The following is a 71,889-nucleotide window of genomic DNA, read 5'->3' as shown; positions in this document are numbered from 1 at the left end:
ACTCATTTTTGTACACAGAACAGTTTGAACCACTGGTGGGGTTTCCTGCATGACTTTTTTTTTGCTTTTCATCAGATATCCACTGCAAAGCATGACTGTGTGTAATTCACTTCCCTATGGTGCATAATTTTCAACTTGGATATTAAATAAAGACCTTGTTTTAATTTATTTAGATCTAATCAATCCTTAGAAATACAAGCAGAAAAATAGCTTAGCAAACTCTTTTTCCCTTCCCCATCCTTCTCCTCCTTTTGGGACTATTCAACAACAACAAAAAAATCCCTTCATCTCTCTTCCTAACCTCTTCTGCAGGCCATGTAATGCCTGCAGATCCCACAGGATCTGAGTTTTCCCTATCCTAGCAAAATTGCACATCTCTCAGACATTCATCTGAGCCTAATTGCTCAGAGATCATTTGACAAAATCATGCACCACCTGGACTAGCCTAAGAGAAATTTCAAAACACTTTTTGCAAGCAGTGTCCCTGGGGAAAGGTTATTATCAGTCTGGGATCTGTTGCTTAGTTTGCCTAGATCAGGATTTATTTTTTCCCAGTAAGCCTAAATGGACAAAAAAGATAACAAAATCTTTTACATTGTGTCAGATTTGGAAAAAAGCAAAGCAAAACAAAACAAAAAAAAAAACCAGCAAGCAAACTACAAAGTACTCACAGAAAACAAATATAACTTTTCTACTTCAGGTCTATTGGGATGCCTTGAGCACTTTCCCTGTAATTTTCACAGGCCACGGGAAAATGCTTAAATGTGCTGCAAAATGCCCCAGATTGCTGACTCCTGTGTGCAGTTACCTGCATCAGGAGCTGCCAGCAGCCAGGGTTGGGAAGGCACTGGTCAGCATGCCAGAGTCCCACCATCACCCAGACAGACCTGTGTACTGAAACAAGACATGATCTAGAAGCATCACAAGCAATTGTCCTGTGAGAAATCCAACAGCAAATCTGGGCTGGGCAAAGCACTGTCCAGACAGCACAGAAGAAACAGAGCTTTAACCTGGTCCAGGTCCAGAAACTGTTCTACAATTCCCATGAGAACTGTAGAGCAATTCCCATGAATGGAGCCACACTGCCTAGGATACAGGGATCTACTATGCAAGGGCTGGCTGGCATCCTTGGGAACTGAAGGCATAAAACCAAGAAGACCATTTGATTTTTGAGATCTGTATGTCCCCAGCTATGGATGAGCTATGGAGCTATGAGCTATGAGCTATGGAGCTGATGTTTGTTAGGATTTTGTTTCAGTGGAGATTTTTATTTAACAGCCGTTCCTTTACTGAATTCTTAATTAAATGAAAGGCTTGCAACTTCAGGGATTAAAGGTACTTTGGAGTTAAGTGTATATTCCAAGACTGTTCTAATGGTATTCATATTAAAGCTGATCTTATTTGAGCGGCCATATTTTATTTTTCTCTTGTTATATGCCAGCTTCTCTTTAAGTCCCAGGGTCTACATGAAATGCTGGGCAGACAATATGAAGATAGAAAGGACTAGGGTGCTGATTTAGGGACCTCTGAGCATTTAGAAAGATTAGATAACTTAAAGTCTGTCAAAGGACTTGAAGTGGATATGCAACCAGATATTTTTTGGGCGGGGTTGGGTTGTTTGGTTGAGGTTTTTTAACCTTTTAGTGTGTCTATCAGGAGATGTGAAATTAACATATCCACAATGTTAGAGAACTGTCAACTAAAAACCCCAAATCTTATTTGCATACAAAAGTTAATGCACAAAAACAAAAAAGAAAAAAGATAAAAAAACATATTTGTTATGAGTTACTTGCCTGGCCAGCAGCTAGTCCTTTTGCTTTATTTCTAGGGTGGGGAGATGAAATTACATGGGTACAAACTTATGAAGAAGGGCTTTATCAAGCAAAGAAAAGGTAAGAGAATAAAAAGTAGCATGAAGACAAAGTTGTTACTTGGTCTTGCCAGAATACACAATAATGAGAGGGAGCAAAGAAACACCATGAGAGCTGATCTGCAGACCACCCAGTTAAATAAAACAGATTCTGTCTATAAACAAAAGGACTTCTAGGACTCATGACTCTGAAGTAACATAATGTAATGCTGTCATTTCTTTGCCACAAAAGAGATGTTGTCATTTAAATTATCAATCATAAATAGATACCATAATTTTTTAACTACATCTATTGTGTTTTAATATCATGTATTTCTGATTACTTCCTTGAAATCTGTTACGTGTACTCTTGCATGGTGATCTACTGCCTTTGATGTTTCCCCCAACACTTTCTTAGTTGGAATATGTTCATGATATATTTTCTCACTATCTTGATAGAAATGGAAGTTCTAAGCTGTCTTCTCTGAGACTCAGCTGCAAATATATTTGAGAATTCATAACAATATTTATTTAAATATCTTTTACAGTTCATTGTAGATCACAATAGTGTAGCATGAGCTATTGCTCAATTGAAGGCAAATTATATGTAAAACAAAAGACAATTAATTTCATGTACCCTGTGTGAAAATGGTTAGAAATTGACAACTCCTGATATTGAAAGCAGACCCAGCATTAATAACCCACCTGCTGAACTGTAAATATAGTTTAAAAAATATGGGAGGAAATGCACAGAATTTGTTTATGTTTTGACATCCAAAATATAAAATTTTAACACTTTATCAAACTATTTACAGAAGATAAGTAACATCCCATATAGCTGTTCAAGAAATCTTAAAACACAATAAACTTTTCATGGAAAGTATTTGATGATAAACCCAATCTTACCAAATCTATTTTATTCTAATTCAAGTACATAATTTTTATTCTCTTAACCCTGGAGAAATTCACACCTAAGCAACATTAAATACCTATTCAACCTGATTATTTACTACCTGGGAATGAAATTATGGTGGAACTGTTGTTTCTTTCTTCCAGAATTTCTTACTATAGATAGCCTATCTAGACATGGAAACTCTGTTTCTCTATTTCTTTCTTTATGAAGTGCTTATGCTCTTTTCCCTCACTCAGAAATTTCTATAATATTTTACAGAATGTTTATATGGTTTTACTGTGGGTTAACATAAGATTAAATGCAATTTGCCTTTTTCAGTCAGCTAGTAAAATCATCCATCTGAATACATGTCAAATCATCTAACTACATCTTTTATTATTATTAATAAAGTAACAAGCCACTGATGGTAATTCATCATTTGGAAGACTGTCAATACTGCCAAGGTAATTTTGATTTTTTGTGTGTTAAAATCTTGTGAATATTTTTATAAGAAACTGAACCTATCTATATATTTACATTGCACTTACTGAAAATTATTCAGAAAAACAGGTAAATGAAAAGTGAAAAATTTATTACCATTATTTACAAAAACTCCACTATGAAACTACGCAATAATGAACATGAAAAATTCTCACTGCTGCTGTACTGCTATCCCAAATGCAGCACTCAGTTTAAATTAAGAGGCACAGATTGGCTACTGACTCATTGAACAGAATTAATATTGTTTAGCTCTCCTGAAATGGTAACTAAAGAAGGAAGCAAGGACAGGGCTGCTGAAATTGATCTAACAAGAATTTTCTGAGAATAATGCACTTTTGTCAAACCAAGACATGGTATCCATTGAGACAACAGGCTTCATAAATAACAGAAGAGAGCTTCCATTTTCATAGCCAGAGGTTGCCCTGCCACAGGCCAAAAAGCCCCCAAAAGCAGAGATAGAGGCCTGAAGTGTCTCCTCAGGAATGTGAATCAGCAGAGACAGGAACAATGTGGCCCAGTCTCTGGCCAGTGTGGTGCCCAAGCACAGATGGAAAGGCAGCGTTTGAGATGGATTTCAAAGTGATCCTGTCTTTTCTAGCACTGAAGAAAGCTTTCGCAGAAAATGAAGAAATACAGGAAATGGCCCAAAATAACTTCATTATGCTGAATCTCATGGTATGAAGGGTTTGGGGCAATTTGACTGTATCGTTTCATGGTCTGTGTTTTCTCTTTCTTTGCCTTGTGTTTTATGTCATTTTAGATAATTTATCTGACATTTTAGTTATTTAAGTAGAGGCAATTGTGCATGTGTATCCACATATGAGTAGTACCTATCTGGTTTTGTCTTCTGGTAAAAGGTAATTCACAGGTGGTACTATTTCAGCAAATTTACAGAAACATTTTAACAACTAGCCTTAATTTTTATACCAGCATGAAACCACAGATAAAAACCTGTCACCTGATGGACAATATGTGCCTCGAATCATGTTTGTAGGTATGTAAGATATTTATGTATCATTGAAGTTGTTATATCTGAATTATGCCACTGTTGACCTGTGGGGACATCAAAGTGATTCATTTTGCCAAAAGAAAATCTCTCTGCCTCTGTTGTATACTTTGACTCTTGTAAACTTCCTCAGATTACAGATATATCCTGGAGGGTACTAATTTGGGCTTGAGAGCAGGACGTTTAAAACTTTGTTATTATCTGAGTTTTTGCTCTCCATGCTTCTTTCTAGTGCTGTTACAAGACAAAGTTTAATAAAAAAGTCAAATATCTGACTGAATGTAGATGGCTATAAAGTGGACATTACCACAGAATAAATCAATAGTCAGTGGCATCTAAGGATTTATCCCATTTTAAAGCTGACTTCTGGCATGTACCAAATTAATTATGCCCCAGAGTGCCTGTTCCTCCTCACTCACTGTACAGGGAGCCTGGAGTGACTCCGTGATGGCATTCAGAGTCCAGCCCACACTCAGACAAAGAGCAGTGTAGTTTCAGCAATCGGTAAATTAATAATAAACTTGGAAGGGTAACTGAGAGAAGAGATGTTCACAACAACTTATTCCCACTCTGGGAACATTAGTAATCAGAAGATTTTCATTCTGAAGGCTCTAGGTAAGTCATGCTATCTATTGCCATAGATAGGCATGACCCCCACTATGCGTGCATCCGATCAGATTAACCTCTTCTGTTGTAAACTCAGAACCGGTAAAACAGGATATTTTTCTTTAAATATGAATGTGTAACCTAGCACTTAAAAATAACTGTGTACTATAAAAATGAGCATTAGCTTTTGTTCAGGATTTCTCCAAGTAAAGAGCAGTTGTTTGGAACAGAGTGTAACGGCCTCGTAATTGCTGCACTGATGGAATCAGAAGCAGGGCTGCCAAAGTAATGCCACACCATCACCCTCAGCTGCTGTGGGAATGGAAGGCAGTGTTTGACCCAAACCCTTTTTCAGACCCATCTCTCACAGTAAGAGCTGATATCACAGGAAGATACTCCAACCGGCTGTACACGTACGAGCCGCAGGACATGATGTTCCGTAAGTGCCCCTTTGCCCTTTGTATTTCACACTGTAGGCAGCCAGATAGCCCCATCCTGATCACTTGTGCTTGAGAATCCATTAGGATCTCAAAGTAAAGAATAAATTCCTTGTGAGAGCATTTGCAATAAATTATAATGGTCTAACCTGTTCTAGCAAACAAACATGCATTGTCCCGTTGAATTTATTGGGACTACTCAAGTAAGAAGAATTGAAAGATCAAGGGTGAGAACCTTCAGGATCAAGATCTGAGCAGTTTTATGGAGAATGGTGAAAGTCACTCAAAAGTATCTGACTGTACAATGTAAATAGCCAGTGGTGGGAGGGAATCAGTAAATGCAGGTGGTTGTGTCCATACCCCTAACAGCAATATATCAGAAAGGAATGTGATTTTTCAGGTTGAGCCAGTTCTTACTCTATGCCATCTATTTGACACCAATGCCGTATCTCACCACAAATACACACTTCACATCTGATTACCAGCTTGCTGTTGAGAAATGGGGAGTTGAAAGGATTCTTGTCAAATCCCTTAAGTTAAACATTTTGATTAATGAAATTTTTTACTTTCTGTCTTAGTATCAATCGCTAAAATAAAATGTGTGACCATAAATCAATTTCATAATGTGAATAATTTACTAAATTCAACTAGGTTTTTTTAATTGTACAAATATGCTTCTAATACATTTTCACAGTTCTTTTTTATTTTCTTTCAGTAATAGAGAACATGAAGAAAGCACTACGCCTCATTCAGACAGAACTGTAACCAGTAACAGTGAAATGACCAGAACCTCTACGAGGTGAAGCTGCACCTCTCTGTCTCTACTTGCAAGATGAACTTTTACAAAGCAGATTTGGTATATCAGATTTCATAAGAAATGTTTATGTGCAACTTGGAGAACAAAAATAAAAGACTAAAGCACCCATTTGGAAAACATGAGGAGAAATATATTAAACACTTTGCAATTAATTATCTAAATAACTGAAAATTATGTTTTTAAGTGCAGCAAATTCAAGCTGTACTTTAGCAACCAATTATGACTCACTTAGGTGAGTTATGACTTCTGAAGAGGAGTTATAAACAACCTTTTTCATGTCTATTTGCAATTTATTACATGAGTTAATATCTGCATCTTGCCTCCTCATTTTAACTTTTATTGCAAGAAGCTTATTAATTGTTAGTGTACTCCTGCTTAATACAGTCATTTTTCATTAAAGGAAAGGAAACTTTGCTGTCAAAGCAGACCAGAAAGCTCATACTATAAATTTTGGAATAAATTTTCCTAGGGGGAAAAAACACCAGAACAAACCCACAAAAACAAACAAATAAATAAACAAATAAACAAAACCACCCCACAACAACTGAGTTCTGGGTTTAGCTTTCCTTTGTATAATCCTTTAATTTTTGTTGTGGTAGCTGAAAATGGAAGAGACTGAGTATGCAGTCTCAGTGAGGTGATAATAATCAAAAGGCAGCTACATGTTTTGCTGCAATAAAGATACAATGAAGCAAGAGAGATGGAAGGAGATAGACCCAGAGCTCCAAACCTGAGGCTAAGTGATGTTTGTGAATTCTGGCATGAGAAAAATGAGGAGGTCTATCCTAGCTCTTGACATTTAAATGTCCTTTCAGTCATGGGAAGCTCATCCCAGGCCATTCCCTCTTTTTCTGCAGCATTCTGCCATAAATTTGGCAGCTTATTGAGGGAATCTGGACATACAAAATCTTGGCAAAATTTTCACAGGATTACTGTATGCAAGGGTGGACACCTGTTTTCAGTAAAAAGCTAAAGTCAGTTGAAATGGTTTACTATCCCAGCCATGTGGGTTTTTGTGAGGGAAAAATAGTCAGCAATTCAGCTGCAGCAGGAGCATGTATGTTATGTTACATGTAAGGAACTGTGTCATTTTTTTGTGCCACTTGTGTTTGCTTGATGCTGCCTCTGCACCCCAAAGATCCCTGCAGGAAATCTTTGCTAATTCACAATACCTAGTATTAATATGTCATGAGTGAGTTATATTGCATATATCCATGTGTTCATAATTATGTAAAATTTGAATATAAGCATATATTCAACAGAGTAGAGATTAATGACCTGTACACGAAGAAAAAAAAAACTTATTTCAGTAATTAGAAATGTATTGTCCTTAGAATCAGCATGATCTTTTTAACCTATGGGAAAAATGCAAGAAGTAAAATTAAACTGCAAAGCTCATTCCTTTGATTTGTGCTCACGTCTACTCATTTATATCTTTATCTGCTCCAGATTTGGCAAGATATCCCTGTGTGTGGTCATACCCTCTTTCGAGCATGCCAGAGATATTCTGGAGAAAGGAATGCAAACTAACTGCCAGAGATGACCCAGGGTAGCCACAGCAGCCATTCATCTTCCTTTTCTCCAGGCTAAACGACCCCAGTACCCTCAGCGACTCCTCATGGAGCTTTGTGCTCCAGACCCTCCACCAGCTCCATTGCCCTTCCCTGGCCACACTCCTGCCTTATTGGCCTTCCCCCAACCCTTACCCATAAACATCAACCCTGCCATCACCATCACCAAGCTCTAGGCCATCCAAACTCCCCAACATACAGAGCCACCCCTTCCTTGCCTGTCCCACTGGAAGAGTTTATAGCCATCCAGTGCAGCACTCCAGTTGTACCAGTCAGCCCACCATGTTTCCATGATGGCAACCTACACCAGTTTTCCTGACTCCCAGGGACTTCCAGTTCCTTCTGTTTGTTGCCCATGTTGTGTGCATTGTGTAGATGTGCTTCAGCTGGGCTATTGATCCTAGCACCATTTTGAGGGGAGAAGCCCTAATTCCTACATGACCATTCCCAGGTACTCTGTGGTTTCTAATATCAATAACTCTTGTGTCTCTGCTGCCACATGGCTCTATCCCCCACCTCCACTGAGAGAACAGACCAAAGGACCTCACCAGCACACTGTCCCTCAAACATTTGTGTGACACTACCAGGCTTAACTCCATGGAGCCTGCTTTTATCCCCTTCCCTCTTCAAATCCAGTTTAAAGTTCTTGATTCCTTTAGTGGATCCATTCATAAGCAAAGATGGCTGTCAAGAATGCACAAAGGTGGAATCCCAAAAGATTTGTACAGGACCACAGTCCAGATCTTGCTTGATCTCAGGAAAGCTTAACTTCATAATCTCACCTCAGTGCTGTAAAAGGAAATAAATGGTAGAATAACCAGTTATTGAAATTGTGAAAGAAACAAGTAATTCAAACCTTAGTCCTGGAAGACTACTGTTCTTCTGCTCTTTTTTGGCATTTGATATTGAGTCAGCAGACTCAAGGAAACAAACAATGTAAATTAAACAAAATAAATAACCAAATCATCAGAACAAAGCAATGATCACTGACTCAATTGTCAGACAAAAGCTAGCCTTCGATTTACAATGCAGTGAATGTTATTTTAACATTTGAAGTAAATCCAGATTCATTTCCAAAGGTATTATTGATAATGATTGCATCTGTAACCTTGAATAGTGTTTGCTGCTGTGGAACTTTGTAACAGTTTTGACAAACCACTCATTCAAGCAGAGAGTAGCCAATTTCTAGAGATGCCACAGGCACATGAATTATGCTGTGTCAGATGAAATCTCTTTGAAAAGTCAGTAAAGAGGATTTCACCCTCTTCTTTCCCTTCTCAAATCCCCATAATTACCATGCTGAAATCTCTTCCCAGCCACAGCCTTCAGAGATGGGACTAAATCTTTGGTATTCTTAAAGACTCAGATCAAGTCCTTTTGGTGGAGCTAGATATTCAGGTAAAAGACATCCTGCATGTACATATTTTTTATTCACAACTTCGTTCAACAGTTATCCCTAATTTTAGAGCTGTTACTACATTTCTGCCTTCTCTTTGAAGAATCTTTTGCCAGGTAATATTTCGGCTGATGGAACAGAAACTCAGATCTCAGATTAAAGTCTCATTGCTCTATAAGAGAGTAAGTCTGTAACCTGTTCAATAACAGACTTAACATGATTCTTTCTCCTCTTTTCCTCTGAAATGACTGGCATGATAGTCTGCCCCCTCTTTTATTCCTTGCTTTTCTGTTTGCACACCAACAAATTTATTCACAATATTAGTAGGCAGATTTTTGTTTATACTCTTTGCTTTCCACTTTCTTAAGAAAAGAGTTGAAAACTGTTCCTTTTGTTCCTTGGTTATCTGGAACTAAACCAACCAGGTTAGAGTTGAAGGAAGAGAATAAAAGGCTGAAAATGTGAACATGAGAGCAGAAGTTATTTTACACAGAATAAATTCATTCACAGAAAAAGACCAATAGATGAGAAAACCTATCTGTGTAGACTGTGTGCTTTTACAGAACTCATAACCTGTATTCTCTATGTTTAGGTGTTAACATTCACATGGGCATAATGCAGTATCACCTGTAGAAATCCATGTTTTATACAAAAAGATTTCTCTGAGTTTTGCCTTTGGTATGAACACAGAATATTCTGGGAAGAAAAAATTACTGCCACCTGCTCACATATCCGTCTCTGCTTTACTGTCTGGACTTATCTGGTGTAATCAGACCAAGAGTAGACAAACAAACGTGGACTTAACGTCAGCAAGGTGAGGCTCAGGAATCTGAGAAGTGACAGAACAGGATCCTCCCCTGTGTATCCGCCTCAGCGCAGAAAGGCGTTCCCTTTTCCAGGCAGATGGCTGATCCATTGGTCTGTGGAGCTAAAACATTTTCCCATGTGCAAATATTTGCACCTGACCAGAACAAAAGAAAAATCACCATACCTTTGTGTACTGTGGAGGTGAGAGACTGTGGGACACCTCAGCACTTAAAATGCAGAAGTAACTTGATCTTGCAGAATAAGACTGATAAAATTAGGCTTGTTTCATGTACTACTCGTGTTCTTGCCAAAGGCTGACACAGAGAAATTTCCAAATGCTGAGGTGTCCTCCACAGGATCAACCAAGTCACTGACTGCTTCCTTTTGTTTGTTCCTTTTTTCAAATGGATGTAGAGATCTACAGTGCAAGTCAAAAGGAAATGAATAGTCTCCACAGCAATTAAAAAGTCCAAAACCACTGAATATAAGGGGAAAAATATTTACTTTTTCACCAGAAAATCTACAGAATTTGCAGTCTATCTATTAATTCCTTTTCCTTTCTCCTTAAGACGTCTGTGCAATTCATCGCTTCCATCTTTGGTTGCTACCATGTATTGTAAATAACTGATCCTTTCATCACTAAAAGTGCATCTATTTCAGCAAACTGTTTTCTTTTATGAGGTATCAGATATTTGCTGATCCCTTTAGAATCAGAGAAGACACACAATAACTACTGCTTCCCCTATTTTTGTGTAATTAGACAAAAACCTAAATAAGCAGAATCATCTTTTAGTTCACACTGCCATATCAAGAACTGCATTTTGAAACTTTCCAATAATGCCAGCTCCATCAGACATTCATCAAGTCACCCTTTGTACACCTCTAAGTCTGACCTGTGAGAAAGAGAAAAGATGCTATACATTATAAGTTTTCAAGTTTATGAGACTCAAAAAACAACACTCCACATGGAGTGTGCTGGTGCTTAGACTGTGTTATTATTTTAGGAAAGAGCCTAAAACAGCTTTAAAAAGATCTGTGTCTTCTGTTACCTTTCTGAGGTATCACTCATTACTCCTTACCACACCCTGGCTACATGTCCCCAGGTGATTGTTTGTAAAGGGCTGGCACACAAGAACCCACCCTGCTATTTAGCACTCAGCCAGCTGCAGAGAGATGAGTGCACGGATGTATAAAAACCACCAGCCTCATTGCTTATGTTCACATGCAGGGAAGAGAGCAGTGACTGCCTGGAGGAGAAGCTACACCCCATGGTGAGGAATATTGCATAGGATGGAGAGAAAAGTCCAGGAGTCCCTTGCTGCGCTAAGGGATTTTTTTGCTTCAAGCCTACAAGTAGTGGGGGCTGTGATTTTACACAGCTCTTGAGCATTTTTATCAGAGCATAAGAGCAGCAGAAGGGCATGGATCTTCCAGACCTTCACTGCTTCCCTTGGAAGACAGCTCTACAACACATATATCAAATTATTATGTTATTCTCAATATTATTTGTATTCACAAACATTTTTGCATATGCATTCCTACTGAGGAGCATTCTTGCCCTAATTGAAAAAATATTCCTCCATGGCTTCAATGGCTTAGTTCTCAGTAATTCGTATACTCTTGACCTTGACAATTAAAAAAAAAAATCCTGAATTCCATAATGAATTCCCAAAAAGGAATTCAAAGATGCAGAGTAATAGTTGCCCTGGACCTGGAGATTAAAACTTTCCTTCCTTGGAAAAACACCCTTTTTTATTTACTGACCAAACAAATTAATACAGAGGACTCATAGTCCAGTAAAAATGTATTATGGGCCGTCCTGCATTCTTGGACTCAAGATATGAGATGCAGAACAACTCCATTAAAGAGAAATAAACCTTTAGCATTTGTTTAGTAGTTGTTTATAACAGCCAAGGAACAGCTCTGTGGATATCTCACAGAGAATTTTAAATGAATAAGCATTATTTCATATGCTATTTCTAGAAGGCAACAGTGGAAGTGTGAACCTATCTGAAGTGTTTATGTGGCAGCCACTTTATTCACACCATCAAGAATGACCACTGGGGATGCCTTCAGGCTGCCTTTCCTGACCAAGTGTGCTGGCTGCACAGATGGTGAGCTGGGTTGTACAGCCCTAGGTACAGCCACAGGGCATCTCTGGGGCACAAAGCACCAAACACCTTAAGCACTAGGCAAAGCTGTATCCAAGGCAGCTGTGCTGCCTGGAGGTGTCCTGCCATATGGAGGCAGCATTAAAGAGACTAACAGATCCTTTGGTTATTTACCCTGAAGTGAGTTGCAGGAGCTAAGGATGTTGAGCTTTCCATATTTTTATAGAGAAGGAACGAAAACACAAGCAGGTTAAGATCACACAAAAAGCATGTGGCAGGTCAAGGAGCTGAGGGTGCCTTTAGCTAGCTAGTATTAATGGAAAAAAGCACCAACTAATTAGCACTGCCTCTTTCTGACTGTGGAATCCGTTCTATCAGTCATTTCAATTCCTGAAATTAAGGGAGAAAAGGCATTGTGCTAAGACAAATGAAAGAGAGCATCCACAATTTTGTAACCAACACATAAACCACAAAACCTTTCCTTCCTGCACTGAAACAAATCAAAGGATACGTGTCCTTTGAGAGGATGACTCACCAAGAAAGCTAAAGAAAAGTCTTCCTGCTATATAACTTCATAACATGGTCTACTGAGCCATAAACCTAGAAGAAACAATGTATTTGAGAAAGAGTGGATTCCCAAAATACCTTTGGTAAACATAATTCCACAGTTCTATCTACAGTGCTAGAGATTTTTTTAGTAGCTACCCTGTCTCCAGGTAAAGCTGAAATTCATTTAAAGAAGAAACTGTGGTTCCAAGTCTGACAACAGCAAGATTGCCAGTGCCTGTAAATACTTTGACATTACACTAGATGTATATTTTAGTCATGTAGACTCAATATGTTTGTGGCAGTATGCTGATAAATCATGGAAATATTCAAATTACATAGGGACTATAGGGGCAAGTTACCAAAAACATGTCAGGCTCATAGCCACATTTTGAAACAGCAAAGTTGAAAAACAAGCAAAATCTCCCATAAGTATAATTATAATAATTTAAAACAGTGCAGAGAAAAATAAAAATCTTACTTATTTTATATATTATATATTTGTATACACAATTTGTGAAGGTATTGGCTATGCTTGCTAAACCAGGAATAAAAAATATACTTTTAGAAGTATTTCACTTATGAAACTGTAGATTGCTTTGCATGCTGATACAGGGGTGGTGGGGGACAGGTGGCAGGATCATTCCCATCCCCTTTATGGGTAACCAACACAACAGGGTGCCTTTCTATACTGCCTGTCCAGAGACACATATGGCAGGGGGAACAAATGGGAGGAATGAGAAATTTACATGCAGTTGGTGGGTTTACTGGGACTCTAATGGAAGTGTTCAAGGCCAGCTTGGATGGGGCCCTGGGCAACCTCGTCCAGTGGAAGGTGTCCCTGACCATGGAAGGGGGTTTGGAAATAGATGATCTTTAAGGTGCCTCCCAACCCAAACAATTCTCTGATTCCATGGAGAGAGGACAGAACTCAGTCCCAAGAGCAGCACATATTGCTGACATGAACACATTTTCCCTTTTTGGCCATTATGCTCCTCTCATGGTACTTGGGGTGAGTGATTACTGCACAAGTGAAATGCACTGCTCCTACTCAACAATAATGGCTCTGCTTGATGAAGGGAAGCAATGGCAGCTGTCATCATTGTTCTCCTTGGTTCATTCTGACACATGATTAAAGACTAATCATGATCCCTTGATTATTATTAGTTTATCTGAAGCTTAACTAGTAGGTAACTGCTAGTTAACCTTGTACAAATTAAGGGGAGAAACTTCTGTTTCAGAGGCAGAGTATCCACTACAGCCTGAGGCAGGGTGGCAGGAGAAATAAAGGCTTGGCACTGTATCTACCAAATATGAAGCTAACTTCTCTTTGGAGAACAACAATTGCCTCAGAGCAGAGCCTTGGCCTTCAGTGTGCAGCTTGTTATTGAGTCCTGAAGTTCCCTTACAGGTTATTTTCTCTTATTTTGGGAGTGTTGCTCCAAAATCAGATAAACTGTTCGCATGAAGTGCTTTGGTTTGAACAGAACCTGAACTGGATTCCCTACTGATACCTGAAGGGGAGTGTGCACAATCACTTCCTGAGATTTACCTACACATCAAGTGCTTTCATGCAATGCTAGACAACATGGAACAAGTTGTCTCTCCTGTATTAGGTAGTATTTTTAATGACTGATTTTATTACCTACAAGATGGATATAGACTTACTGTATGAAACATCAAACATATTGCCAGCGTGTTTCTACAGTTACACTGTGAGTAGTTATAATCTCTTGTTATAAAAAGCTTGATATAGAAAGGCTGCCTCCTCCTGGCATATGTTGGTTCTAATCACTTCTTCATGCACCTCTTCAGGCAACAAAAAACATCTCTAATTATCCTCAAAGTTACCAAGGCACTTACTGTGTGGTCATTACAGAAAATTTTCAAACTCATCTCCTGTATAAGTTAGACTTAGTGAAACCAGAGTATAATGGCAGATAGAAATTAACTTGTTTAACAGAGAAAGGACAGCTTTTACACAGTTGAAGCGACAGTGCTAGGCAAGAGTAGAATGAAACACAGATTTCTTTGCCAATTTTAGGTGCAAACTGATGAAGTGATAACTTATATAAGCAACTTATATAAATGTAGCCATTCTACACATTAAACTTGAAAAATGTATTTTCTTTCTCTAGCTGTGTTATTTCCTTTTCTTGTTGACAAGACCACTTATACCTTATGGACCTAAAATTCATCTTTATGCTTCAAGTAATTATTTGGACATGACAGCAAAAGGGACTATAGGTGGGAATGTAATTTAATACCCCATGCTACTAAACCATGAGTTAATTTATTGCAAAACATTGCATACTAGGGAACATAACAGTGATACACTTCTTTAATTTGGTTTTAAAATGTGTATCATGCATCATACATGCATCTCAATTCTCCTGGTCGTGTTACCTTGTCAGCACAAAATGTTTCTCCTCCTTTGATTTAAGAGGAAAAACATGAAAGAAAGCAATGTCAAAATAAAGACTGAATTTGGAAGACAGTAGAGAAACAAAGGATAAGCTATTCACTGAAAAATTCCTCTGTATATCTTAAATGATATTTTCCTGAACTTGAGCCAGAATTAAGCCAAAAACTAAAGCCTTGAGGCTGTCATTCTCTAGGGAAAAAGCATAAGTCAACTGTCAGTGGCTGCCTGGGGAAGGGAGGGTCATCCCTGACAGGTATTTAAGGCAAATATTGCTAACATACAGTCTTGTCCTACTCAACAGAAGATGGAGTGACACAGGCTGTAAAGAACAACAGTGCAAAATGTGCCTTTCTAGGCTCTTTTCTCCAGGGAAGAAAAAAAAAAATGCATCAAAGAGGAGCTGGTCTGAGCTACTTTAAACTGCCATTTCCCAGCATGGATTTCCTAGGGAAGTAGCTCTGGAATCTTGCCTCCTCATTTACAGGGATTACACATTGCCCTCTCTCTCTTTCATATCTCCAGGCCATGCAGCTTCCTTGTGTAGGCAGTTTGTGCCTATGTCCTGGTCCTTCCTGGAAGGAAGAAGGAAAGGGATTGTGGGCATGACCATATAATCTAAGTAATATTCATAAATCAAAGGAATTTTCACAATCAGAGAAAAACTGTTATAATTAAAATAATTACTTTTATAAAACTATAGGTATTATAGGGTTTTTTTTTTCACCAAAACAGCACTTTGTGCTTTTCTTAAATATAAATTCAATTGCACAATTAAAATAACCCAGAAACAGGTATGTATCCATGACAGCAAACTTCCAGCTCCTGCATGGAATTTTGATTGTTGCTCAACATTACTTTGTCATTGGTTTATTATATCACTGATTCTATTTACCTTCATTTAGAGATCCCTCTTTCTGAAACACCTGTGAGAACAGAAGTGAGCCAAGCCCTTCACAATGCAGATATTCACCATGGACTCTGCTAAGCAGTTGCTCAGGATAAGTCATGTTATGTCAGGAGTGGCTGCAACTGTTCCTACAGGGTTCGGTGGGAGGATTTGTGGGACAGCATCCCTTCCTACACTGCAGGAAGTTTCCACCATAAGCGCCTGTATCACCACCCTGACTCCTCATTTCCTCCTCCTGCACATAAGTGCATCCAGGCAGGAAGAGCTGCCAGTGACACCCTCCCAGTTTGGCACAGGAGGCACAGGGCAGCTTTCTTCCTTTTCCACCACATGATGACTCCTGTGTTTCATTGAGGACCCTGCCAGCCCCAGCTCCTATCTGCTTTCCCTTTGTCTCCAGCATCCACCCAGCTACGCAAACAGGGCAAGGCAGAGCTGTGTTCAGCTGCAGCAGCTGCCAGCCTGCACAGCAATGCCACTCCCTCTGCACAGACACAGCTTAAACTTGATTTCCAGAACACATCTATCCTCCCAGGTTGGTTTGCACAAAGCACTCTGTGTCCCTTCATTCTTTTCCACAGATACAAAACCTTCACTGAATGCACAGCAGGGCCTCAGCCTGAGCAGTGAACTTAATGTGACCAGCTCAGGGATCAAAGGTCTTACTGCACATTTACAACACAAAAAGAGTTGTCAAACAGAATGACAAGAATGATCAAGCATTCAAGAATCATTCCCTATCACTTTATTTGATAGGATAAGCTGTTTCCTATGCTCCCTCATGACCAGAATATTACAGGGGCCAAGAAGGCAGAATATTAATCCTCAATAATCAGGCAAGATGGAAACAAATAGCCTGGGTCAGAATGACAGCCATGCCCCAGCGTGGGTGTATTTAGGGGCTTTGTTGAATAGGCTACCATGTGAAAAACCTCCCAATAGTCCTCCCAGCACAGCAGCTTAGTGCAGTTGTTTAGTCTCTCATTTCTGAGCTCCTCACCACAGGACCACAATTAGAGCCAGCACGGAGGCATTCCTCAGGCTGGGCTGGAAGGGCTGACCTCCTGCCCTCCCCTTCCCCAGAGAAGCAGTGATCTCAGAGAGCACCAACCACACTGCTGACATCACGCTAGGCACTGTAATGAGACAGCCTGTCCTTTGTCAAGGGGCAGATTCATCCAGCTTGGCAGTGCCCAGTCCCAGGCATGGCTTACTGGTTCAGAATAAATTCACACAGAGAGGGGCAGGGTTGCCTGATGACCACAATGGAAAGACCCTCTGATGGACAGTCTTGATGTCATTCCTCACAAAAAAAAAAAAAAAACAGAAAAGTCCATGAGGTTTTTCAATTTTGCAACAGTGAGCGGTGGTCTTAATAGATATCAAATGTTTATAATTACCACCATGAAAGAAGCTTGTTTCCTGTTCCCAAATATTAATTGAAAAAGAGAACTTCTGCATCACTGCTCTGGCAAGATCCTTTGTGCTTTCTGGGGTCTGCATGTGTATAGAGATAGATAGAGAGATAGAGACAGACAGATAGGTAGGTAGATAGATAGATAGATAGATAGATAGATAGATAGATAGATAGATAGATAGATAGACAGATAGATAGATGTATTTAAAATACAGATTTGACAGACAGACATGGCAATTTGAAATCTATGGATCAGATTTTAATGATATATAGAGATTTGCATTTATCAAAACAGTAAACAACAGGTGTAAAAGTACACAGGATTTAGGACAGGTCTGAGATTTAGGACAAATTATTTAAGACTAATCAACCTAGAAATAATTGCTTAATACTAAAGGAAGTTCTTTGCAACTTAAATTAGCAGCGGCTTGACAAATTGAAACCATCATGGATAAATATAGCATGGGTATATTTATTCCCTGAAACTCTTCTTGAAAACATCAAGTCAGTCAGGAATAAGCAGGCAGCCACTCAGAAGCTGACACGTTTTCTCTCCATCAGTAAAAGTGATTTGAAAGGGATTTGCACTACAAGAATACTCAACAGATTTGCTATTGCTTAGCACAACATACTGCAAATAGAACATGCAGCAGACTTATTATCTGACCTAGGTCATCTCCTGATTAAACATATATAGATTGGAAGAGATTATTCATTAAACAGAGTAGAAGTACTAGCCAAGCTACTGCTTACATGAAGAAACCATATCCAATTAGCTTTGCAAGTGAGCTAAATGCAGGAATTAAGAGGAAGGTAGTTCCAGGACACTTCCGCCAGCACATCCTGTTCAGGATGCCTGAACACACACCTGCTACACCCCTGCATCATACTGACTTATATTTCCATATTCTGTGCCACAGGGACAATATTTCAAAGATTATTAAATATTGGCATCACTATAATTGGGAAAAATTAAGGATTAATTTAAAAACTTGAGTCAGTAACAAAAAGTAGTCCTGCCACATTGTTTTCAAACCAAGAGTTATAATCACAATACATACATCCTCATGCTCCCAGGTCATTCAGGGAGAGGGCTGAGATCTCACTCTAAGCTGGTGCTTCTGCTCAAAGCCAGTCCCCAGGAACTGGACAGGAACCAGGACCCGACTGAGCACTTACACATGACACACAAGCTGTACCTCAGACAGCTTAATCTTAAAACCATGTCTGGCAGAAGTGAAACTCTTCATATAGAGCTGGCAAAGGAACACCTACTCAGCACCATGGCCAAGCTCACCCAAGAATAAAGGGGAAGTTCCTCAGTGACTGAAAAGGAGTTTAGGAATGAAGGCACTCAGCTAAGCAGTCAGCTGATTACCCATAATGGTGAGCCCAGTGCACTTCATCTGTCAAAATGACAGTATGATCACTTCTCTGCCCCAAATATCCCCAGCAGAGCTTGGGCCAATTTTTGCACAATATTATATCAGATAAGCTAAGAATTACCACTCAGAAGGAAAATATTTTCCAAACATTTGTGTGACTATGTTGTGTGACCTGCCAATTCCTCCACTGCTGTGTGTACTTACAACAACACTCTGCTCCAGTAGCTCTGGCATAGGGGACTCCATCAACCTCACAAGCACCCTGTGCTCTCACCTCTCCATTTATATAATTTCCCTTTTTGTTATTATAATAGTAACAGTTTGCCAGCACAGTTTCACTGACACAGTTCCATAGCTGCCTGGATCTATGTGAACAATTTTAGGGCTTTACAGTTGGTAATTTGATTTCATCTTTGGTAGAGCCCCGATGAAAAACTGGACTCAAAGTGTAGATGCCATATTAAGATGCCCCACAAGAGCTCTGGAATGACCCAAGTTCATATCCAAAACAAACTCCTTCAGAATGGTAAAAGCTGTAGTCATTGTGCAGTGCTAAACTCCTAAACCATGTTTAACAAAGTGTTCCTAATCAAAAAGAACATCAGGGTACTTAGCAAAAAGTCACAAGTAAATTTAGTAATGGTAGGCACAAAATGCAAATCTGGGTTGTATATTCAAGTGTTGAGTCCAATATTGTTCAGATTTCAGTGGCATTTTGTCCTGAAGTTGCAGGTTGAATGAATAGCAATTTCAAAAACTTGAACCTCTTGCTCTAACAATTTCAAAATCCTCTCTCTGCTTCAAGGAGGACTTAAATTCTCCATTTTACTCTATAAGGCAAACTTCTGCTATCTGATTTTCTACCATGAGTGGGAGGTTCTATGGAAAATTACAAATTTCACGTGTTATACTACATCTTATGCCACCATCTAATTATGAGTAAAATGATTTCATCTTACCAATCTCCCACCAGACTGTTCAACTAGTTAAGTCCTTTCTAAAACATAGACATTGTAACTGACTCATGCTTTCACTTAGAGAATTATTCACACTGTGGATCTTCACAAGTAGAAACAGCACAAGCAATTCTCTGTGACAGTATCATTTTGGGAAGTGAAGCCAAAATAATTACTTTTTCTAAATAAATTTTTACTTCAATGAGAAATTTTGCAAAAAAATCTTGCTTTTCATATCCAAACATTTTTCTTTCTTTTTTTTTTTTGCAAAATGACAATTTGTTACAAAAAAATGGAAGTCCTTGATCAAACACTTTTTTTTTAAAGTTACTTTTTTTGTTTAAAATGTTTGGTTGGCAACAAATAATTCCCTGGATCCCCAAGCACCCCTTGCAAGAAGCTTGCCTAAATCATAGTTTTCATCATTCTGCAGAAGCCTGAGAAAAAAAGACTTTAAATAAATGAATGAAAAAAGGAATGGTCTGACTCTGACTCCACTGTTACTTTGAAATTGCACAGTGCAGAATCTACGAATAGGCCCAAGGGCAGGGATAGCTTCACCAAAAAAAAGAACAAGTGTTACTACTCTAGCCTCCAAATATGTGTTTATTTTCCAAAATATCAACCCTGGTAACTGTAGCAAATGGGCGAAGAGACGGTGGTGGGTCTTTCATTAATATCTTTGCTGAATTCATGACTTAGCATGAACTGGTGAATAACACAATCTTTAAAACATAGAATAATATAACAAAACCCCCAAAATTGTAGGGTGGAGCTTTTATTTGCATTTAATTTTATATCCAATTCATTTCCTGATAGAAGAATTGCAGCAATATTTTTGGTACAACTTAGCTGCAAGCTCCTGTTAAACCAGCAGAATAAACCCAGCGTTAACCTTCATCCCTCTCAGCTTTGCTGACTGAGAGCTGCATTCCTGCATTACAGTGCTGTCCCCAACACATTCAGAATGCAATACCACTTGCATAGAAAACACAAAGAGAAAGTAAAAGGGTATCATCCTTCATGGATAGAATAAACTTTGTCATTTATCTGATGTAATATTAAACCTCATTCCTGTTATGTGCCACAGGTAGGTTTGCGCGCTCTCTCTCTCTCTCTCTCCCTCTCCACTTCCCTAGTCAAACTAAAGGTAGCAAGTAGGATATTTTGATTATTAATTAAACAAAGCCACTCCCAATTGCTATGGTGCCGCAGAGCAGAGAACCAACACCCAGGGCTACAGCTATTAGAGATTCCTGCTCGCCAGCTCTGCAAGTCATCCTGGGCGAGACTCACACACAAGGCAGATTTCAGTGAAACCAAGCAAATTGGAAACCAGCCCTGTTCTGGAACTGGTTAGAAGGCTTTACAGAATTGAACTCCAACACAATGTATCTTCCACTTGAACCAAAGCATTTTATCTAGCAAGGTTTCTATATAAAGCAGTTTGCAAGGCGAGCTGAATTTATCATACCAGCTGATGGAGTCAGAAAAAGCAAAGGGTGTTCAGTTTGAGATTCACTTAAGGGCTGACTTAACATTAACATTACTGTACAAAAATTAAACAATGACCTTTTGACAAGTGGCCAAGAATAGAGCTTTACTTAAAAACTTTTAGAAATAGCAGTAAGACAGATGCACATACAATTTGGAAGCTGAAGTCTCTCTGCTGAGTGTGAACCAGACCACTGTATGAACTCACAAAAGGTTTGTTGTCTCACCAAACAGGCCACAGGAAAGAAACATGGCAACATGGTGCATTCTCATGAAGGCAAAACTCTTGAGACTTTCCTGGAGGGGTCTTTGCTAACAGATTCACCTTGCTAATAGAATCAGGTGCTGCAGAGCAAAAGGAGTAATTTTTCTTTACATGAGCAACGTTAATGACAGGAAGAAAACCTTGTGATTGTGCAGTAAGAAAAACACCCCTGGAACAATTTTGCTTTTCAATTTAAATTACCTGTAAACACAAAGCATTAGTTTCATTTTCTTCAGACCTTTGTGAATTTAACACTTCTTTTAAATTAACATCTTTATTCTTTTAATCTGACCATAGAAATATAGAATATGCTGAGTTGGAAGGGACCCACAAAGATCATCAAAGTTCAATTCCTGTCCTCGAAGAGGACCCCCCCAAAACTCACACCATGTGCCCCTTTAAGCATCTTTAGTCTTCAAGGCATGTGTCAGTTACCTGAAAAAGATTTGTTAAATTCAATTCTTTTTTCTCATTTCCCAAATCCAAAGGAACTAAAAAGCCTGTGAGTAATGTAGACCCAAGCTCTGCTAGACAAATGCACATTCAACAACAAATGGCCCTACTAACTTTGCTGGAGTGCCTCACAGTGGCATCTCCCAGAAACTCTTACAGCCTGCAACTGAAATAGTTAAAAGGTAGAGCTACTCGTATCAGGAGTTTTAAATTCCTACATTTTCTGTATTTAACAGAAGAAAATGGGGTGGTTTTAGTTGACAACCAATCTGACTGAGTCAAGGAGACAGTTGGAAAATTCCTATTATTCTGGTGCATTCATGCTTAAGTTTCATTGACATAGCAGTGTAAATCACCAAAAGGATGGTCTCAAAGTTCAAGATGCAGCTTGTTACTTCTTACAGTACTTACTAGACTTTTATGATGACTCTACTCTAATTTAACAGCTATAAGAATGTTATTTAGTTTTTGGGCTGAGCCAGGACAGTCAAGACCAAAACGCAGGACTGGTTCTGTGTAACAGCCACATGAGAAACACAGCAAGCAAGCTAGATGCTGATCTCATGCACACATCAACCAGGAAGTTGGCAAGGAAATACAGGTGTGACAATCCTACTGGTCAGTAGAAAGAAGAAACAGAAGTGTAAGGAACACCTCTCAAAACTATGAAGGCATCCTTAGCTGAACCCACCATCTGATAGATTCTTTTTCTTCTAAAAGAGGAGGAAAAAAAGAAAGATTTTGTAGGAGATCATGCCAAAGGTCTCAGCTCCTAACCATAGAGAACAGCTCTGCACACACACAATGTGACATTTGCAATATCCAAGTGTCCACATGAAGCTCATCCAAAAGTGCAAAGAATTTTTAGCTTTTTAGGATCTTTAGTTAGAAAGTACAGAGCACTAGAACAGATAACAGAGCTTATAAGCTGTCCACAGTTTATTATTCAATCCTCATATAAACCAGGTGAAAGTAGTGTCTACCATACAAACCTGTAATGAAAATAACAGCAATAATTACTGACTCCCATGCCTATGGTCTTTTGGCATGTTGCAGCCACATGAATATAGCATTGAATGATTGCTTCTCTCCAAATAACTGACATCATCTACATGACTGCTATCCACCACCTTCAGTTTGCTTTTTAACTTCTTGATATTTGACATTTAAAACTTAGGATCACTGGAGGGATCAACACTGTGTCCTGAACTAGCAACTTGGATTCAGCCCTGCTAACCAACCCACCAAAGCAGCAAAGAGCAGAGCTCCACAACAGCCAAGCAAAGACAGACATTTCCTCCATTTTTCCTGTGCTGCTGATTTATACTCCCTCCACTCATTCCAGAAAGGAGGTGGGTGCTACCAGCTGGTCTCTGGTTACTTCTGCCCAGCAACACCTGCAGAATGTGGGAGGCTGCTGGTTGCAGGCAGCTCTCCACCAGCTGCCTGTTTGCTCTGCAGCTCCAGCAGCTGCATGATACAGAATAGGAGGGCAGGAACTGAAATCCCAGCCTGCTGGTGTTTGTAGTCAGTCAATGCATCCAGCTCTGAAATCCTAGCTAGCTACAGCAGGATAGCTACAAGTCTCTCAACACAAAACTGGAAATTACACCTTACTTTTTCTTCTCATTCAGACATGTTAAAAGCAGAAATGGCTCCTAACAGATAATTGACACAGGAACTCTAGTATATGCATTTTTACTTATGTATGGCTCCTCATGTAGTGGTCTACTTTTAAGTGATCTGTTTTCAGATCACACTCACATCTCCATCTTTTTCCACACAATTTTTTTTGGCACACAGAGATTAGACTACCCTTGACTCGACTATGGGAATTCCCTGCCTCCCAGGGAATCTCCAAGTGATACAGCTAGATACAGAGAACAGCTGGATGCAAAAAGACCACACTGCTTAAGCTTGCTTCTATTTCAGTCATAGTCAGCTGCTGGAATGACCTCGTGGAGAGAGAGGGCGAATGAGAGAAGGCTGCTCTGTCCCAGCTCCTGCACCTCTGTGCCAAGCATTGCTGAAACATACATCAGCCTTTTCACCACTAAGTATTTCACAAGATTTGGGATAGGATTGCCTATGCCACCTCCAGAAAAAAAAAAAAATTAAAAAGAGCAATTTTAAATGAGCATTTTGCATTTGAATGCCAAGATAGAGCCACGTTATCATTAAGCCATCAGCTGGAGCTGTGCCAGCAGGAGATGGGAACACCCATCCTCTATCAGCTCCCTGTGACTGATACTGCTTGTTTAGTGTCACCACCTGTGGGGGTGTGCTCACCATTTCCAGGCCATGACGTTTAAACAAAAAATTTAAGTACACGTTGCCTAAAGTCACTCCAATTGGCTTGAACAGCCAGTAGCAATCCTGACAGGGATTTTACAACTGCGTTTGTACAGTGTATGACCCACACCATGGTGAAACATGAGCACCTCATGGGTAAAAGTTAATAGCCATTCATTACTGTTCCAGCAATAATATTCTAACCTGTGACCATAGTATGGCATTTTTCCATTAATTTAGCTTATACTGGGCAACAGATCTGGTGTAGCTGAGAGTAGGATATGTGTGGGTTCAGTTATAAGTTCACCTTTGTACTGTTTAACCTTTCTTTTATATATACTACATATGTAGATTCACCAAATAACAGAATTGTTGAATTTGGCAGGCACCTCTGGAGACTGTCTTGTCCAAGTCCCCTGCTCAAAGCAGGGTCACCTACAGCAGGTTGCTCAGGGCTACACCCAGGTGAGTTTTGAATATGTCCAAGGATGGGGATTCCATAACTTTTCTGGACAGCCTGTTCCAGTCTTCAATCATCCTCACATTACAAAAGGAACAAAATTCTACTTTATATTTGCATGCAATTTCCTGAATTTCAATTGACTATCATCCAGGCACTTGATGACAGATAAGAGTCTGGCTTTCCCTTCTTTACTTAGAGTCAAAGAATCATGAAATGGTTTGGGTTGGAAAGCACCTTAAAGACCTTCTAGTTCCAACCCTCCTGATATGGGCAGGGACACCTTCAACTACACTATGCTGCCAAAGTCCCATCAACCTGGCCTTGAACACTTCCAGGGATGAGGCATCTACAGCTTCTCTGGACAACATGTCCCATAGCTTTACCACCCTTTTAAAAGATTTCTTTCTAATATCTAATCTGAATCTACTCTCATTCAGTTTAAGGCCATTACCCCTTGTCCTATTCCCATATGCTCTTGAAAGAAGTCCCTCTCTAGCTTTTTTGTAGCCCCTCCTTTAGGTACTGGCAGATGCTGTAAGGTCTCCCCCAAGGTTTTTCCATGCTAAAATCCCAAATCAGTTTCTTGAATACATGGTCCAGCCTTCTGATCATCTCTGTGGCCTTCTTCTGGACAAGGAGTTTGCCACAATCAGGTACTGATACAATCAGGTATGAGATCCCCCTGAGCCATCTCTTCTGCAGCTGAACAGTCCTAGCTCTCTCACCCCTTCTCGAATAACAGACATTCCACCTTTTCACCACCTTTAAACCCTTTTGGTGCACTTGTCCCAGTATGTGCATATCTCCTTCACTGGGGAGCTCAGAACTGGACCCAGCACTGTGGATGTGCCCTCACTTTCTTTGTCCTGCTGGTAACACAGTGGTCTGCAACACGTCATTAGAATACTGTAACAAAAGGAATTAAATTATGTCAATATTTGAAGACAAGGATTGTAGTGAGAAGCTTTAAGAAGCATGTTCAACATTCTGCATTAGGAGGCACCTCACAGAATGAGAGCTGGAACTGGGAGCTATGTTATTTCAAAGTTCATCTTACAAACAGTTGAAGGTCAGGCAGGATAAAAGTATTCTTTCCAACCCCATCCCTATGCATGACCACTGAATAATGGCATTAATAATCAAACAACAAGTTTGTTGAACAACTTTCTGAAACCTGACAGAAGAGTTATCCCACCACTTCTCTGGGTAACTTGTGGTAAACTATTCTCCTCGCAAAGATGAAAAAACAATCCCCATACTCCCCCCACAAAAAAAGAAATTAAGGAGGAAAAAAAAAGCAAAATAAGAAGGTGAAACCATTGAGGATTTTATACCTGGTCTACATTTGGAGAGTTAGGTTTACAACTTTGTGGCTGAGACACAGATAAAAATATAATATTCAGGATCTGGAAAATCCAGCTCAGAAATGAGACTGCTGAATCCCAGTTTTAACCTTGACGAGACAACTAGAACTGCCCAAGCAAAGACCCCACCCAGTTCAGACTGAAGAAGAGAGAAAAATGGTGCCATGGCATGGACACAGAGAGGATGTGGTGGAACATCTGAGACATGGCAGCTGTCAGAGCTGCCACAGAAAGGACTCAGCTCTGGAGTCCACTAAAACAGCAGTCTGTGTGGCTGACTAAACCTGCACATTCTGTGACGAATACACAAGCCAAGGCAATGTCAAGAACTTGGGAGAAGATGGAGGGTTCTGTGGAGCACATCATGCAGGCTTAGAGTGTCAACACCACGAGGGTCTACACAGCTTGGAAAAAAAGACCAACACTACCAGGAAAGAGAGAAACTCAGCAGAACAAATGCATACACTTCATTGCAGAGGTCATACTGATTGGGATATTGGCCCCAAAGCAAAAGCAATGTTAAAAAAAAAGACATTAGCACACAAGCAACAGTGGGTCCAAGAAAGCAGTTGTGTCAATGGTTTTAGCTGGAATTTCACTGAGATGTGTTTACTGCTCATTAAAAAAAATAAAAAGAACAGGATGGAATCCTCCATCTTTATCATTGCAAACTTTCAGGTAAGTTAGCAAGAATAAAGAGAATAAAGAGAGTCCTATCCATTATTACTTAAAGACCATGAATTCTGGAGTCAGATCTGGGACATCACGTCACTGATACTCACTAGAAGCCAAAGGTTTCTGATCTTTGAGGCAAATCATTAGGAAAACTAAGAGGATCTGGGTTACAGATAAACAGACATAAATTTGAAATAAAAACAATGAATACAAAGGAGGCCTACAGAGAGATCACAGCAAGGGGGTAGCTCTGGGAGACTGGCTGAATTATGAATATTGTGGCTCAGCTACTTGCCTGTAATAGAGTTTAGCATCCAAGGACCAAGGCAGGCCAGAAACAGAAGGAAGCTTAATTAATAGAAAGGGGCTTGTTAAAAAATGCCCATGTGATACTAAGTACAAAAATAAGCTGTTCACATCATAAATTTTTCCCCACCTTTCTCAATTACAGAATAACAAAATAGGAAACTGCTGGCTCACAGATTTCAAGCTGTACTGAAAATTGGGTATCAGTTATTCAAGGAAGGAGTAATTTGCTTTAATTTTGCAGTACAACAAATTTTCTGGTTTTAGACAGAGTTAGTAATTTTAATTTATTAAATGCATTTACTTCAGTATAAGAATTTCAGACATGAAGTGTTGCTGATCATAACTGACTTGCCCAGTTAATATGACCAGATAAAAAGTCTTCTTCTCAGGCTGAGGTACAACCCCAGCTTTCCAATCCCCCTCATCACAGAATTCCTCTTCACTTATTCACTGCTCCCCTGTGGGATGGAAAAAAATATTTCAAAGTTAAATCTAAATCCTACCAGGATCAGGCTTTCTCTTATCAAACACAACTGAGTAATTAAGTTCCACATATGCTGAAACCCTTGAAACTCCTTGGTGTAATAGACCATGACAGTTTCCTTATTGTTGTGAAAAGGGCATTAAACAATACAAGAACAAGAACACTTAATATGGGTCTTCAAATGACTTAGCGATTTTAAAATGTGCCATTCAGCAATGCCTTCCAGACATCTCATCCCATCAAGACTCAAAACAAAGTATGGGATAAGAACTGGCTACATGACAAACCCATATCTTCATCTAAAACTATGTAAGGGATGCTCCATGCTTTTCATGACAACTTGTATCAAGTGCTGGTGATTTGTATTATAAACATCCACACGTAATTGGAAAGAAATGCCTCCAGAGATATCAAAATCCTCACGGATTGCTCTTTTGTTTTGCAAGCAGTAATTAAAGATTATCTTATTTTAAATCCTTAGCATCTGTTCTGCTAGCTAATTTGAAAAATATTACCAATAAACTGTAGATAGTGCAAATTTATTGAGTAATAAAAAGAGGAAAATGTTGGGCTGACGTATTTTGGAAAACCATCATTCTTCAGGACAAATCATCAGATCCCTAGCAAAAAATTACCTGAGCTCCAGTTACCAGCTTTAAATGTTTAGCAATAGAAATCTGCTGAACTTTTGTCTTTCCAGGCATAGATTGAAATGTGGCTTTGTAATGAAAATAAAGTAGACGGGATGGTTGAACCATGGCCTTCCAACTCTCAAGAGAATGTCTAGACCACTTCTAAGACATCAGCTTTTCCTTTAGTAATGCATTTGCAAGTGTTAGCAAATATTTCCTGAGCCAATGTGAGAAAAAACACTTTCTTACCTAACAGATCACATCTGAGCAGGCCTGGGATTCAGTGCCTGCTCCAGCATAAATGTCTATTACACAAATAAACAGTCTTGGCATGCATGACCAGGGACATTGATCATCAGGGCATATCCCAACCCAGACAGCACCTACCTATAATAGACATGAAAAGGGTTTTAACTATTTCAGGGCAGGAAGGAAACAAAATGGAACCTGCACCTGTCATAGGTGTAAGAGGGTGTCTCAGCTCCTAAATTTTGGGGTATAAGGCTTTCTTGAAAATTTTAGTCAAATTTCATCCAAAGAAATTTCAGGTAATAAAAAACCTCTATGTGGTTAAAGCACTGACAATAGAAATTTGACCAGTTCTCAAATAAATTTTGTTTGCTTTCAACTGCTGTATCTTACAATACACTTCAACTTTAAGAGCACTGGAAGACTCTGGAAAGGTGATTTCCAGATCTGTCTCTGGCTTTTTCTCAGAGCATTGCTAGACTGGGACTGAGTACACATCTCCTTCATTACTTCTCATTCTCCCATGTAAATTTCTGATATTTATTCTATTTATTGTAAGACTTGGAAACACGTTTATTAGAAATTAGGAGAAATGCCTGAATTCTAAAACTTACATATTACAAAATACAAGCGAAAACAAAGCAAAAACATCAGAGAATGTTTTCAGAACAGATGTAACATCAACCACCTGAATCTGTGCAAATTTCTGTATAACATAATGAACAAAGGCATCTCAGAACAGGGGAACCAAAAATATATTAAAAATCTGATGACTAGCTCTGTAAAGCTGTTAAATATTAACAGTAACAGGGTCGACCAGATCTTTATAGGAAAAGAGGAAAAACGTTCTGGAATAGCCCTATTTGATTTGAAGCTCTCTGGGGCAGGTCCTGCAGGATGTAGTCACTGAGGCAGAGAAAGTAGCCCATTATAAAGGGCCAGAAGAAAACTTGGCAGCTGGGTACTGCTCAGTCTCAGGGCCCAGGCAGGGAGCTGTGGGAAGGACTGAGCTCCCCCTCTCTTCAATAACAAGGCACAAAGCTGGTCTGGAGACAAGTCTAACTGTCTGCATCGAGGTCACTGGGTTTGAGGTGGCAGGGAAGCCCCTGTGAGTGGCTGTATGTGAATTACTGAGACTCTTGCAGGAAACAGTTCTGTCAGAGTAGAACAAGGCTATGTGGAAACAGGCTAAGATAAATCCATCCCCTGAAAACAAGAGAAAGCAAAGGTGCAAGTGAAATGGCGATACATCTAAGGTGCCAGGAGCAGGTAGGGGCTTAGCTTTGGGGATGCATTTTTAGACAAAATATAATTTTATTTGTAAGGTGTGTGAGTGAGAACCCACATGCTTATTATCTCTTCACAGCACCAGAGAGCAATTACATCTTCTTTTATGGGCTTTAAAACTACCAAATGCACACGTGACCTGAGAAGACAGTCAGCAAGAGTGTGTTAAATTGCAATTCTGAATTGTCTAAACTGAGACCAAAATTAGCACCAAAGGTTAACTTCTACATCTGGATTAAACTGGATTTAGAATATAATCTAAGTTGTCCAAAGTGAGTGTTCCAAATAAGGACCTTGGAGACTTCTTTTGGTGTATGTTTTGGAAAAAAGACTGAGTGGATGTAGCTTGGATAGACAATATAGGAGCAAACAAATTACATCTGTAAATCTTCAGGGTCAAATCCTGGAGGAGAAGAAGAAATTTATATGCAAATTCTCTCAGGAAAATATACTTATTTCATGAAACATAGAAAAGGGCAGTTATTTAAAATGACTGATATGCCTGGGAGCTTTGGTTTCAGCCTCCTAATACATCAAGCAGCTAAGCAAAGCATGGTAGACCTCAATAAATTGTTTTGCTTGAGTTCACCATCTTGCTTCTGCACTTTGTTTTCCTAATTACTAGTCATTAAAAAAAAAACAAAAAACAAACCAAATCCACACTAAAATCCAAAGCTCTTTGTTCTCTCAAGCATATTTGTAACAATTGGGTGCTTTTAGCAGCCATCAAGCAGCACTGTAAATTTCAAACAGGAAAATCCATATCTGATGGATTTCATCTACCCAGCTAAGAAATGTTAGGCATTCACTGCCCATGCAGACATGATTTTAATCTCACTGAAATACATGAGGCATGCAGCAAAGAGAACATACCATAGTTTCAGCATTTATTGCTGAGGACAGACTTGCACTGACCTCTGCAGAAGGACTCTGTGCAGTCAGTGCAGCAGTGGGAATGAGCATCCACATCTCATTTTCCTGAGAATTGCACTGTATTATATGTGCATCTGAAACCTAAGATGATTTGGGTTCATGTTGTAGGTAAAAAATAAATGTCTACACAACTAATTAATTGTGGAACTTAAATTAAATGTTGGCTTGGATCTCTGCTTATGAACAGTTTTTTAGTACAGCTTTCAAATACATTTTTGTGGAGACCTTTACAAACTTTTTTTTAGGTTTGATTACAATTCTATGTGCTATTACATGTGCATGTGTGCACACATATCTGTATAATGTGCACAGTTATTTATCTAATTTACATTCACAGTTCTGAGTCATCAATTTAACTTTTTCTAAGGACTAAAAGAACAGGAACCCATACCGATTTTCCAACCAATCAAAAAAAGACAAATCACTCTTCAGGCAAATCAGGAGTCTTGACTTAAGCTTACCTGTACTTGGATCTTTGCCAATTTTTTTAAATCACCTTTCAAGAAATATCCCAAAAGTCTACAGAAATGTCTCTGAGCTTTAGACACAGTATCTGACAGGAGACAGTTATGTTATTTCATTACAAAATTAACTCTGAACCTTTTGGTGAGGAAAAACTAGGAAGTTTAGCTCTTTGAAAGTAGTATTCAAATTCAAAGCTTGTGGGTGGAGTTGAGGTGTGAAGGTGCATAAATAGGCAGTAGGAACAGCAGCATTCACACTGGAACCAGGAACACCTTCACATCCTGGCAGGAGCCTGGGAGAGCAAGCAAGGTAAGGCACTGCTCAGTCCCTGCCTCAGCAGCACCCAGGGGAGCTGCGAGCCCCAGCTAGCTGGGATGGGGAACCTGATCAGCCGAAAGGAAAGACTGCAGCAAAGCAGGCACAGTCCAGCACAGCTTGTTGGGAAGGAAAATGTCTAGGGAAAGATTTGATTTGCAGGTTTAAAAAAAAAAAAAACCAAACAGGAGAAGAGGGGTTCTTTTGGAAAGCTTTTTAAAAGTGCACATAGTCTTCCAGAGGCAAGCTTTTTAAGAGACAAGTTTAATGTTCCTCTGTCTTTGCTTTCTGTGTGCTGCCTCCACAACAGCCTAGTTTGCCTGATCTTCAATTTCCAGGTTGTCCCTTATTTTTTACTTTATTATTTTTCTTTTTAAAGAAGCATTGCTTCCACCATACAGCTCTAGCCAAAACAATTCTCGAGGCAACCCTGACAATCCAGAGTTTAACTGAACTTCATGCAATTTTCCTCCTTGGCAAGGAGGCTTCTCTTGGGGCAGAAATGCAGTCTGCTGCAAAAGTTGTATTTCATACCCATGAAAAAGGGACTCTTTGGATGTTTGAGCTCTACTGGACAACCCAGTAGCAAAGAGCATTGTATCACTTGTGGAAACTCAGCTTATGTCTCCTCCTGCAGTTCCTACCTGGAAAAACACTTCTGTTCTCCTGGAGTTTAGTTTTCATTGTCTGAACTTTAAAAACAATCAGCCTGTTGGGGTGGGAGTTGTTATGTAGGCTTAGTTTTCCTTTTTTTTTTTTTTTTAATTGTTAATGAATCTTTTCAATGTGCTGTACTGCTTTTATGCTTTTAGAACATTCTTAAATTTTCTTTTTGTTCCCATTATATTGATTCTAGTTTCTAGGAGGAAATATAATGAGAAAGCATAGGGTCGTGTTGCTGAAATGATTTTCCCTTTCAGCTGAAATGCTGAGGAGCTTTCCATCAGACCTGTCTCATCTCCAAGTCTTGGCCTGGCTCAGGAAAAGCCCTCTGCTTTGTGCTGCTTCTACCCCCAAGCTCCATTTCAGTTCGCACTGGGCAGCACATCAACTCCTCCCAACTCCTTTTCTTATATGTTCTACTGGGTTTAAGGATTAAGTGATATTTTTAAGGGAAAAAACCAGGATTGGAAGCTTCCACAACACCATTAAGCTGTGTCTATGCTAATGTTCACTGTAAAGCCTAGCTTAAACATTCTGACTTCTCATTTGAGTGGCTCCCAGAGCAAAATGGGCAAGAGCTGAGACAAATTAACTTTTCAGCACCTGCAGCTGGGTTACTCTAGCACTGGGAGATCAAGGTAGAACCGTGAACTTATTAGGACTTTTGAAATTGCTGTAACTATTATTCTACTGAGCATATTCAATATGTGTAACAAGAAGAGAGAGAAATTAACAAACACAAACACGCACGTCCTTAAAGGGCCATGGCCCAACCCTTTGCTGAGCAAACCTCACCCCGTGCCCTGAGGCCCCTGCCTGGAGCTGCTCCTTCCAGCCCAGCCTCACCCCGTTCATATTTGTGACCTGAGCCTTTAGCAGCTCTAGCCCCCCTGCCTGTCCCCACCTGTGGCACCGCGGTGACCGGAGCTTCTCTCTCCTGTTCCAGGAGCAGCCATGGAGAGGAGTTACGTGTCCGTGCTCTTGCTGCTCATCGTCATCTCCTGTGCTCTGGCAAAGGATACGGGCAAGAAGGATTCAAAGGACACTACGGCTAAGCCAAAACTGCCTCAGACACTCTCCAGAGGTAAAAAACACACAACTGAACAAAAATCCCCACCAAATTTTTAAACAAGTGCAATCTTGTGAACATTTCAGCTACTATGCTGTTCTAAAAAATTAATTTTCTTGCAACTCGTTCTGCAAAACCTTTTCTAGTATTTCCTAGCACCCTCTCCTCCTTCACTCCTGATTTAAAGCCCTCTGGCAGGGGTTTGTTTCAAGCCTCCTTCACTCCTGATGTGAAGCCCTCTGGCAGGATGTTCGTTCTGAGGGCTTCACATCAGGAGGGGCAGGACCCGCACCCGGGGTCCCCAGCCCCATGTAAGGCACTGTCTGAGGGTGTGTCTGTGTGTCTGTCCCCTGTCCCTCCTGCAGGCTGGGGAGATCAGCTCATCTGGACGCAGACCTATGAGGAGGCGCTTTTCCGCTCCAAGCACAGGTACCCACCCCGCCGTGCTCACCCTGAGCCCCCCATGCCTCCCCTGCTCCTAACGAGGGCTCCTCTTTTCCAGCCAGAAACCCCTGATGATCATCCACCACTTGGAAGACTGCCCACACAGCCAAGGTAATCTTTTTCCACTCAGAAGGGGGAAAAAAAATAAAAAAGTTCTAATTTTCTGAAAAAGCTCTGCTTAAAAAAAAATCAGCCTCCATTCTGCTTAAACCTTAGTGAAGTACTAGCTTGCACAAGCATGGGGAGAGTTCTTCAAGTTGCTGTACCACGAAAGTGTTTTCCAATGTGTAGAAATAAAATAAAAATGGTAATTCAGTATTGCATGATACCAAGTGGATATGGAAATGAGTACAGGTCAGTAGGGTTTGACCCCTGACAAATCTGAATTTGGTTCACAGCACAATCAGCCAAAATCAATAGCAAGACCAGTGGCAAGAAATAACAATTTGTCAGAAAGGCCATATTCAGACCATATCATCAGCGACTGAGACTGAATCCAGCCAGGGACTAAATCAATCCAGGCTGAAACTGAGCTCTTCCAGGATTTCTGGTAACTGGGACTGCTCTTTTCCCAGTGACTTTGAATTTATCTGAGGGCCTTTCTTCCTGCAAGTCAATCCACATGGCAAGATCTTTGCTTCCATCCATAGCTCCAGTAACTGCACAAGGGTCTTTGTACAAGCATTTGCATCCTTCCAAAGATTTTAGTCTGAAGCCCTACATGCTGTATTATCAAGTACCTTAAGATCTGTAGTCAGAAATCACAATAGTAAAACAGGAGGTTTAAAGAGTCAAATGCTCAAATTCAAACTTAAGCAGAGAATTTGAGAGCCAGCTGTATTCTCCAAAGGAAGGTGGGACATTTTGCACTATTGTAATTACTCTTTAAGGCAGAATAAGAATTAATGGATCATGTTCCAATGGAATGAACTGAAAATATTTGTTTGCTGCAGTTGTAAACTGGAAATTCTCATTTTGTTTCATCAGTTTGTTTGAATTTCTTTTTGGAGGACAATATATTTCAAGGTCATCTTTTTCATTTTCTTTCCCATTTTTTTCTACTTTAGCCCTCAAGAAGGTCTTTGCTGAACACAAAGACATACAGAAACTGGCTGAAAAATTCATTCTCCTGAACCTTGTGGTAAGTTTCCCAATTACACTTAATTAAGTGAAAGCGACAAAGTTCTGCTTTTAATCATGGCTTCTCTAACTTGAGTTTAATAGCTAGGGTTGGCTAGGAAAATGGCCACTGCTGGAGCATAACAGATTTCATAAGCAAGTCTCTTTCATTTGTAGCTATCATAAACTCAGAATGTGAGGGAATGTGAAGTTCAATAACAACATGAACTCTTACAACTTTGCAATTCCAGCCGTTAAAAAACTGCCTCCCAGACAGTGGATCTATTAGACTGCAAAATGTATTATTTAGCTGTATTTCATAATACAAATTATGGTGAAGGAAAAAAAAAATTCATGCAACGAGCCCTCCTTGACTAGGAACCTTCTCTGTTTTCTTTAAGTATGAAACCACAGACAAGAACCTTGCACCTGATGGCCAGTATGTCCCTCGCGTTTTGTTCATAGGTGAGTACCTCAAGCACCAAAGCTGATCTCAGAACAGAGCCCCTGCTGCACCATGCATCTCAAATCCTCAGGCTGATTAACAGGAATGTATTTCATGACAAATACAAAGGTTCAAGTTGGTTTTGTGGATCAAATATTGACTCAATACCACCCAGCTCCACAAGTCCAGCATTCCTCCCTCAATGGCTGATGCCACAGTCACTGGAATGGGTAGCTCATCCTGTTCCTAATAAACCTGCAAACACAACACTTAAAACTGAAATGTCAGTGACCCTTTTTAGAACAATCTCTTAGTCAGCAGAAGCAGACATGTCTCACAGAAACATTTAGGAAGCAAGCAGGGGTGCAGAAAGCTTTATTTCCTTTTATTTCCTTCTGCTTGAAGGTTAACCTCTACAATATCTCTCACCCTTTTTCCCCCAGATCCTTCCCTGACTGTGAGAGCAGATATTACTGGAAGATACTCAAACCGTCTCTATGCATATGAGCCGTCTGATATTTCGCTGTGTAAGTAGAGTGTTCTGACACGTTCTGGAAATATTCTGAAAGTGGCATTTTTCATGTGACAAGGAATAGCACCAGGCATTACAGATTCTTGCAGTCAGTACTTGCTGAAAGACATTTAACCAGGATTAAAATTAAACAGGATGCTAGACTTAAACTCAGTGAGGTGAATAAAATGATGGCAGAGTCCTGGAGCTTTAAGCATCCATCTGTTTTAAAAGCAAGCATACATCAGTAGGAACTTGCATAATTCAGCAACGCTCACTGCAAGCAATGGTGAGAACCCATAGACAAGTCCCAACAGGCCAGGTCAGGAAACCTTCTGGGAGCAGGGAAGGATGTTTGCTACAGCCATCCCTCACTGCTGCACAGCTCCAGTCTCTGCCCATGTGTTGGCATTAATGAATGTTCTCACCAGTAAAAATTAAACCCATGATGTTCACAAATTGCTTGGAAGAGTTAAGTGCATCTGAATCCCTACAGCAATAGGCATGTGATTAAAAGCTTTAATAATAATGACATTTTCTCTGCAGCATTTTTGGTTGCTGGCAGAGGAAGTTGCAGCAAAAAATAACATGCATGAATATTTCATTTCTAGTGTATTCAAATATGCAGAAAGCGCTGAAGCTCCTGAAGACCGAGCTGTAAGGGGAAGAAGAAAGCCCTTAAATATTATGAAGTCTTATCTTCCATGTCTTCTCCACACCTTGATACTGGTGAAGAGACTATTTAGAGTGATATTTAGTGATGTGTAGTGATGGTTTCTATACATAAACACTACAGTTTTACATTAGCACTTTTGTACTGGGAAGCGTTTTTAAAAGCTGGAGGCTTTTATTTTAAGGCGTACAGAAGAATACTGTATGATTCAACTGTAAAAATGATTTTTTAAAAAATAAATTCATTTCAAGTGTTTACATACAAAACATTGCTGTGTTTTCATTTTTTTCCCCCTTATCTTCATCTACCATTATTAGAAATAGTAAAATCACCATTTTGCTTGAGACCACAGCTTGCATTTCACATTCAAGGAATTTGGGAAGAAAAAGGCTGCTGTGGATCATTCCCAGCCAGCAGCCCAGCCCCACACAGCCACTTGCTCTCTCACTCAACTCCAGTAAGATGGGAGAGTGAATCAGAAGATTAAAAGTGAGAAAACTCATGGATTCAGATAAAGACAGTTTAATAGGTAAAGCAAAAGCTGTGTGCACAAGCAGAGCAAAACACAGGATTAATTCACTGCTTCCCACAGGCAGGCAGGTGTTCAGCCACCTCCAGGAGAGCAGGGCCCCACCAAATGCAATGGCGACTTGGGAAGACGAACACCCTTACTCCAAATGTGCCCCCTTCCTGCTTCTTCCCCCAGTTTGTATGGTGAGCATGGTGCATCCCCTTAATCAGCTGGAATCAGCTCTGTCCCACTTCTCCTGCAGCCCAGGTCTACTTGCTTGGCAGGGCAGTGTGAGGGAGCAGCAAAGACCTCGACCCTGTGTCAGCAACCACAGAAAACAACCTTGTGTTATCAGCACTGTTGTGGCTGCAAATCCAAAGCTGCAAATCCAAATTCACCACACAAGCTGCTGTGAAGAGAATAAACTTTACTCGGCCAAACCCAGCAGAGAAAAGCAGCTTTTTATCTCCAGTTTCAGAAGCTAGCTAAGCTCTCTATTACTCAGCCCACTTTATCTCAAATTATTTTCCAGTAGCACCAGCCAATGCAGAGTTTTCATTATCAGCCCTTTCTCTACAGCTATGATAGCAAGAAATAAAAATTTTTCACAGGAAAGTACTTGAGACTAGAGAATGGGATTGTTTGCATGCAGAGCTTGTTTTTCTTTTGAACAGGCTGTATTCTGAAGTGATTTAAGATATGCCTGCTCCCCTTAAAATGTCCCTGCTTACATCAGATTTCAGTAAAGCCTTGAGATGATTAAGAAAGGGATACCCTATTGATTATTGGCTGCTTTCATGATCGTTTATTTATAAGCCCAAAAGAGACAAGAGAAGTCAGAACTAAAATAAACGCTGCAGATGAACACCATGAGAGTATACATTTCATAAAGAGTTATACAAAAAGGAGGCTTTCCAGCCCCAAATATCTGCTACCTCTGAACTCAGCAGCAGCATCAGTGAGAAACACCTTGGCCAGGACCATGCTTTCATTATTTTCTCTACTCTTTGGCAATAACAGCATTCTTACCACTTCTATTACCATTACTGCCACAACCACAAGAGGAAAACACTTGGGAGGGCAGGACAGGTGAGAGAAGCAAGGCTTTCAGTTCAAAGGAGTCTCTCAGCAAAATGAGAAGGGAGGTACTTGCTAATAGGTCTTTGGCAAGCTGTGCGAACCCTGCCTACCAGAAAACCTCAAGAGGTACCTGGAAAGGGTCCCAGACATAGAATTCAGCATTCCTTCAGCACTTCAGTAAGATGCTACTTTCTATTGCAGCATCCAGAAGACAGAGGAAAAAGAGATGCAGTGGGGGGCAGAAATAGTCTCTAGAATCACTTATCAGTCAGAAAAATGTGGTCATATCACATAGCAGAGAGACAACACCAAGGGAGGCCAGAGCAGCTGGTTATCAGAATCATCTTCACCTACTTAACCCAAAGTACTCTTGGCTAGAGCTATGTGACATAAAACAAGGGCTGCCTATGCCATCATATTTTACAAGACTGTTTTTATAACACTATGGAAGTAGCATCATTTTCTTAAGCAGAGGTGCTGATACTATGTATAACATTCAGTAAATGGATATGAGGCACATAGAGACCCTACAAGGGTCTACTAATGTACATGCCTAGATGCAAACACAAATTAGTCCAGCCTGCAAATATCAATAAATGCTTTTGAAACCGAAATTCTTTTTTGCACTCAAGGCTATGCTTTTCCCATGTACTTTTCACCGCAACCAAATCTGCAAGAATCTTAATAAATAAATAGTCAACTTAATCCTGCTCTTTTAATCCTTTCTTCTAAATACATATTTTTGGGGGGGCTTAAAGAGGCATTAAGCCAAATTGAGATAACTAAAAAAGCCTCTTTCAATTTCTTTGGAAAACCTGGGCATCATTACTAAAATACTTATGATCGTTAGATAATCCAAAGTACACAGGATGGATATGGGGGTTTTAAGAATTCTGCTAGTATTCAGACAATCTTTTAATTAATTAGGTCTAAAATAATAATCCAAGTTAAGAACACTAACTCATTCCTATTCACTTGTCAGCTATAGCTTTTAAGGAATGTTTTTACAGATGACTTCAAGTTATACAAGCCTTCCCTTTTGTAATAGTTACTTTCATGTGAAAGGTGCAGATACTGTGCAGTAGTATCAGGATGTTAGTCAATATCTGAATTCACTTTCTCACACAGATGGAGAAGAATTAGATTGCTTTATAGCCAATTGTTTTTATATTATAAAAATTCATATGCATTTTGAAAGAAGACATCTTTCTACATTTTTCCAGAATAACCAGCTTGAAGAAAGCATTTCAACAAATTAAAGCCAAAAGACATCTAATGAAAGCAGTAAGAATGCTCCAAGTTATATCACTCCATTACTTTGACACTGTGCTGCTGTAAATAGCTTCTAGAAAATCTGGTTAAAATTAAGTCCAAATCTCAAGCAGTCAGATGAAAATTAAAATGCATCTCTAGAAAACAACAAAAAATCTTTTGAGTGGTGAAAACATTTTTCAAGAAGAGAAAGCAATGAAGTTCAATGACAAAACCCACCAAGAATAGGTATAAATAACTTTTTTAAGTGCTCTAGTTTGGCGTGTCAGAATAGTATGGCATTTCTTGGATACTCAAATGAGTCAGACTTTCTCTGAGAGGCAACACTCTTCACCTTCCAAAAACAAAGTCAGACTCATTGTGTTTTACTATCCCCTTTCAGAATCAGGTTTGGAAAGCAAAATCACACCTCTGATTGGGAATTTCAAGGTTTTTGTGGCTGGATGGGTTTGTTTAACCACAATCCCAAAGAGACAATGTATTTTTAATACAATAGAAAAACTTTAATCATTCCATACAATCCACTGATCTATCTTCTGACTACTAAAACAAATTCACATTATGAGACATGAGATTTTTGGAAGTGGCAATATTTTCAGTATTTTTGCATTGGTGCACGTTTACATTCCAGTATAACCTACCATATTTCTGAAACCAGATCCACCGAAAACTAAGCACTACAAAAACAATTAGGAAAAAAGTTAAAATTGAAGCAGCAATGTGGTATTATTTTAAGCAACATTAACCCTCTCCATATGACAACTCCTTGGATTTATTACTGTAATGCACAAAACACAGAACCTGTGTAGACCAGGAAAATTAACTGCTCCAAAAGGCAGCCATGAGATCATCACTGTCCTCTTAACACATATTGGGAATGGCTGGAGAGAAACTGAGGGCAACAGAACAGCAACTGGGAGAAGAAAAGCACTGTGTAGATTTTATTAGACTTCAGCAGGCCTGAAGCTCTTAAGGTGTTTCAGCACATGAGTGGGCTCATACCCTGGATCTCCAGGTCTGTGTTTGAGCCAGACACAGCTGCTGGGTAGGCACAGCACAGCAGCAGCTCCCAGAGCAGCTCCAGGAGAAGGTGCTGACCCTGAATGCTGAAAATTCAGCTACACCTGAAGAGAAGCAGTTCTATAGCAAGTTCTTGACATCCCTCTGCTTTTAGTTTCTGCTCTTCCCCTTCAAAACCTCAAGATAATTCCTTCTTCAGAAGCACTCAGCTCATGAAAGTCTGAAAGTGCTTTGATGGGTATGTGTTTCAACTTTTTGCCTCCTCTGCAGGAATAAGGAGGGATCTCTCTAGTAATGGGTGACTGACTGTATGAGAATCTACTTCTGTCTGCCTCCAGATTTCCTTTCCACCTTGCTCAGATGCTGTATTCCTTGGCAGAGGGCCTTAATACTCTTCCCCTTTCCTTCCTGTAGTTTTGTCTTTCAGGCTACAGCAACTGCCTACCCTGACTGCAGCAGCAACTGAGTGAAGAATGAATGAAGAAAAGGTGCAGTGCAGATCTGCAATTCAGTATGGTTAGAAACAAATGGGACGCTGTGCACCTTGCGTGTTTAGATGTCTGCTGTTTCAGCTGATGAACCACTTCTTTCACAGGCAGCAAGAGGGACCATGCTCCCCTTCAGCTCAGACAACACTTTCTACATGGGTAACATACCATTCTAACTTGAATTCTTTGTTTTCAGAAAACAAACTACTGGAAAGCAATTTTTTTGTTGCTGTTTTTCTTTCTTGTTTTTTTTTTTTTACATGTCATTCAACCTCTCATGAAATCAAGACTGTTATCTGGATGACACAGAAATATACACTGCTGAGTTATTACAACAATGACTTTACACCATCTAAAAAAAAATAGCTGTACAACAACTTTCCAGACATCAAGTTTCTTATATCAGAGATGACAGACATTGATTGTGCAAATACCAAACCTCATTCATTGTCAAGGGAAAAAAGTTTCAAGTTAATCAGCTGCAGATTACATTCTCCTGGTTTTCTTCATTCATTGTTCTCATAATGACAATATTCATTAACATTGTTTTTATTCTCAACAAAATTCTAAAGCTACCAGAAAACCAAAACAATCAGGAAAGGGGAGGGGTGAAGACTACAGTAGTCATTAACATACACTTTTGTGCACTATAGAAAATAACATCTCTAGCTTCTATTTTTACCTTAACAAGAAAACGGGAGACAAAAAAGTTTACTAGAGTACATCCTAAAACCTAAGTAAATCATACTCAACCATCCACCATAAATTTTTATCATTTTAATGAGAATTCACGTGAATTTCTGTAATCAATGAATACAGCAGAAAATACCTCTAGGTTTTTTTTTTACAGCAGATAACCCAGTAGTGCTATAAAACTCATTGTACAGAGTTTACCATAACAATTAACAAAGTCTTAACCAGCAGTTCAACTCTGCCCAGCTACTGAATGCACCCATCTACTTTAAGATAGAGATTCTTAGAAGAAAAATAGTAGAAATTAAATATGAAAACTACACATTTCCTACAGGACTTGTGTTTTATTTTGAGTACATGTAGAATAACTATTATGGAGAAATACCAAACTATGGAGAATCAGTATTTTTAAGTAGATGGTGCAGAGAGAAGATTTAGTCCTTTATAAACTCATCAAATAAATGCACTAGGGTTTGCACGGGGATCCTTTTGGTTCCTGTATCTGTAGGTCAGCCAAACTCCCAGAATCTGAAAATAAAAACCAAAGTTATTATTAAGCAGAGAGTTTCCATCCCATCTTCTAGTTTTACAAAATTTGTTTTAAACACAAAATCATGACAAAGAATTTTCAGTGTAGGATACAAGTTTAGGATATTTTACTGTTGCTAAAATTGTACAACCACACTCCATCTTTCTTAATTAGAAAAAAGAATACACCCTCTCTCTAAGAAAAATCATACCCTAGCAACAGAGAGAAAAACAAAACAAAAACCACAAAACTATGAACAACAAAAGCCAAACTCATATTCACAATGCAATAAAAAATTTCCAATTGTTTTTATAACAAAAGTTAAATTATTCTTCTCCCCTTCCCAAATGAAAAATACTCATAAAGCTGCTTTTAACATAATGACAAAAAAATCCTCCGAACCGTTTCATTTTACCATTACCACTTAACTATAAAGCTATTCTTGTGCATTTTCAAATCTTTTCATTCCCCCCAGCACCTTCACATTTTTAGCTGAGATGGCTGAGATCTGTGTGATTCTGTTTAAGTTGCAGTATGTGTCCTCTTGCTGTCTTATTTACAAACCTTCTCAAAAGTGCACTAAGCAGCAGGAAGAGCATTTTCACATGCTCCTCTCTGGGATTAGGAAAGGCCTACTCTGAGGATTTTTATGCTCCAATCAATAAAGCAAGTTATGCATCATCATGGTATTAAAGCAAAGAGCCAAAGACCTTCTTAATTTTAACCTACTGTTTAAAATACAGTTCACTCTTGTGCAACTCCATCTTTGCATTACAGGTGGCACACAAAAAAAAATCCTCAAAGACCTTATGTGTGCTAGAGTGGGGAATAGGTGGGAAGAAAAGGGAACAAGGTAAAGCAACAGCTCTCTTTTAATACTGCTGGAGAATGGTAGACTTGAACAGCTAAGTTTCTGACAAGCTTAAACTTTACATCACCACATTTTAATGCTGAGGTTTGTTGTCTAAATAAAAAAGCTGCAAGAAAAGCCTTCCTTCTGACAGACACAGGTCAGTCATCAAGGTCATAGCTTTGAGAAATTGGGCCTAATTAATTATCTGATTCCTGAGACTGCAGTGAGGTTTCCTGTAATAAGCCCCCTAAAAATGTGTTTCACAAAGCAAAGCTTTAAAAGTGGGGAAAAAGCACTCAATTTTCCAACTACCCACTCACCTCTGTGAAGCTGAAGAAGAGTCCTATCCCACCAACAAATCTCAGCACCATTCCAGCATATTCTTCCATTATTGGTGCACATGGTCTACAGTGGAGATTTCTAAGACAATCCTGCAACAGATACAGAGAATTGCTTTCCATTCGCTGATAACACTTTGTTCTTTGAAAGCATCTAGTTTGCTCTAGAAGAGACTGCTACCCATGGACAAAACTACAGAAGTTTTAAAAGACTCCAAAAGCTCAAGTGTATAAATAAATGACAATGGAGTACAAACTTTGCAGGGTGCCCTGCAACTGTCTTTCCAGTAAGTTAAGAGCTTAGTGTCACGGTAACAACTACATTACACACCTGTTAAAATGCTGCTTGCTGTAACTGTGGAAACATTTTCGAACAAACCCCGTGTGAATAAGTTATGTTTTTTCCCACTTGAAAAACTTACAGCGGCGCAGGTTTCATTCGGATAAAAAACTCTGAATCCACAACAATTCAGATTTCTCTCAATATCTGTTCTTGCGCTGTTGGTGTTACTCCATCCCACCTCTAGAAGTTCACTCTAGAAGCCATAAGCAAATACATATTACATTAATTTTTAAACTGTTTTACATTGCAAGCCAAAATACAAAATCTAGTTGATAATGTTTTAACTAAAGCCTTCAGATCTTGATGCTTAAGAGGAGAATATAAATATATTAAAAACAACTGGAGTGTCCAAAGAGGCTGTGTAGTTAAAGAAAGAACAGCACCTAACAGCAGCATATTCATGGGTAATTCCTTTCCTTCCTTTGTTTTTGCTAAACCCAACAAGATCACTAGTAAAGGGAAATGCGACTAATCTAGCTGGGACTGCCCAGGCTATACACAAAAAGCACCCTCACATGCAGAAACCTGTTGTTTAGTCACTGTGCCCTTACCCACCTCTTATGCACTCAGAATTGGTCTCCATACCACATAGAAGACTCTTTTACTTTCACATGTAACTGCCTAATGTAATTATGACCTTTCCAGTTACACATGAACAATTCAACCATGATTACTGTATATTTCAGATAAGATTTCATCAGTTTATCTGAAATTGCTGAACACGAGATATAATCAAGATTTCATGCTGCTACACCTGTGACAATAAACCTAGAAAGGAAGCTTAAAAACAAATCAAATTTAAAAAAAAAAAAAGTAATTTTAGGACCCAAATGTATTCTTTTCTAGCTACCAGAGCCAAACATTGACCAGGGTTGACTCTTTAATAACTAGGACAATGCTGATTTTCTTAAAATATGCTCTCCCCATTTTATGGATGACTACATACAAATACATGTGCCTGTGTATATATATATTTATAGTGTTATGCTATAGATTAACTGAGAAGGCAGGAAACTTTTCTTACCTGCTGTTCCTCATTTAGTGCCAAACAGGCACAGGAGACAGAAAACTGGACAATAAAGACTAGCAGAAGAATAATCATGTACTGGAAACAATCAATAGTTAAGGATACACTCTCAAATTAATTTTGCTTTTACAACATATGTACCTAATGGTATTCCTTATTTCACCGGGTCACAGTTAAGTCCTCTAAAACAAAAGAACTGTGGAAGCAAATTCTGATTGGATGTGGAAAAGATGACCTAAATAATGTTCCCAAAACCCAATCATCATGTATTATCTCTTTTGGCTACTACTATACATTGGTGGTATTTCCTTATTAGGTATTTCTTGCCTAGCGAGAGAACATGAGCAGGGAGGTCAATAAAAGGAGCTTGAGAGCAAGATCTCCAGCCATGTGATCCAGCTTTAGGGACTCATGTAATTTCATTATACTTCACTTAAATAAAGTAGTAGAGAAGATATTTTTTGGGGTATTGCATATTCAGGTTGCTTTTTTTCAATGACAAAGTCCTGTAATTAATTACCAAAAAAAACCTTAGTGTAGATTAAAAATAAAAAAAGATAAGAGTTGCTCTTGGAACACAGCCTCACACACTTTTGGACTACTGCATCTGAAGATGGTATAAAACAAAAAGAATAAACTTTGATACAAAAGATCATGTTTTGAAAGTTGGGGAGTACTTTCAAAATGTGGCTGCTGTGTTCAGAGGCAGATACTTCACACAATTTAGCTGTTTGTAAAGTGGAGGTCAGTTCTTATTCACAGACCACAAAAGTTAAACATTAATAGTTCACCTACTTTAGCCCCATGTAGGGCTGAGCACACAGCAAGAGGCACCTGTGACACAGTGAGCTACCATAAAAAGCTCTCAAAGAATTAAGAGTCTTATTTATAAAAAGAGATGTGAATACTTCTATCTTCAAAGCACAGACAATGGAAAGGAAAAAAGGAAACTGAAATGAAGTTAAATGGGAAGTAAGTCTAATTTAGACTGCACTTGACCAAAGCAAGATAGTGAATTTCTGTTCTGTTTCTGAAGCCCCTCCCCCAGCAGTCTCAGCTGACACAGGAGGTTGTTTACACAGCTCGAACCACACTGCAATCGATGCAGTGCATCAGAAGGATACAAAGAAGAGCAATACTTGATGATGTTTCACTGCACCGATCAATCCAACTAAGGCAATAAAGAAGAGGAAGACTCCTACTGCGATTACCACTCCAACAACTCTGAAACTAGAGATGAGGCCAAAGCCAATTCCCCATGCTGCAATTCCAATCAGCAGCAGGCTCACCAGCTGGAGGGAAGAGAAAACACAAAGTTAGACTGCATATTAAAACAGGCTCCCACACACAGGTAATTTTTTTGCGTTTAAGTTGTTTTTAAAAAGGTACAATTTCTCTTTCTAGTGTAAAGAGAAGAAACACAACCCCAAACAAACCAATCCTCCACGTAATTGTCTAAGTAATTTCAGTTCCAGATGTTTTAAGGCATACATATTCTTCCACACTGTCAATGTGGAACTGTTACAACTCAAATCACCTCTAAGTCAAGCCATGTTGTACTATCAGTGACTGACTAGAGACACTAAACTGTAGTTCATAACATAACTGACAAATAAGCTAAAAAATCATCAGCTTTAATTCAGAGTGGAGTAAGAACCAAAATTTTGGATGTTTTGTTAAACTGTGGCAGTATATTTAAAGAAAATAGAATATACACTATACAGCTCTGAATGTGTAAAAAAGGGCACTTTGCCAAAACTTACTCTAATCAGCTGTATTAATTCACTAAAGAAGTTTCTATGTACTTGATAATATAACACAATTGTTAATATGGTCACAAAAAAGACATTTCAGATCTGAATTGCAAGGACTTGATACAGTACTAAAACAATAAAGGTATCCTGTCTCCTCGGCATATTTTTTCAAGAAAATAGCTCTACTATTAAGTGAATCCTATTTTAATACCCAAAACACTTATGCTGTTTCCTTCCTTTTAAACATGGTATTCAGGGAAGGCAGGCAGGAATCTGTCCCAGTTACTTCACAGAGATTTATTGTTTATATGGGCAGGAAGCTCCAGCCTTTCCTGTTTCCACACCAAAAAAATACAATCCCAAGAAAAAAGAAATTCCATCATGAAAAGCTGCAGAGAAATCTGTAATGAAGTCCAGCAGGAGGGAAGAAGCAGACCAAGCCAATCCAGATGTCCAAGGCACAAGATGCCCAAGACTCTCTAGTTTGAAACAGACCTAAGTGTAACATTGCTTATTACATTTTCTGTTAAATGATGCCAATGTGCAAGTTTTAACTTTCCAAAACTCTGATCTCACAAAAAAAAAAAAAAAACTCGGCTTTATAGCTGTTTTAAAATAATCCAAACCAACAATATAAAACATTAGGCACTTAGTCTAGTTCAACTACTTGGCTTTGCTCAACAACAGGTATAGAGCAAGCACTTACACTTGCTCACCATTTCCATTCAAACAAGGCACATTCTCATGAAGCACATTTTACTGCTTACCCAGAGGCAGGAAGGATTTAAAAAAAAAAAAAAGGTAACTAGTAATTTCCAACTTATCACTTTAGTATACTTACCCTACATCTGGCAATTCTTGTTAGTATTAATGCCAAATACATCTGTATATGTTTTTCCATTTAAGTACATTTTAGAGGACTACCTATGTAATGCAGCTTTTGAAACATGGAAATCTAAGATAACATCAAGAAAGCTACTAAAACAACTGGAGACGCTCATCAAGATCTAAACACAGCAGGTGGATTTTTTTTTTGTCTTCACACAGGAATACATCTCAAAAAACTTTTTACCAAAAGCCAGTAATCCACACAAGAAATTCAAGAGTTTGCAAGAACAAAAGCAGGATATTTGTTATACCTACGCTTCTCTCTTAACACATAAAGATACAAAAACCAATATAAAATTCAAAGGAATTGTCCAGTACTAGCAGAGTTTAGGATGATTTCACATTTGTCATTGTTTCTCTTAAATAAAAGGCCTAAATTACCACATTTATTTAGAACAAAAACAACAGGCCAAAGTGTCATGAATCAAAATTACAGAGAGGACTGAAGAAAAAAGTAAAATAAAACACCTTGGCTCTTACACAGACAAATTTTCTGAATCCATGCTGCACAAGGCTATAAACTTCCAATACCAGTAAAAAATTAGCTAATCAGTTTATTGCAAGCCCTACCTTTTCTGATCTATGCCCACTCATTTTATTTCACTGTCTCATCCCACTGGAAAGATTTATTTTTCCATGTAAGTACCAGAAGCAAATAACTAAAGAAACAGCCCGATTCCAATCAGAAAGTGCTTTCTGACATCCCATGCTCTGCACCAGCTTCTAAATACTGAACTCACATTTCCACTACATAGGTCTTTAAAAAAAAAATCTCACAAGCAATGACAAAGCTCAATTTATTTCACAAAGAAGAGCAGATGAAACTTTGTTCCTAATAGTTTTCACCAATACTTTTCTGTCTGAGGGCAAATCTTTCACCAATCTGCCTCCAGGATACCAAAATATGTGTTTGCTCAGCTCTTTGCTCATTTTATAAGAGGTCCAAAAGCATTAGATGAAATTAGTTTGTTCTTAAAATACTGAAATCAAAACAAGAGACAAAATCTGTGACTCTAAGACCTCCTGGATAAACACAGTCTGTGAAGTGCAGGGTACCAGTTGCTTCTTGATGCCATTACTGATCTCATCTTGCATTAATCTGATGATACATGCATAAAATTAGCTACATGACACCAGAACTGTCCTGACACCCTGGTACAAAAAGCTTTTCTGGTAGAAACAGCCACATTTTGAGTCTAGAAAAGGTCTGGTTTTCAATAAACTGGGGGCAAAAAGCCTCTCTGGATTTTAAACCCAATATTGAACAATTCAAGTTTTAGAGCTAACAATCTCGTTTTAAACTGTTACCTCCATAATACCAAGGTTCCATTTTCCTTGACAAAGTTAGGAATTGTCCAATTCCTTAAAATATCTGGAAATTCAGTGTGATCACAGATCCATGCTACTGGGCTCTGGCTGACAAACTATAGGAAAATGCTGTATCCAATCACGCAGATCCATGATGTGGATCAAAGTCATTACTGGCCACTCCTTTCTTGTCACTTGAAATTGTGGAAAATTGACTTTTTCAAAACTGAGACTACAGTTTTACTAATCACTCCAGAAACTGTTTTAGTGTTAAGTTTCTGTCTCCTCCACATGTTTACTGAAAGAGGAAATTATGGTTGTTCCTTCATATTCAGGGTGGCATAGACTATCTGAATGAGAGGAATAACTTTCTCTTATGTAGTTTATTAGTGTCATAATGCAAAAAATTGAAATAAAAGAACACTACTACAAAAAGGAAAAATAGCTGTTTTGAAAATAGTTTTAAGTCTGTAAAACAATGCAAGGTTCACAGCATTATCTACTGTTTAGCCACTAGAAATAACCACTCAATAGTGCTTATTCCAGTGTTTTGAGATGAAAGGATTTGAATGCAATATATCTAAAATTGAAGCTGCTATGGCTTTATTATTACAGTGTACTTGAAACAAAATTAGTGACCCTAACCACTTCAAATTACTAACATGTACATTCTAAACATACAAGCTTTACCTACATGCAAAAAGGCCAAGTATTTCTGTTCAATGAAGGATGAAAGACTCTCTATGGAGCTTCTGAATGTCACATTTTATTTAACTGAGACCACATTTCATGGCAGCAGAAGCCTCCCAAAGTAAACAGTGTCATCCTTGGAGGACTGAATTATCTGTGAAAGTTCATTTTACCTATATGAACTTACTTAGACAAAGCTAGCTTTGGTTAGTAACACTTAAAATATCTGCTTGATGTATTTACCAGAAATATCTGAAATCACAGACCAGTTTTTAGTGATTAGGGCTAATTCAGTTTCCCACAGGAAGGCTGGAGAAATTGGCTTGTTAAGACTGAACAGCCACAGGCCAGACTGCTGAACTTGAAGAGCAGTAATTGATGGCCTAGCATCCTGCTGGGCAGCAGGTAAGCAGCACCACAAAGGCTGGAGCCAATATCACACAGTATTTTCATCAACAACCTGAATATAACACAAAATGAATTATCCAAAAACATGTGGATGACACTAAACAAGGAGGGGTGGTTGACTCTCCAAAAAGAGATTTAGCTCAGATATACCTTGATAAACTTGAGGAATAAGCCAACCTCAGGAACCTTGCAAAGTGAAAAATTGTGCTCTGGGTGCTTCAGTGGAGCCTGGGATTGGACCAGCTGAACAACAGCCTTAATGAGACAGATCTGGAGATCAGATTGTTTGTCAGGTTGAACACAAGATGAGACAGATCTGGAGATCAGATTGTCAGGTTGAACACAAGGCAGGAGTGAGCTCTCGCTGCAAACAGGGAAACCAAGAAGAGTGCAATCCAAGGAAACATAATGCTGGAGAGACTGAAGCTCAAATACTGTGTTCTATTTCAAGTCCCCCGGGTGGAAAAGGAATTTGAGAACCTGGCAGGAGTCAGTAAAATGGCATGGAGCCTTGATAATGAGAGGTGTGAGAAGAGGGGATGGAGCTGGGTTTCTTTAGTATGACAAAGAGGTTGCCTGGGGTAATCACATACTAAGTAAAGCTGAAGGCACATCATACAAACATGGAAGCAAACTCTTCTGGTTATCATAAGTAACAGCTTGGGAGGTTCAGTGGACATTAGAAAACACACCTGCAAGGTGGTTTGGGGATGGTCTTTGTTCTCAGGGGTGTCCAAGACTCCTCCACAGGCTAAGTCACAGATAGCAAGCTACTGCTACTCATAATCCTGATCAGGGGCCTGGACTGATGAGCCCCAAAAATGCCTTACAACCAACACCGCCACACACCACAGCCAGCACTTCGACCACACCACTCTTTCCAAACCAAAAATCAAAGTTTTAACAGATAGATAAGAGGTGGATTTAGCACTGACCAAGGACTATCTTCACCAGTTCAAACCCTAGCTATCTTACTTAAAGGCACACACACAAATATAGGCTTAGCATAATTTAATATATAAACTAGTAATTTTGAAATTAAGTAAATGCTTCACCAGAACAAACCTTTAGGTAGCACAAATTCTAGGTGAAGATCAGTGGTTTTCCCTATGAGATTAGAGTATTTCTACTTTGGAGTAAAACAAATGGGAAAAAAAAATTCAAGCATATTGTCAGTAGACAAAACATTATTCCAATGTCAGTATCTGTATAGGGAAAATTTTAGGGAAGACTGAAGTTCAAGATCAGTGGAAGAGATCAGACTCCAGTTTAGGCAACTTCCCTTTTTTTAATACACATACATACACACATTTGAACTTCAGAGCTGTTCCAAATATAACAGTTTCCCTAACAAATCCCCAAATTTGCTCTGTTCTTTAAATCCAAGTTCTCCTGTGCACACAGCTGCTCATTTCCCTCCTTTCTGTACTGGACAAAACATATTTCTTTCCACAAGTGCTCCTGCTGTACTTATGTGCAATTTTATAGTCCATGTTACAAAAAAGAAACAAAGATACTGACAAACTATTTCTCTATACAATGCCATGAGAAACAATTCAAATGCTAAAACCACTTCCTCCTTCCTACAACAGCAAGCCACCAGCAAATCTGCTGTCTTGACTAACTGGCAACTTTTTGGTATTTCAACTAGCTTGGACTGCTGGCTAGGAAGGAAGTCATATGCAGAAGCTGGTATTCCCCCTGCTTCCTTACCACCTCAGTATTAACAGGAGTTGGTAAAAACGACATTTCAGAATTTAAATTTTACAGACTACTGACTCACCATTCCTAGGTAAAGAGATTATATATCATTTATTCTCGTATCAGCAAGGGAAATATTTACAGAATAGCTGTCAAAATGAATATATGGAACAGGAACTAAAACCAGAGAGATTACACAAATTATGAAATACATCCTCCCTGACCTCTCTCCCCACATATAAGTTCATATTTTGCTACTTTAAAGGGTTCTTTAAAATTTAAATGTCAAATGACATATCCACTTAAGCTACAGGTTTTCACTACTCTCCTCTTCCACTTGGACAACCATTTCTGCACAGCCATAAAGAATCTAGAAGACAATCAGAAGACTGATTCCTGGCACTTAATTTAAAAACACCACGTTAAAACAACAGGCAGTGCATAGTGGTGCAACCATAACCTTTAGCAAGTTAAAATGAAGCTAAAGTGGTTTCTATCACTGCTGTAAGCTACTCAACCTGTAAGCAACTTTATTTCCTTACAGTACTACTTCAGCTTTACTGAGAGCAAAAGAAAGCTCTGGGTACCACCAAAGAATTTCTAACAGAAAGCAAAATCTTCCACCTTTATGAGACTTACTTAAATGAAGAGTCATCAGCAGTCTGATTGCTGAACAGCCTTGAGACATGTAGTGTGGAACAAGCAATTTATGTGAAAGGCAGCATTCCTGGCTCCTATCACAAAAGCCTGTTCTTTCAGTTTCAGGCCTTGTGAAGAGTTATTCACTTTATTGGTCATGTAACAAACTATTTACACACTAAAATGTCAGTTAGATTTAACCCCTGCTTAATACCCTCTGGTCTTTGGAAATGGAAGCATTGTTCCTGTGCAGCAGGAACAATTATGTTCTAAAATGTTTACTTTTACTTGTGCGTTTGTTCATTGTTTAAGGGGTTACAAAATGTTTTCATAAAGCCTGGTGAGCCAAAGATCCTTCTTCCACACATCCTATCTCCTTCAACACAAAAGCAGGAGTACAAAACCCCACAACTAATGATATAAGCGACAAGGTTTCTGCAGGACATTCAAAGGGGTTCTCAATAATTGTGCTGGTTTCAAAGACCCCACCTGCACCACCAGGATGGCTGAAAAGACCAGCAGTATCAAAACAGACTGTGTTCCATATACCCTCCTCCTCTGTGCCCTGTCATTCTCCTCCTTCCCTAAGGACAGGCTGCCTTCTTAGCTCCACATCCCACTGCACACTCTGCATACGACAATGAAAAACCAAAACTCTCTCCTGGCTGGTGTATGGACCCAGCATACGTCTAGATTCTGACCCACCATCAGAGACTGCTGTCACTTTGGCTATAAACTGACACACAGCATAGCCAAAGGCCTTTCCAAGCCCTGGAAAAACATCTTTAAATATCTGTCTGTACTTTTGCTGTGTTCTTGTGTGTTCTCAAGCGTGAGCATAGAAACCTTCCCAAAATGCCAATGAAAACAAAAAAGCCACAAGACTGACATGACCAACATTAGCTTCCTTGACCAATACCTGGGAGCTTCTGTACCAGTTTTATTTACATGTCAAGACTAGACAGCCCAGCTTATACTGCCATCTTCAAAATGTTCTTGAGAACAACAGAAATGGCCCCAAGGCAACCTGTCCCATTTGCTGAGCATCCAAGCGTGACAATGAGGGAGACCAGCACAGAACAGGCTGGTGCTGGGGCAAACTCTGGATGCTGCACACCTAAATGCTGACCAGAGCCTGTCAGACAGGGCAAGCAGCAGGTATTTTATCTTATTTATCTTACAACTGAAAACAAACTTACGACAAACCAAAATGGAGCTGCACTCAGAGACTGCAGGTTCACTAATCAATGTGAAAGAAATTGCCACTTGAGGCAAGAACTGTGCTTCTCTAACTCCTGTCTGCTTGTCCCTGGCTCTGTGTAGCCCCTACGCCAGTCAGGAAATATCAGAGAACACAAAGACACGTTCCCTTTCCTAAGGAAAATCCAGATGTTCACCCTGCCTCGGACACTAAGTTTCCCTATGCAGCAAAAAGATGAAGCAGACAGTTTTGCATGGAAGATGATCCTGATTTCTCTGCATCAGGAACTCTGAAAGCAAGACAAACATTATTATAAAATACCTTAGTAATTAAAAACCCTCTTAAAATCTTCAAGGCCAGGTTGGATGAGGCTTTGAACAACCTGGTCTAGTGGTAGGGGTCCCTGTCCATGCCAGACGGGTTGGATTATCAAGATTTTGAAGGTCCCTTCCAAGCCAAATCATCCTGTGATACCAAGCACACACTGTCCAAATCTGAGAATTTCTATACTTATCTTTGCATATTTCCATAATACAGGGAAACCAAGTTTGATAAAGAGGGCAGAATGTCCAAATGTAACTTCAATAATTAAAGCACCCAGAGAACAAGAGACAGTGATAGGAAAAACAAAACAAGCAAGCCCAAAATCTCTTTCAAACACAATGCTTTGAAAATGGATGCAAAAACCACTTAATAGACAATCAAAAAAGAGGTTCAGAGAATGACATAATATAAAAAGTGAATTATTTTGATATGGTACTTTCTAGTGTTACAAGTAAACGTGGATGCCTTTATGGAATAAGCTTTGTGCTACTAAAAAAGTACACACTTCTAATGGAAAAGATACTGTATGGTTTAATTGAAATCAAATGGCTGTTCTAAGTGTAAGAAAACATAAAGCCTGCTCATCAAAACGTGAGATGTTTACATACTGACAACAAACATTTCATGTTTCCTGCTGCAGCAATAATTAAGTAGCTGCTTGGGTGACAAAACCAGCACACACCACCCAAATGAACTGTAAGTACTGTTTTTTTATTTGAATATTTAATCTTGTGGCTCACCTACCACTTCAGCCTTTCACCACTAGTTAGGAACTTCCCCTTCCTCTCCGAAAATCAGATACGAACAAAGATATTGACTGCTTGTACTTCAACACAAACATTGAAGACTTCCTTAGAGGCTTAAGTTTTAAGCTACAAAGACAGCCCTGAATTTGGATTAATTCTGTGAACAGGCACTTTAAACAGTTTGTATAGATCTACCATTTGATGGGAAATGTAAATATGACTGACTAAATAAAAACTAAATAGGCCAGATACCCAAAATTAGTATTTTAAAGGTTCTTGTACTCAGTTCTTCCGTGTAAGGCTTTATTCTGACAATATACATCATCACATACTCAGAGTCAATAAATAGTCTCAATTATTTTTTCTACTCTTCCTCTACCCATAAGGAACCATACTGAAGTCAGCAAGACTCAGCATAGATGCCAGAATTACTCATATAAAATAGATTGAAAAATAGAATCAGGGCCTAAGGACCCTAACTTAGTCAGGAGAAGAACCAAAATCATCGGCAAAGTAACATCTGAAAAGAAGATTAAGTGAGCAGTTAGGTTAGTGGGTTTCTGGTTTCTTGCCTTAAACCAGTAACTGATTTATTACTGCCAGGACATATATTTTTCTTGGTGTACTACTACAAAAAATAAAAAAGGCAGTACTAAAAAAAAATTAAAAGTAAGTTAAGCTCCAATATAATATTTTATTTAGAGTGTTTTAATGAAAGGCAGAATGTAAATTGAAACCTCCAATAAACAGTTTTCAAGGTTAATTCATGTCATACAGACACATCAGTGCTAGCTACAAAAACATCCAAGAAGTGTCACCTCTCCCTTCTTACCACCACTACTCCTTTCTCACCATTTATTAGTGAATCAACACTATTTAAAAGAGACAAACATTATGTTATTGCTCTGATTGTCTTCTGTATTTTTTTTCCAGCTGGGAAGAAATAAGTCCATCATTCAAAGGGTTGCTGCTTCAACCCTTTATTTCAGGTTTCTGTCTAACCAAGGAAGAGAGAAGCCCACACACTTTAGAACTCTACCAGGTCAAGTAAGCACTTTAAGTGTTATTTCCACAACTAGGAATTTAAAAGCATTAAGTCTTGTAACTTGTTTTATTAATAAACAATACTAGCAATAATAATTGGACATTCTTGTAACTATCATTTAAAGATGTCATTCCTTCCCTTCAGGAAAAACAGATGTTTTGTACAGGTCAAGTGACAGAAGAGAGAGTGACACCCACAAAGTAAAGTCTACTCAAGCAGACATCAGAGCAGAGATTAAAGTGGTAAATACACTGTACAGGTACCACAGACAGAACTACAGAAGTCCAAAAGTTCAACCCACCCTTGCTAAGGCCAGATATGCCCAAAAGACCTACCAGACTCATTACACCTGGTTAATATCTGGCTATATAACTGTAGAATTAATGATGCAGTCATTAGAAAAAAAAACACCTGCTGTCCACATGACATTACAGTATTACTTGTGCATCCATCTGAGAATGATCCAGATTTCTCTCACTCTTCTGTCACTCAAGGAATAATAGCAGCAATAACAAAACAAGTGTTGCATTAACTGAAAAGCAAAATTGGGATGGGATAATGCACCCATAACCCACCTGTTGGCACAGGAAAATCTCATGAAAAGTTGACCACAATGATAGTCTGGGGACCCTTTCAACCTCAGCTATTTTATGACTCTAACTTAGCTCCATTGTGACACTCTACATTCATTAAACTTACCTTCAACTACAGGTATCTAACATCTATCTGCTCCCCTCTGCTCTGGCTGGGTGTAGCCCAACAACATGAGCCATCACAGAGATCCAAGCTAACTTTCACAGTGGGTAGGCTGGGCTGCCTAAGCATGCTCCAGACTTTTTCAGAGACATATTTCACTCCTCAAGCTCCTCCAAGGATGGAGACCAAGTAACAATGCAGCCTCTCCTACATAAAGGTTTCGCTTTTGCTCTTTCCTGAGGAAAGGGGGGGTTGGGTCACCTGATACACCCAAGAACATCAACCAGCTCTGGATTCAGCAGAGGTGCTTCCACATTCCTTCATGCTCCATCAGGTCCAGTTACTGCCAGGTACTGTTTGTTCTGATGAACAGTGTGGACCTGCTTGTTCTCCAGTCTTGTTTTCAGCCCAGGTCGGGCATTGCTTTCGGAAAAGCACAGATACAACAGCCAAAAGCATTGGCTGACCCCAATTTCAGTCTGCTGAAAGTCACTCCCAAGCACAGTTGTTAAACTTGAAACATTAGAGGACATTCTACCTCTCCAGAGGTGCTGTGAGAGGAAGCCATTACCCTTACTCCCGTTTCTGGTTATTTCTGAGCCCTTTAGAAATAGATATCGAGGAGAAAAATTCCTGTAGCTACACCACAACTGGAGATTTTTTTCTTCTCTGTTGAAAACAGGCCCTCCAACACTCTGGAACAGAACCAGGCACCTGCCTGCAGCTCCCGAGCAAAGTCATTTATTTCAGTTTAACATCCTACTTTTTTTCCCCCTCCTCACGTATCTTCCCACCGCCGCAGGCAGCCCGACTTGGTAACTGCCTGGTTTATCCCAGGAACGCCGCGGGTGCCGGGGGCCTCGTCACTGACCCAACTGCACTCCTTTGGGCGCGGATGCTCGGCTGAGGAACAAAACAAACCCTCCCCTGCTTCACGCCTGGACTGGTGCAGCGCCCTTTGCAGACGGACAAAAAGGGCACCGGCGAGCCGGGCCCCGGGGCCGCTCCCTGCAGGAGACGATCCAGCCGCCGCCGCCGCCGCCCCGGGCGGGCAGCGCTCCCGGGCCTCGCTGGATTTTGATCCCCAGCAGCCACGTCCGCGCGGTGACAAAGCCCGGCCTAACCGCTGTCACCTCCTCACCCCTCCCTCCCCATCCTCCCGAGCCGGAAGCCGCGACCGCCCAGCGGCCGCAGCGCGGACCCCCCCGGCCCCCGCGGCCACATCCCGCCGGCAGAAGCGCAGCGAGCCCCGCCACGCCACCTCCCCTCCCCAGCCCAGCCCATCCCAGCCCATCCCAGCCGGCGGCGGGAGCAGCGGGACGAAGCAGAGCCCGCGGCGGCGGGCGGGCCCCGAGCGCGGCGGGCACGCACCGTGTAGAGCAGGTTGAGGGCGCACAGGCAGTTCTTGGAGCAGGCGAAGCCCCCGCACGCCATCGCTCCGTCGCCACCGCCGCCCCGCGCGGACGCCGCTCCGCCAGGAGGCCGCGGCCCCGCCCCCGGCCGCGCGCGGGTGCGGCCGCAGCAGGTGAGCGGCGCCTGCTGATTGGCCGCCGTGGGGCGCAAAGGTAAATGTATGCAAATGAGGGCTGTGACGTCGGCGCCGTCACCCGCTATCCGGCGGCTCGCGCCGCGCGGGCGGGGCCCGTTGCGCCGTCTCCGGTCCCCGTTCCCGTGACGACGCCAGCCCCGGTCCCCTGTTCTCGTAGCCCGTTGATGTCACTACACGAGTCCCGCTCCCCTGTCCCTGTTCCCCCTTGCTGTGACGACCAGTCCCGGTTGCTCTGACGACAGCAGCCCCGGTCCCCGTTCCCCGTTTCCCGCTGCTGTGACGACAGGAGCCCGGGCCTGGCCCCCGCCCGCCGGAGCCGCCGCCGTTCTGTTCCCTGCACGAGCGGCGGCGGCTCGCCGGTGACGGCGGACCCCTATAATCCATGGCCTGTGTGATCCCAAGGGAAATATCCAGGGATTTACTTGTACAGACCGTGAAAGTGTTCGGAGTGCTGGTAGTTCTGCCAGTGCTTCATAGAATCATCAAGGCTGGAAAGGGCCATCAAGTCCAACCGTCAAGTCAACACTGCTGCTGTCATCTTATTTCTTTTTTTAACATATGTTATTTATCTATTTATTTATTTTTACTAAGTCATCTTTCTACTGCACCTCCTTACATACTTGTGTATTTCCTTAGTTTGAGGGTTAAATATTTTCAATTACAGTCATTCTATTTTACAAAACCTTGCACCTGTACTGATAATTTCCTGCTATTCAGTAGCTAGTTTTTGTTAAATGTTCGTACTTGGCTTCAATGGTGTCCTGGTTCACTCCAACCATCCAAAATCCTGTCTTCACAGTCCTTGTGGGCAGCAGCCTGCTGAGTGATGCTTTATAATAAATACAACAGATCTAATATCTGCCAGCTCTTCCAGTGTGGACATGTGTTGCAGGATTAGTGTCCAAGATAGCTTCTTGTCTTTTTTGCTGGGCTTCACAAAGGGACAAGGACATGCTTGTTCCTCCCTTGGGATGTCCTTAAGGGTACATGGCACAGCTGTTTTACTTTATCAGGTTCTGGTGCCACAGAACTTGTGATGGTCAGTTCCTAGTAAGCAAAGGGAGCTGCATCTACTTTCTGATGAATTCACGACAATTCTTAGTAGGAACTTGTCATCAAAACAGTTCAGGGAGGAAATTCCAAAAGTGGGGTTTTTTTTCCGTAATTTGGCTGCCCTTCATCTGCTAAGGAAGCCCCAGCAGGCGACTAATCCTTGCCAGCAGTGAGACATTGAACAGCAGCACACTTTGTCTTTCCTAGTCTATTGCTGAGATCTTTTATTTTCAGTTTTAAACATCTTTTTTTACGTGCTCTGTGGTATCTTGCTAGACTTCTCCAATTAAATACAATACACATTTTTTTTCTCATGCAGTAACAAAGACTTGTTGCTTTTCTATCCATGTATATCTACCTTTCAGCTGCTAGATTGACATCAAATTCAAATTCTGCAATATTTGTGACCACAAATTAAATCTGAATGCTCAACAGCTGCTGGAGCTTTATCTTTCTTTGGTTCTAAACTTGACATCCCTGCTGAAGCTTTGTGAAGTGACAGGAAGTTTTAAAATCTGTGGAGATTTTTTTTCTCTGATAATTAAACTGACTTAATGTTGTGGCTAATTTGCCCTATTGGGAATGCAGATTTACTGCCTGGAGCTACTGCATTACTGGGCCATGCTTTTCATCCTTTGGGCCCAACGCTGGCAGAGCATAAACCCAGTATAAAAATCAATTGTTTCAGTGTAACTTTACTAGCAGCTTTACCAACCAGTAAGGACTGGTTTCAGAAATTGTCCATGTGATAGAAAAGTGTATTTTGGATGTATGCCCTTTCCTGAACACAAGCAGCCATCAGCATATCAAATGTTTTTGTTGGATTTTGTTGCAATGCTAACATCTAAAGTTACTGTGCCATTGTTGCTTTGGTTATAGTGCTGAATTATTCAATACCATCATCCACTGCCCTTTATTTTAGAAGATCTCTTTCACTGTTAATTATTAAAAGCTGTACCTCCACTTTCTTAATTAATGCTGGTGTTTCTTATTAAAGGACCCAGCTCCTCAGCCTGTCATGGGTGGGAAGTACCTTTTACATGTTCCCTGCTTCGTGTTCAGGTAGGCATCTAACCATGTGTGATGCAACGTGTTCATACCCACCTCTGACCACACACTCTGGGGCATAGTTCAGCTGATGTAAGCACTCAAAGGCTCCAATTAAGTTAATAGATCTATGACAAATGTAGCAGGGGTCCTTCCTCCATCCCCCTTCCAATTTTGTTCACAAGCTATAGTACAAACTTAGACTAATATGGTTTGGATTTAAAATAACACTCCTGGTGATACAGCCGTTGGCTGTGCTGATGTAATTTCTGATGGTGGTCAGCAGTGTGTCTGTGCTCCCATTTCACATCAGGCTTCAGCACTCAGCTTGTGTTCTGGCTAGAACTAAATTGGCTCAATTCTCTTAAATGGCTAATTATGCCTTGCTAGCTGTGAAAAGACTCTCGTGCAGTTGGAGGGAAATCTGTCATTTTTGGTAGGGAAAATATAGATAGCAATACTTTGATATTTTTTAAGCTTGTTAAAGTACCTGGTCCAAGTGAGGATCCTAGGTATTTGTCTTCTCTGCCCTTGTCTTTACAGGGGATAAATTCTGCACTCCCATCTGTTACACAAATCTTGAGCTGTCTGACATAATCAAGAGCAGAATATGCCTTTTCCTTTTTTTTCCTCACTTTTTTGTCTTTCTGGTGCTTATTCTCCGCTTCCTTGCACAGTCTTTGTTCTCCTGCCCTTCTATGGTGTGTTTCAATGGCAGTGCCGGCAGCAGGAGGAGCTACAAACAGTGTGGATTAGTTTTTCTTTCATGGGAAACTGCGGTGGGGGGAGACTACACTGGGCACTTGTAATGCTGCTGACGTGCATTTACGAGACAGTACAAAAAGTAAATGCCTCTGCAAAGGGAGAGGGGAGTGGAAACAACAGAATTACTGAGGCTCGATGCTGGTACACTTCTTACTAGTCCAAAAAGCTGTAACTGAAGTTGTTTGGGTGGTTTACTCTTCATTTCCCAGTAAACTCACATCAGCTGGATTGTTTTCTGGAGGATTGCTGCATGAAGCCTTTTATTGTAACACTAAATGAAAACTCAGCTTATAGCCAAATCTGTTCTGTGTCTGTAGGCTGTGGATCATGTGGTACTGCTGGTTTCTGTTACCTATTATGTGCCTGAAATCTAAAGCCTGTACCACTTCTGAGGCACAAATTTGAAAAGTGAAGGCTCAAGTATGTACAAAGTTCTCCTAAAGTGTAAACTGTTGTCTTAAAATTGAGGCAGTGTGACCTTTTTTTGTTACTCTCTACTATTATGGAGAGTCTAAAATGTTGTGAGTGAAGCATTGTTTGCAGAAATTTATTTTTATCGCTTTATTTTTCCCACGTTTACAATAAGTCGTTGACAGCACTTTAGGTATTTCATTTCACTCTTTGTCTTGTAAAGTAATTTTTCTTCCCTTCATTTGTATAAAGTCTCTCATGCACATCAAAATCAGGGAGGGGGAAAATAGGGTTTAAGAAAGCTAGGTGTTTCCAGGAGTATATTTATTGTGTACAGTTGACATATTTAGATGTTAATCTTGAGGTGAATAGTGTACATGCACAACAAGACAGGGTTTCAGCTGGTTTTACTTGGAATAAATAAAGTGCTTATCCTTTCTTGGCAGTTGACCATTAAAGCATGTTCCTGTGCCAGTTAAGTATGCCTGAAGTTTGGTCATGACCATAGAATCTGTCAAAAAAGGCTGTGAAGTAAAATGCTGCTGTGAAGTAAAATGCTGCTTATCATCAATCGTTTTTCTCCGTGGATGTAGAATTTCCAATGTCCACTCATTTCTTGTGTTACTGGGCAGCAAAATCTGAGTCATCTCAGTCACCTGAACTGTCTCAGTCATTGAGTCATGTCAGTTAGTCACCTTAGCTGTAACTATGACTGAACATATGGAATCAATTAAACATACATTTAAAATGTTATCTGCTGTAACAATCAAGATTAGTTTTTTCTCAAATTCATCACAAATGTCCTGTGGACATACCCTAGTTATTTCCTGAGGTGTTAGTAATGAATTGGCTGTGCTGTGGTGTTTGCTTGCAGTCATGAAATTCTCCCTGCTTCCTGGAACAAAACCAGTTCCCAGCAGTGCTACTGCACTTGTGCCATTCCATCACCAACCTTAAAGAAGCCCTTTCTGGCACTAGGAAGTGAGGAGCAGCATGAGTAGGTGTAGCTGTTGCAGGATCTTTGCTGTCTTACAGGTTGACACACAAGGTGTTGTGGTGCTGTGTCTTGTCAGTGATCATTACGAGCCAGACATGGTGGAGAGGCGAGACTGGAATACAGAAAAAATTTGTCTGTGTTCTTTGGAATCTTCTCTGCGGATAAAAAGAATGTACAAAACTGTTTGGCATTTTTATTTATTTCTTTAGTGAAGTGGAGCATTGTAGATCGAGAAAGGGAAATTAGGACAGGAAAATAGGCCATTTAAGTAGTGTGGCTAGAGAAACCCACAACTAGGTCAGAAATTAGCTCCTCCAAAAGCACAAAGACATAGCTCCTGTTCAGTTTAATAAATCTAGCAAGTGGTTACAAAGGAAGTAATGGTTTGTTCATCTTTGCTCTTGGAGAGACAGATAATGAGTGTATTCTTTGACAAACTTCTGACCAAAATCCAAATGGCATAAACCTCTTGGATCAAGCCCAGAAGTTAAATTGCTATTAGGAAACTACCTAGAAGGGAGACTTACTCAAGCAGAAGCAGCAACAGGCAAGTGCAAAACTGTTACCCTGGATGGAGTGGCTGTATGCCCAGCTTTGCTTTTTGAGCCATTCTTTATGATTCCCACCAGTTACACCATGCAATGGTGGAAAATAACAGTGGAGTGTAACAATGGCATGTCTCCTTGTTAACTCAGTTGTTGCCCGTGTCTTTTGAATTGTCTCATGGGTAGTGCTTGCCAGAGAAGACGGGCTTGGTGAAGTTTATCCCTCTAAAGATTGTGGACAGGTGAGGGGGGAAAAAAGCAAAACTATAAAACAAAGAACTAAAATAGCCCCAGGACACAGACTTTAAAGGCAAAGTGTATTTCAGAGGCCAGCCTGCTAAAAATAGTAAAAGAGGCAAATACTTATAAGCTCAGAAGCTATGCCTTGGGATTTCTAAAGATCTTAACTATAAGAATTGTCTTTCATCACATTTAAGATCCATTCTGAATTAAGCTGATAGAGGATTAGGATAAGGATGGTTTGTTACATCCAATGTATTAAAGAAACAACCAGAAGCTGAAAATAGCAGTATGATGGTATTTCGAATAGTAGTATATAAAATACTTGACTGAAAACCCAATCCTTCTATTCAAGACCAGGATTCAGAAGTGTTCTGAAATTGGGCTGCTTTTAGTTAAGCCTGGAAGAGAAAAAGGCAGAATTCTAGATCCTGGAAGTGAAGTGGTCTAGGGCTTCCTTCACACAAATCCAAACTTACTTGGCCTGTTACGTATAAGGCACTTGTGTGTCTCTCTGGAGAGGTGGATAACTAGCAGGAAAGTAGCCTCTGGGAGACTGTGTATATCATACTTTATTTCCATGGGAAGGGGATCATGGCAACGTGCTGATACCTGACCCACTGCCACATCTCTTCTTCAGGTTTGAAATAAACCCAGTAAAATTCAATGGCAAATATAAGTTAATAACTCTGTGATTAACAGGACATTTTAATGCTTGTGGACTAACACTGGGGTGTAAGCTATAGGAAAGTAAACAGCTTTCAGATTAATTGCAAGTTTTATTTGCTTTATTTTATGTCTGCTGTGGGTTCTCATTACCATTGCATCCTGAAGAATTCCCATTTATCACATTCAGGTGGAAACCATCACCTCGTCAAGGGAAAATGGAAACCATCTGCTGAATGCCCTTCCAGGTGATTCCCTGGGAGAAATTCTTAGAAGCAGAAATCCTAGCTCTTTATAAGTGCATAGCAGAACAGAAGAGGATAGTTTGATCAGGGCCTTGTATGGTAGAAGTGTAAGAATGGGGAGAAAAGCTGCGCATCGCAAAGGAAATTTGAGCACCAAGGTTCTGATGTAAGTTGATTTGCTAAGTGATCGTCACTAGGTGTGTGTTTTGGCTGTGTCACTGTTCCTCCTGTGCATGTGAGCTGTGTGATGAGTTGTATTGTGCCTGTCAGAATCATGGAGAACACGGGATGGAGAGGTCTTGTGGGGGTTATCTAAGCCAACATTGAGCTTGAAAGCCAAAGCAGTTTTCCCAGAGAGACATTCAGTCAAATTTTAAATGGCTCTAAGGATGAAGGGCAACCCCAACTTGTTCCAGTGGTTAAGTACTCTCACTGTGAAAACCTTTCCATTTTCAGAATTAACCTTGTTGCAACTTGTGGGCAATGGCTTGCTCTTTTGCTGTGTCAAATGAGAAGCTTGGCTCTGTCTTCATTTTAAGTCCTTTCTGGAGTTAGAAGAGTTTTCCACTTTCTCGAGTGAAGACTGCAGTAAAATCTACCCCCGGGCTTCTTCTTTGTAGACTAAATAAACACAGTTCCATTGCCATTCCTATGTCATTTGTCCAGGAGCCAGAACAGTAAGTTTTTTTCCCTGTGATATCACAACTGGTATTTTCCTTTGATATCCTGCTAAAGAACAGAAGAGAAATAGAGACATTTCATACAAATCAGCAGTTCCCCAGTGAAACAAATTCACAGGGCAAAGAGAAACACCAAAACTTGGTATTCTGTCTATCTGTTATATCTTTCTGTGGTTTCTGTAAAGCACAGTCAGTGTTCTCACCCTGCTCTATTAGCATGGCTTAACTGTGGTAAAGTTAGCTGCTGTGCTCCTTGGTGAGGTAAGAACTTTACAGAAATAGATGATTTGGTTATGAGCAAAACCTTGAAATCGCGAACAGTAAATGGCTCAAAATTCAGAAGTTAAATTTAAGGAACCCAATTTCTTTCTTAATATCAAATCTTAAACCAGTGTCATAAGTAATTTAGACACCTGACATACATTTTGAAGCAGTTGGTTCAGTGATAATGCTATATGCCCCTAGCAAGTCATCTTTCCTTAAATTTTCTCATTAGAATAGCCTAGCTTCTTTTCTTGCAAACAGAAGACCTATAGCTGTGAGCTGCCAGTAATGTGAGATCAGCCCTTCTGAGCATGTGTGAGGAGCATGTAGAAAAAGCCACGGCCCTTTAGTTAGGAATTGACCTGCTGCTGCTGCCAGCTCTGCTGCATCACCACCACCATCATCTGTGCACAAGCTGGGGACAAGCTGGGAAGCAATTTCCTTGTGACGGCACTAAAAGCATACCAGGTCCTCACATAAAAATTTAAAGCAACAAGAGAGCTCAGGAGTGTGTTCATGTATAAGAGCAGCTCTTTATTTTCCAGTAGTCTTCTTGTAAGCAGATGACACTAACAGCAGAATGGGTATTTAGTAACATGGAAATAGAAGAAACAAACCTTGTTTGTTACTGGAAGTTTCAGATGGTAACTCAGGGTTTGACAGTGAAACCCTGGATTCTCATGGTTATTCTGAATTCTCTGCTTTGCTGTTGAGCTATATAAATCCAGCTCCAGTACAGTGGCAGACATATCACTGTGAAAATCTGCCCATTTGTATTGGTGTGGAGTGCATTTCTGGCTTTCTGTAAGCTAAGCAGTATATAGGCTTACACATTCAAACTTAGCTTCCTATTTTATCTTACAAGTTAGCTGCTTATGGAGTCTACTGCCAGTGCTTTTTGCTATCAGTGCCCAAACATCTGCATTAAGGACATTACCCAAGCTGACAGTCAGATACTGGTATCTGCAATAAGTAATTAATCCCTTAAGCACACAGGAATTTTCTGTCAGTCAAATTGTCTTGGTACAATTTCTCTAAAATAAAGATAAAACTGATAGGTCATGGCTTATCTTTCACCAAAGTTTCTTCTTGGCGTTACAAGATTTGTTTCTTTTTACCATCTGCCTTCCCGGTTTAGGGTTTGCCCTTTTGAAACTGTGGGTTTCTGTCAGTGCTAATCAGGACAGCCATCAGTTGAAAATGGTTTTATATTAATTAGCTGGCTATTAACTTTGGTTTGTTCTTTTTTTTGATATGCAGTTGTTTTTACTATAGTTTACACAAAGAGAATTGTTCTGCAATGTGGTAATACAGTTTCCATTTAATTGTGTATTTCACAGAGGTCAAGAACCCCTCTGCAAGTGGGTAGGAGAAGCAAACAGTTAGGAATGAAGGAAGAACAAAGTGGGTTTTATACTGTTCTGGTTTTTTTTAAGTAAGTGAAGAATCCTAAAATAGAGTATTTACAGTTACTGTGCTTTATAGAATGTACACTGAAATCTAAAGGCAAATCTAAACTTAATTCTGCAGGCAATTTTAAATGATGGTGGAATTTCAAGTTTAAAATAATTAGTTTACTTCCTAGTATCAGTTGGAAAGTAGTTTTGACACCATCTTGTGTTTTATTTACACTTTCTATGTATGAGTGAGAGATGGCAGCTCAGGAAGCTGCCAGCCTGTTGCCACAGGGGTGGCTTTTTTCCTAGAGGTGTGCTGAGACTTGATGGCACAGTTTCTCTGGAGCAGCCCAAGTCCTGGCAGCTGGCAGTGCACTTGGTGCTGCTTCCTTGTTGATGCCACTGAGACAGACACAGCCAGCAATAACTGGGGTGCTGATGGAAAACAAGGCTGCTTCAGCAATAGGAAACCACTCTAAATACGAACCAATCTTTTTAGAGGACTCAGCCTTAAATTAATACATACTCTGAATAAAGTGCTCTTGAAGGCTGCTTTTCCCCAGGAAATATTTCTTCCAGTGATTTAGGGAGAGCAAGCAGTCAGTCATGTTAGGAGGGGAGAGATCTGGAGTGCTGGCACCTCTGGGTGTACTGTGGGGCTGCCTTGCACCCATTCAATGGGATTGCTGACATGAGGGATAAAGGATTGATATTAGGTAATACAAGTGGTAATAGAAACATAGATGACAAAAGTGGGACAGACTTTATGGTCCTCTGGCAGCAGCAGCAGGCCCTGGTTTGTTTCTAGTCTCAGTTCTGGCTATGGGTGCAAAGAAGCTTTTCCTTGAGAAAGAAAGGAATGGAGCTCAGGTCTCTTACCTGCTTCTCATTGCTGTACCTGTGTTGGGGCTGAGATAGCACCACTTCACCCTGCTAAGTCTGTGCTGTCAGAACTCATCCAGCATTTATAGGCATCTTAATGTCTTTCTTAAGTGTCCTCTCCATTTCTGAGTCAAAGGGCAGTAAGGTCACAGGTCTGACAGAGCTAAGATCCCTTAAAGGATTTACTCCAAATGCTGGGTAAATCCTTAACTACTAAGACAATTCTTCATTTCATTATTTTATTTGACACTCTTGTGTCAAAGGCATGTGCCTTTCACTAACCAAACACTGCACTAACCAAAGCACCTCTGCATTTGGGGTAGAGTACACTTGATATTTTTATTCAGCAGTAATTTTTTTCCCCAGTGCTTTATCACTTTATCTGTTTAATATTATTTTATTGAGCTGGATAATTTCTTGGGAATTTGCCTCTGAAGAATATATTTCTATCCATTACAGACTAGCACAGCAGTAAAAAGTGATTGGTGAGAAGTGGCTGAGTAATATAATGATCTGTCTCCAAACACCTTTTCCAAACAGGAAGGTGTCTCTGCTGTGATGAAAGAATCTTGTTCATCTTGGGGGGTTATCTGGATTCTTCCATTTTATAGGCTGGACTAAAACCCCTTGGGAATTCAGAATATCTCTGAGTTCCTGATATTTTAAGTAACTTCTGGTGAGAAAAGTTAGCATGAATTTCAGTATGGAAACAAATTTCCAGCTTAAAGGTCATCTACAGCATGATTCAGACCTCCCATTGCTGCAGGGCCGGCAGGTTGTTGCTCTGCTGTCTGTTATGTTTGTAGAAGGCCGTGCTTTTGTGCTTTTCCTCTAGTTTACATTTAGGTTCCTATCTATACTATTAAAATTGTCCCTAGTGGATTCTTCCTTTGATATGGGAAGACACTGTCCTTTTTCTTCCTCTCTGAGGATTAGTGTTCCCCAGAAGACCACACTTTTCCTCTGTGCTTTTTTCATGTTAAAACTCCAGGGTTGCTTTGCAGCATCAGCACCACCATGTGTTTCTCTTCAGTCAGTTGCCCATAGAGCTTTAAGACCTCTTCCCACAGCCTGTTGAAGCCATTTGGAGTTTGGGGTCATGAGAACCAGCTGCTTTAGGACTTCATTAGTAAATATATCCATGTCTTTGATTTATCCATGCTGATTCTTCTTGCCTACATCTGATTCTTGCATTTCATTCATCCTAGTCAAGTTTAGTAATGCATAAAGGTGAAGTTGCACACAGGCAGAGCATAAACAAACATTTGGGGTTTTAGTACTTGAAGGGAGGATAGTTTTATTCAGTTTAAATAAATCATTCAGATGTGTGCCTGTATCATCTGAGCTGCATTTTGCCTGGAGAATACTTCAGTTTAAAGGATTACCATGAGCTGCTGTTTCAAGAAAGTTTCTTAAAAAGAAATTAGTTGCTGTTACAGTGACTAAATTATAGCATAAATGTGACACAAATGCTACAAAAGTCACAAAATTATAGTCAGTTATTATAAAAATACTAAAACTCACCCCCACAAAAATAAAAAAAAGATGTAAAGAGAACTATGGATGTGATTATGCATAAAATGCCGTTAAAAGCTGAAATAGAAGAAAAAAAAGTAGAAATAAAGCAGTCTTTGTTCATCAGTAACAGGGATCTGGTGTGACTGTAAGAGGGGCAACACATGGGAGCATTACATAAGTGCTGTTTAGTGCAAGAAGGGACAACACATGACCTTGAATGATGCAGGTATCCTGAATTATCTTTCTGTCCTGTTTTTTGTGTCTTGTACTTCTATTGGGATTGCTACCTCTCTCTCTTTCTGTCTCTGTCTTTGGAGTGTTTGCTGGCATTTCCCCTGACAAGCTGCTGGCCTATTTGGGATCTCTAGGGACTGCATCCCTACAACTCTGGCTGCTGTGACTATTTTAGTACCATTGCACATTTCCCTGCGGAGCAGCGGAGCTGTGCCAGATGTGGTTCATGTGCTTTGCTTCCCCTGGGCCTGGCAGGGAGGCTGTGTGCCAGCTGGAGGGGCACCAAGAGGGGGCTGAAGCCATGGCTTTGGTGCCTGCCTCAGCCCCTGGAAAAGGGAGGATCCCCTTTCCTTCCTCCATGTGAGGGGCTCAGGACGTGTCTCTGCACAGGCTCAGAGCAGACAGCTCTGGTTGCAGGTCCAGAAGTTCAGCTGAGTGTGACAAAATGCTTTCCCACTCTTTCTGGAAATCTGGGCCAGCCAGTGAGGTTGAGGGAAGGTAAGAAACCACAGTAAGTGAGAGGTGATCTGTCTGGGAGCAGAAGATATTTCTATGTTGGATTGATTGAATTGTGTGTGCTTTGTGATGGGAGAGAGAAATCAGGACTTTCTCAGCTGGAAACAGGATGAGATACCATTTGATTAGAAATCAGCATTAATGGGTTCTTCTGGAAAAGCTTTACAGGTTCAATTTTCTGGATCCATTAATTTCTTAAACTCAAAGCAAAACGCAGAAGATACAAAGTCTGTGATAAAAAGAAGGAAAAAAAAAGGTTGTTTCTATTAATCCCAGAATACCATTGTCTTGATAAAACCACAGAAAACTGGGGTTTATTTTCAAAAGGTGGGAGAAGTATAATCTTCCAGATCTTCCACTGCTTCCATTTCTTGATGCCAGAAAAATTTCTGGATGTGGAGTAAAGTGTCATCTCCAGGCTCTTTCAGATGTCTTTGCATTGCTGTTATCCCATGGGCCTGGATCGTAGGGACTGAAAGGAATAGAGTTGATGTAGGGATGGGCAGCAAGCCTCATGAAAAATTCACCTTCTCTGTCTATGGCATCAGTAAAAGAGAGAGATTCTGTGACAATTTTTTACCTTTTCTTTCACTGACTGTACTACTTACTCCACAAATTTTAAATTATCTGCCTTCTCATTTCCCTTTAGGATATCCTTCAGTGTCACAGATACCATCTATTTTCTGTTGGGTGGTCTTACTGATACAAATCTAACTAAATTTTACATCAGTTTTTCGCAGTCAGTTTTTTTTTTTCAAGGCTGCTGCTTCTATCTTGGACCTGGACAAGGAAGTATAGTTGAAAGCTTATTGATTTTTCCCAGCTAGACTAGTGGGTTTAATAACATAGGTCTGGCCAAAACCCTTATTTTGATCATATGCTGGGATACATCAACAATACTGTTTTGTTATTTCTTCTAGCATAATTTATGGCTGTCAGTGCTATGCAAATATCTCAGCAATAAGTAGTAATGATATGGAGAGTGCTATGTTAGTCCATTTCATCAGGGAAAAATAAACAGAAAAATCTAAGGCAATCGATGCACTTTGAGATGCACTGAAAAACAAATATATCTTCTGGTTATGAAGTTGCCATGATACAGTCTTTTGTTCACTGGATTGAATCAAGTCTTTTGTTCACTGGATTGAATCAAATTTTTTTTATTCATGTGTGTTCCTAAATCAGTGAATTTTGGTGTTCAGGGTGTGTTTCTCCCTGCTGGTGATGTTCCAGAGCAGTTTGCAGTTTCCCTGCAGTCCTGTGGGGTGAAGGGTGCTGAGTAGCACTCGAATCTTGTAACACCATCAGTGGTGAGTGTAGGGCACAGCAAGCAGTTGTTAACATTGAACTCTTATCTGAGACGCTTGGGATGAGTTTCTGGCAGCCATGGGAGGGACAGATCCAGGTACCCAAATGTTACCTGTCAGCCTGCAGCTGGATCATATTAGCAGCTCCAGCCCTGGCCTCTTCCCTCTATACTGTCCAGCAATGCCTGTCCGTGGGTGCGGACACATCCTGTATGTCTGGAAACAGAGCCACACGTGGGTGCTGCTTGCTGATGGCTCACACCAACAAGTGCAATTCTGTCCTGTCCCCGGGTGGGACAGGCAGCAGGAAAGCAAGCATGTCCCCTTTAGTATCTCCTGCCATGAGCACTAAGGACACTGCTCTCCCAGCATGGCCTCTGGGGCCCCAGGGCAGCAGTGCTGAGGTGAGACTGAACCTGCACAGCTCCTGCTGAGGTTTTGTAAGCTCAGGACTTCTTTCTCATCAGAATAACGTTGGGAAACTGTGGAAAGGAGCATCTGAACCTGCTGGTAGTGTGTGGTGTGATATGAGCTACCAGGCCTCTGTGGGAGGAAACTGAGGCTGTCACCGTGGTGTTAATCCGATTCCTGCCAGGAAAAAATAGCAAGTGAGCTATTTTAGTCATCCAGGACAGCAGTGCAGTGGCTCTGTGACATGTACCAAATATAGATTACATGCACAGCCCAGGAGTGCTCGCCTGCCTGAATCGTGTCTTCTACAGGTGTTGGCATAACTTCCCCTCCTGGGATTTGTTTTCATTTACATGAAGCTATAAAGGCCCATGGGGCTGCTAAGGAGCAAGAACTAACTTTTACTTAAAGTATCATAGCAAAAACAAAACCAAAAGCCTGCTGGAAAAGTGGAAGAAGTCAACTCTTGGGTTTTTTTTCCCCCCTTCAAAGTCAAAAGATGTGGCTTTTTTAAGAAAATATATACTTATGTAATTTGTCCTAATTTTGGTTCTTAATAACCAGCATAGCTCAGTGAGAGCTGAATGGTTGCTGCAATTAACCCATGTAATGTTATTTGTGGCTCTCTTTGAGAAAGGACTGGTTTGCCCCAGCCCACAAGACTTATTTTAGATAATCACCATTTTTAAGTGCAAATGTGATTTTAAAGGTAGTTATTCTTGTCCATGAACATGACAGGAGCTTAAAAGCCTGAGGCTTAACTAAGCTTAAAAGCCTCAGTTTACCAGTGCCTCAGTTAAGGGCATGCTGGGGAGCAACAGGTTTTGTTCTCCCAATGCTGTTCAGACAAACCTGGCACAACTGATTCACCACCTGCCCCCCATCTGCAGCCACTCTAGGCTGAACCCACTGGTTCTGGTAGGTCACATTTTGAGGAAGGAGTTCAAAGCAGAAATCAGAGTTCACATTAGTGAACACACTGACATTAGGGAACATAAAGGATTGGGCCACATTTTCTTGCCCCTTGCTTGCCTTGAAGTGCTTGTCTGTCCCTGCTGAAGTGCACAAGCTGCCCTGAATAAAGCTGTGCTGCTCAAATACAGACACAAAGCAGTTTGTTTTGTGCTGCTAATGAAACACCAAAGCTGCTTGTCCGTGCTCTGACCCAGGCATCACCTCTGGGGAGCTGTGCTGGGAGGGGGAGCCCCATGAAGAGCTGCAGCAGCCACACTCAGCCCAAGTGTAACCTGGAGTGGGGAGGAAGGGCCTCCAACACTCCCTGGTCCATCAGCCCCTCAGTGCTGCTCACTCAGTGCATGGGTGTGGAGGGATAAAATGTAAGAAAATAAAGATAGTGCAGAAGGTAATGTCACAC

General features: G+C 40.1%; 3 protein-coding genes across 3 annotated transcripts in view; 2 read left to right on the top strand and 1 right to left on the bottom strand.

Moving 5' to 3' along the window:
• The window catches only part of AGR3 (anterior gradient 3, protein disulphide isomerase family member), a 6,786-nt gene extending 540 nt beyond the window's left edge, over nt 1-6,246 (top strand). The window contains exons 2-7 of the mRNA XM_036378597.1: nt 1,829-1,892; nt 3,153-3,205; nt 3,841-3,917; nt 4,173-4,236; nt 5,210-5,293; nt 6,007-6,246. Coding sequence (XP_036234490.1) covers nt 1,829-1,892; nt 3,153-3,205; nt 3,841-3,917; nt 4,173-4,236; nt 5,210-5,293; nt 6,007-6,056 — 392 coding nt within the window. The 3' untranslated portion in view covers nt 6,057-6,246. The remainder of the gene's footprint in view (nt 1-1,828; nt 1,893-3,152; nt 3,206-3,840; nt 3,918-4,172; nt 4,237-5,209; nt 5,294-6,006) is intronic.
• A 26,680-nt stretch (nt 6,247-32,926) lies between these two features.
• On the top strand, nt 32,927-36,411 carry AGR2 (anterior gradient 2, protein disulphide isomerase family member). The gene is made up of 7 exons (XM_036399408.2): nt 32,927-33,056; nt 33,407-33,470; nt 33,544-33,596; nt 34,553-34,626; nt 35,006-35,069; nt 35,493-35,576; nt 36,172-36,411. The coding sequence occupies exons 1-7, from the start codon at nt 32,927-32,929 to the stop codon at nt 36,219-36,221; spliced, it is 519 nt and encodes a 172-aa protein (XP_036255301.1). The 3' UTR covers nt 36,222-36,411.
• Nucleotides 36,412-37,526: 1,115 nt separating this feature from the next.
• On the bottom strand, nt 37,527-57,374 carry TSPAN13 (tetraspanin 13). Its single transcript, XM_036399394.2, has 6 exons — nt 57,159-57,374; nt 45,512-45,679; nt 44,385-44,465; nt 43,440-43,553; nt 43,000-43,110; nt 37,527-41,825 (listed from the first exon to the last, which is right to left on the bottom strand). Exons 1-6 carry the CDS (start codon nt 57,219-57,221, stop codon nt 41,751-41,753), a joined length of 612 nt encoding a protein of 203 aa, XP_036255287.1. The 5' UTR covers nt 57,222-57,374; the 3' UTR covers nt 37,527-41,750.
• Between the last annotated feature and the right edge of the window lie 14,515 nt (nt 57,375-71,889).

Source organism: Molothrus ater, chromosome 1, assembly GCF_012460135.2.
Source record: "Molothrus ater isolate BHLD 08-10-18 breed brown headed cowbird chromosome 1, BPBGC_Mater_1.1, whole genome shotgun sequence".
NCBI classification, from domain to species: Eukaryota; Metazoa; Chordata; class Aves; order Passeriformes; family Icteridae; genus Molothrus; species Molothrus ater.
This window is presented reverse-complemented; position numbering and strand designations above follow the sequence as displayed.

What these genes read in the sequence shown, in the direction of transcription:
- AGR2 (XM_036399408.2), top strand. Translation starts at nt 32,927, where the DNA reads ATGGAGAGGAGTTACGTGTCCGTGCTCTTGCTGCTCATCGTCATCTCC. An exon ending in TCATTCTCCTGAACCTTGTG is followed by an intron (nt 34,627 to 35,005) that starts GTAAGTTTCCCA and finishes GTTTTCTTTAAG; the next exon opens with TATGAAACCACAGACAAGAA. An exon ending in GCCGTCTGATATTTCGCTGT is followed by an intron (nt 35,577 to 36,171) that starts GTAAGTAGAGTG and finishes TTTCATTTCTAG; the next exon opens with TGTATTCAAATATGCAGAAA.
- TSPAN13 (XM_036399394.2), bottom strand. Translation starts at nt 57,221, where the DNA reads ATGGCGTGCGGGGGCTTCGCCTGCTCCAAGAACTGCCTGTGCGCCCTC. An exon ending in ATCAAGTATTGCTCTTCTTT is followed by an intron (nt 44,466 to 45,511) that starts GTATCCTTCTGA and finishes GATTGTTTCCAG; the next exon opens with TACATGATTATTCTTCTGCT. An exon ending in TCTTCTTCAGCTTCACAGAG is followed by an intron (nt 41,826 to 42,999) that starts GTGAGTGGGTAG and finishes TTTTATTTTCAG; the next exon opens with ATTCTGGGAGTTTGGCTGAC.